This window comes from Peromyscus maniculatus, chromosome 21, assembly GCF_049852395.1.
Source record: "Peromyscus maniculatus bairdii isolate BWxNUB_F1_BW_parent chromosome 21, HU_Pman_BW_mat_3.1, whole genome shotgun sequence".
Lineage (NCBI taxonomy): Eukaryota > Metazoa > Chordata > Mammalia > Rodentia > Cricetidae > Peromyscus > Peromyscus maniculatus.
In genome coordinates this window covers 260271-331051 of record NC_134872.1, presented here as the reverse complement: position 1 = coordinate 331051, position 70781 = coordinate 260271, and the positions used below count along the sequence as shown (strand labels likewise).

Below are 70781 nucleotides of genomic sequence, written 5' to 3'. Positions count from 1 at the left end.
CTTTTTTGTGAGTTTCTTTTCTGAATTTGTTAACAAGTAAAACTATAACTACCTAGTCTTCAACTCCCTCAGAGACCCAAGAAGGAAATAATATTAGCTGAGTAAGCAGGAAATGCAAGCAAGTGACTTACAAAAAAAAAAAAAAAAAAATGAGAGAAATGACAGAAACAGCTGGCTTCCTGAACAGTCATCCAAGGTTCCTCTGTAACATTGGGACATCCATCTTCAGCCTACGGGAATATCCTATCTGTGAAGCAGGATATTCTGAAAGGCTGTTCTATCTTGTCTTGGAAAAGTTCAGCAGTAACTTTCCTTGTGTCCTGCTTGTCCAATTTGGAAAGCATACTGTCAGCAGTTGAGGCAAGGACACTTTCTTGCCCAGGCACTAACTTTTGCCACAAAGAAAGTAGACTTCACATGGAGTTTCTTAGATGCCCATCATTTTCTCTGAAGTGAATTGGAGCTTTCAGGAACAGACATGTCTCATTGTCATTAAAAAAAGAACCTATGTAATTAAAACATCTTAAATGCCATATCTTGCAGATCTCTAAAGTGTTTGAAGATGACTTGTCTGCCGAAAATATATGTTTGACCTTGAAAACATGCCTAACATGACAATAAGTTTAATTGTAATAGGTGGCTAACTACTAATCTGCATTTCTTTATTATCCTAAATAGTTTGAAATAATAACTTTCAAGGGCTAGAAATTTGCATTACATAGTTAAATAAGCTGTATATGTACAATACCTTGAACAAGAGTACAAATGTCTGTACAATATGTTCTAACAAAAATAACCTTAAATTTGTATCAATATGCCAAAATCCTATCAATGTAAAATATTTAAAACTAGTTGTAGCTTGATTTTTCCGCCTTGCCCACAGTCAGGACAAACCTCTGTCACCCGCCAGTCCCACAGCCGCTCAGACCCAACCAAGTAAACACAGACACTTATATTGCTTTCAAACCGCATGGCCGTGGCAGGCTTCCTGCTAACTGTCCTTATCTTGCTAACTGTGCTTTTATCTTAAATTGATCCATTTCCATACATCTATACCTTGCCATGTGGCTGGTGGCTTACTGGCATCTTCACATGCTGCTGGTCATGGCGGCGGCTGCAGCCTCTCTGGTCATGGCGACGGCTGCAGCCTCTCTGGTCATTGCGGCGGCTGCAGCGTCTCCTTCTGCCTTTCTGTCCTTTTATCCTGCCTAGCCACGGCCGATCAGGTTTTATTTATTAACCAATCAGAGCAACTTGACATACAGACCATCCCCCAGCACAGCCAAGTGCAGACCATCTCAAACACCTGCACTCAGGCCCATGGTCCTAATCATCCTCTATACGGACCTGCTGGGTAACGCCACAAAGAACCTGAGAATGGGCTCCCACAGGACATACAGAACATCCCACAGCAACTAGTAGTTGCTTTTTTGGTTTAAAAGTTGATTCAATAATCTACCCTTTTATCCTATCATATCTATATCCTCCCTTTTGTGTTCCAGAACAAGAACCCTGAATCTAATCCCTTTTGTTCAGCTTTTTGCCTGACCATTACCAATAACAACTTGCAGCCAACTACCATAAATGGTGATAAATATCAATAATCCATTGAACAACCAAAAACCACTCATCCCACCTCTTGAAAATGAGGGCATCATGTTTTTAAAATTACTTCCTGCTGTCTGAGGGTGGAGGCATCTTTAGGGGATCCTGAAAAGAAAAAATTGGGCTAATTGTCAAGTCCTGGGAGAAGCAGCTGTATCATTTGTTATCCAGTCTCTGGATAATGGGAAAGTGCAGGGCTTGTCTCAAGTCCTGGCTACAGTAGTCTGTGAGGCTGGATCATCTCAGCTAGCACCTCAAGATTGCCCTGAACAGTTTATAGTTCAAAGCTGATCTTTAGGTGGTGTTTGTCAGCTTAGTGGCATTACCATAATCCTGGTGTAATCATCTTTGTGGGGCCCTATCAACCTTTTGGATACTCCAAAGTTTGGTGTTAGGCATGGTCATAGTTCACTGCCAAAAAGTTAATCATTTTAAATGTCATGTACAGCAGATCTCAGAGAGGTTAAAGGATCAATATTTGTTGTGTACATCCAGAATACAAAAACTTAATTTCTAGTTACCAAATAGAGACTCAAACCCAAAATCATGTACAGGAAGGCAGATGAAGACTTTTTCTAGAATTAGTTAGTACTCTATATGATCATTAAAAACATTACATAAAGTTTAAAATATATATATTGATCTTGTAAATTTGAGATAATATTAATACCTTAATAAAAGCTTTAAAGAGTCAAAATAAAACCAAAGGATTATGGGATTAGTGGCAATAAAATAGTCCATAATTTTTTTCTGTCCTATGTCAGGTAGCACTTCTTTCATGAGACAGAGATTTTGGATTTTACTTTAACAAGCATGCTTGCATTTAGAGAAGGAGAGGCCACACTACAACTCCAAAGACAGCTTTAATTTTTAATTGGACTGGGACTACAGAAAGACCATTTGTGTTAATGCTCTGTAGAGAACAGCAGACAAACATTTGGGAAGATTTATGAAATTTTATCCTATAGCAGGAAACTTAAAAGTTCTTATTAATAAAATCAAACCTGAGGCCAGTTATTGGGGTCAATGCTGGTAGATCAGATAGACAGAACAAGCCACAGCTATCTCACCTTGCTGGATCCTCAGCTGGTCTTGTCTCCTCAGACTGGAGGCCTCTGAGTCCTCATCCGGAATGGGTCTCAGCTGAATTACTGCTCAAAAGCCTGAATGCTTAACCAGCCCAAATCCTCTAGTTTCTGGTCCTCATGCCTTATATATCTTTCTACTTTCTGCCACCACTCCCTGGGATTAAAGGCTGGCTTTCTGGGATTAAAGGTGTGTATCACCATGCTTGGCTATTTCCAATGTGGCCTTGAACTCACAGAGATCCAGAGGGATTTCTATCTCTGGAATGCTAGGATTAAAGGCATGTGCTATCACTGACTAACTAGTGGCTTGTCTGTTCTCTGACCCCAGGTAAGTTTATTAAGGTACACAATATTTTGGTGAACACAATACCACCACATTATCCTGTTGAAATTTGATATACCAATAGGCCAAATACTTTTTCTTGAGACATTTTTTTCTGGATGGTTTGTCCTTTTCCTTTAGCTGTGTCATTTGTCTAGTGTTCTTCAGCTTCCTTAGCTGGATGCCTTCATTCTCCTGAAATACAAAAACAAAACCCTGCCCTGACCCTGACTTTGGGGAGGTTCCTTTTTGACAAGTTATATCTGATCAAATGAGAAACATTTGTTAGTTGTATAAATTAGTTTAGGTTGAATGGTCCTACTCTTTGGTGAACTATCACCTCTTCTACTTAAGAGGTCTCTCTTGTTCAAATCAAACATTTATCAATTTTCATGCTATCCATAGCTTTTCTTCTCCTGTGGAAACAAGGAAGAAAAGTCCTTCTCAACATAACACATATCCTGGTTTCCATTCTGAGGTCAACACATCTGTAAAGTATGTAGGCTGATTTAATTCAGGTTTTTTTCTATTATCCAATGTCTTTCCACAGCTGGAGTTCCTTTCTCATTAGCATTTAAAAAATTCAATGTTGACATTCCTCCTGAAAAGTCTTTTCCCCTAAAAAAATTTTCAATGTTAATGAAGTATTATGCAATCTATTTGTGGGAGCCATTATTACTCCTTTCTGTTAATTTGGTATATCCTCTAGAGTTTGATTTGATCTTCCTATAACTGCTTACCCAGTAGAAGTCTGTGGTATATATGTAATATACCTACAGGTATATTACAAGCATACAGGTAATATGCTTTATATTGTAATAAGCAAAAAACTGTTTCATTTTACTAGAGACATATGTTGGAGCATTGTTAGTCTCAATTTGTACAGATATTCTCATGATGGCCATGACTTCTAATAGATGTGTAATTACAGAATCAGTCTGTAGCTAAAGTTTTCCTGTCTTGCCCACAGTCAGGACAAATCTTTATCACCCGCCAGTCCCACAGCTGCTCAGACCCAACCAAGTAAACACAGAGACTTATATTGCATACAAACTGTATGGCCGTGGCAGGCTTCTTGCTAACTGTTCTTTTATCTTAAATTAACCCATTTTTATAAATCTACACCTTGCCACGTGGCTGGTGGCTTACCGGCGTCTTCACATGCTGCTTCTCTTGGTGGTGGCTGTAGTGTCTCCCTCCTCAGCCTTCTGCTTCCCAGAATTCTCCTCTCTCCTTGTCCCACCTACTTCCTGCCTGGCAACCTATTTCTTGCCTGGTCACTGGCCATCAGTGTTTTATTTATATAGAACAATATCTACAGCATCAGTCTTTTCAGAACTGAAAGCAGTTGCCCATTGAATTCCTGAATGTGTATCTATGGTATGGTGTACAAATTTTCCAAATTCTACAAAATGAAACACATTTGTGTGCCAGATTCATTCCCTTGAGTACCTTTTGGGTTACTTCCTTCAGGTAGTTGAGTTTGGTTGTATAAATAACAAATAGGACATTCCTTATAATTTCCTTGGCTTGTTGCCAAGTGATTGGAAAAAAATCTTTTTTCAAACCTTTGCTATTGACATGGTGGTTTTTTTTTTATGAAATTCTGAAGCCTCCAGCACATTACTTATCAATAGTTGATCAATTTCATCATTGCCTTGTACTAGAGGGCCTGACAAACCCCTATGGGATCTGATGTATGTTATATATAAGGGATGATTTCTATTTCTGATTATTTCTTGTAATTGTATGAATAACAAAGTTAATTCTGACTCATCAAGAATAAATTCAGCAGTTTCAATGTGTAAAACAAATTTTTTTTGCATACTTAGAGTCAATAGCTATATTAAGAAGTTCTGTTTTATTTTATTTGATAATTTAATTTAATTTTACATATGAGCCACGGATTCCCTTGTTCTGCCCCCCCCGGCCTCCCCCTAGCCTACCCCCGACTCCCATCTCCTCCAGGGCAAAGACTCCCCTGAGGGTTGAGTTCAACCTAGAAGATTCAGTCCAGGCAGGTCTAGTCCCCTCCTCCCAGGCTGAGCCAAGTGTCCCTGTATATGCCCCAGGTTCCAAACGGCCAGTTCATGCACTGAGGACAGGTCCCGGTCCCACTGCCTGGATGCCTCCCATACAGGTCAAGCTAATCAGCTGTTGAAGTTCTGTAAAAATTCATTAATACCATGACACTAGCATATAATTCTGACTTTTGAGCAGAATTATAAGGGCTTTGGGCCAATCTACTTAAATTCCCTGATTTATAACCTGTCTTTCCTGATTTGTTTGCATCAGTATAGAATGTAGGGGCTCCAGAAATTGGTTTTCTCCATACAATATGAGGAAGAATCTAGTCAGTTCTTTTTATAAATTGAATTCTCTTGCTTTGGGGATATTTGTCATTAATCTCTCCCCAAAATTACTTCAAGCTCTTTACCAATGTTTAATTTCTGCCCATAATGAATTTCAGTATTAGGAAAAGTTACTATAATTTCTGTTGGGTCTATTCCTGCTAATTGAAGAAGTCTCATTTTTCCTTTTAGAATCAACTCAGAAACCTTTTCCACATAAGTTTTTTTTTTATTTTTACTCTGTTTATGTGGTAAGAAGAGTCATTTCAAGATAATATCTTCCCTCTGTATTAATAATCCTATAGGAGAATGCATAGAGGGTAAAATAACCAGAATGCAATTAATCTCTGGATCCAAATGATTCACATGTGTATACTGTAATTTCTTTTCCACCAAAACCAATTCTCTCTCAGCTTCACCTGACAATTCTCTTGGACTATTTAAGTCCTTGTCACCATTTAAGATTTTGAACAAATTACTCAGTTCTTGATTTCTTACTCCAATAGTGGGCTGCAGATAGGCAATGTCTTCCAGCAATCTTTGAGAGTCATTAACAGTATGCAATTGATATCTCCTGACTAGCTTACAGAGACAGATAGTGCTATGGTAGTTGCTTAGAGATAAAGTACATCAATGGTCTTACTCAGTGCAGGACCACACATGCTGCAATACTGATATTCCTTACATGATGTGCAATTGGCTCAACAGTGGCACAATTGTTATGGGGGCAAAAACCTGCCTTCTAATTGAGGCCTTCTCTATAGGAGGGAATTTTTAATTTTTTCCAAATTTTTGTAGTATTCTTTTTTTTATACTGGATGTTGCTGAAAGGCCAGCTAGCTTTCAGCAGGTCAGAGATTGAAGAGGAGGCATGGAGTTAGCAACTTATCATGCAGTAGACTTTCTCTGATAGAGCAAAACTTAATTCGCTGGGGCCAGTGAGTGGATCAAAACTTAAGTTTTGGAGCTGGTGAAACGTGGTAACACACACACACACACACACACACACACACACACACACACACACACACACACACACAAAACCAGGGTTTCTCTATTGTTTCCCTTACCTGTTTCCTGATGTTTTCCTTTACATTGTTCCTGATGTTTTCCTTATATCTTTTCCATGTTGTATTCCTTCTACATTTATCCTTCTTTCTTCCTTATTTTTTCCTACAGTTATATATACCAGCAAAATCTTTCAAGCAATATAAAAATTACAATGTGGTTACATCCTATTTTTCTTCAAGTGAATGATTACAATGAATACAAGTTAAAAAAAAAACAGCATGTTTCCCAGTACCCTTACATGAGTAAACATTTTATATATTACAAGTGAAAAACAAATTATTCCCAAGGAACCACCTACATTCATGTCTAAGCAACTTGTTATAGATTAACTAAGTGCAAGCAAGGTATTTTTCTTACCCAGTTTTTTGTTTGTTTCTTTGTTTGCTTGCTTGCTTGATTTTTACTGGCAGGCAGCAATTTGCAGTTATAATGAAAAGAATATCATTTCATTATTTATCTCAAAATGTAATCTTATAAAAAAAACCTTAAAATAATAAAAAACTAAATGTTTATATATAAAAACAGTCAATTCTACTTTGTCTTCAGAATATATACCCACTAATCAACAAGTTTTTTATTAAGTCATATCAGGAAACTGAGGGCAAAAATGAATGAGGAATTAATCACCTTTGATCACCAACCCATCCTAGCAAGAAAGGCATGTCAGCTAGTAATAACCCTGCTGCTATTGTTCTTGTTCCCTGACCTCAATGAGTCCCTTGCTCAGCTATCAAAATTGTACCTTTCTAAACTTTAAATTGCTCCCTAAGATTTTCTACATCAAAGCCATTAACAATATCTTAACCTAACTTTACTAACAATCTACATCTTTCTTATTAATAAATAAAATAAATTCTTTCTATAGGTGGTGGTTGAATCATTAATCTGCTCCAGCAACAATGCTTAGAAAAAGTCAATGACTATTATTTTAAGTACCAGTAATACTGTCCAACGAGGGGCTAGAAACCCCCTTAGAGTTTCCTACAACTCATAGATTATGAAGAACATGGTGACCATGAGGACAATGAGCACTTAATGGCTTTTTCTAGCCCCAAACTCCAAAATCCTTTCTCAATGCTCTCAAAGAACACATGTTCAGGTCTGTTACAGCAATGTCCCTCTTCTGGTACCAAATTTTGTCCTGGTTAGACTTACTATTGTTGTGATGAAACACCATGACCAAAATCAAATTGAGGAGGAGAGGTTTTTTTTTTTTTTTTTTTTTTTTTTTTTTTTTTTTTTACCCTATACTTCCACGACTAGGCCCATCAGTGGAGGAAATCATGATAGGAACTCAAGCAGTGCTAGAACCTAGGAGGCAGGAGCTGATGCAGAGGCCATGGAGAGGAGCTACCTACTAGACTGATCCTCATAATTTGCTTAGCCTGCTTTCTTATAGAACCCAAGTCCATCAGCCCAGCGATAGCATGACCCAAAATGGGCTGGGCCATCCACCATCAATCACTAATTAAGAAAATGCCATACAGCCAGATCTTATGGAGACATTTTCTCAATTGAGGTTCCTTCATTTCAGATGACTTTAAATTATGTCAGATTGCCATAAAATTAGCCAACAAATTAGTCTAACATATCAGACAGGATATCATTGTTGATCAAAGGGTTTGCAGGTGGTTTGGTGTTGATGTTTCTCTTTTTGGTTGTATGCAGAGTACTTTTTTGTACTAAAGATTCTAGCATGTATGAGTGAAGGCTTTGTGTAGGCATCAGTTCAACTTCTCCTTGCTCAATGAGTTGTGTTGATATCATCTTCAGAAATGAAGCCTTGCTGTCAGTTTGAGGAGAACAATATATAGTCATGGCAACAGCCAGGGTTGGTTGGGGGTTTCCATGGGACACCATTAATGAACAACTCAGGTAGATGTAACTCAATCCCTGTGTTGGGAGCTTCATTTGGTGACAAGAAATAGCTAACTGGGCCCTGTCTCCCCCATTATTTGGTGATATTGTGTATATTTTAGGAAGCTACTAAAGTATTAGGGTTTTTATACTATCCCTCCAATGGCCCTCAATTTCAACTGGATCTCTCCATATCTCTCCTTCATCTCCCTCTTCACTCCCATCTCTACTTGATCCTCCTGTTCTAGTCTCCCCATCTTCCTCTACTCCTATTCTTAGATTTGGTCTTTTCACGGTGTTCCAGATTTTCTCAATGCTTTGTGCTAGAACTTTTTTAGATTTAATATTTTATTTGACTAAAGTATCCATTTCTTCTATTGTGTCTTCAATGCCTGAGATTCTGTCTTCTGTCTGTTGTATTCTGTTTGTGATGTTCATCTCTGAAATTCCCATTTGCGCCCCTTTTTCATTTCCAGATTTCTCTCATTTTAGGTTTTCTTTGTTGACTCTATTCCACTTTCAGGTCTTGAACGGTTTCATCATTTTCTTCCACTGTTTGTGTTTTTACAGGTTTCTTTAAAGGATTTATTCATTTCCTCTTTAAGGACTTCTATCATATTCATAAAGGCTACTTTAAGTTCTTTTTCTTGTGTTTCAGCTATGTTGCAACACTCAGGGACTTCTGTGGTAGAGTTGCTGGGCTCTGTTTGGAGACATATTGTCCTGACTTTTATTGATTGTATTTTACACTGAGGTCTAGGTTTGGGAATATTGTAATTATAGATGCTGATATATGGTCTTGTTTTTGTTGGGTAGGTGTTTTGTTCCATGGTTGTTGTTGCCCTCTCTGGTTCTTAGGAAAGTATGGTAGCTGTGTGTTGAGTGGTAAGAAATTCTTCTGGAATCCAGAAAAGTGTGTCCATTGGGTGTTCCAGGTAAAATGTATTTCTAGGTTGTGGTAGCTGACATTTATGAATGGGGATGGACTAGAAGGAAGTGGCAGAGAGGGTCCACAGAAGGTGGAAAGTGGTGTGTTTTACCAGCATCTGCTCAGTCCTATATGAATAGGGCCAGGGAGTGAGGAGAGGCCACAACAGGTAGTCTGCTATAGATCTGGGGATGAGACAGGGGAATGGATATGGAGGAGAGGAGGGTAAGTGAAAATCTGAAGCTCACTTACCTTCTTCACTTGCCTACTTGCTTCTCAGGCTTGGCTGGCAGGTTCTCAGAGAAAGCCAGCTGGAGTTGGGTCTGGGATAAGAGGATGAGTAGGGATGGAAGGTTGGAGAAGAAGCTCTGCATGATCCGCTGGAGTTGGGGGTAGAGAGGAGTTAGAGGCCTTATCAGGTGATCTCCTACAGAGTTGGAGTGAGACTGGGTGATTAGATTTGCTGGAGAGGAGGGAGCCTTGAAGTTTCATAACTAAACTAGTTTTTCCCTGGCAGGGGTAGCCTGTGAGTCCCAGAGAATGTCTGATGGATTTGGGACAGGGATAAAGTGATGAGTGGGGGAAGAAAGGTTGGAGGGGAAGATCTGTGTGTTCCAACAGAGATGGGGACAGGCATGGAGTATAGGCTTCACTTTTCTTATCATTACATTTGCCATCTTTACCAATCCATAAGTTCTCATGTAATGATAGGTTTCAATGTTTACCTTACTCTGCCTCATTAGATATTCTGTCTGCTGCTGCCCATTATATCCTCTGATTTTTATTTTCATGTCCCTCAAATATTTCAGATTCAGCTTATTTGTCTCTCAATCTGATATTTTTTTCCTTCCAAATAAAATGACCCTTACTGTTTTGTAGAGTATATGTGTGACTCTGTCAAAGTTTGTTTTTCTCTACCAAAAATCTGATACACCATGTTTTCTCCAACAAGGGCAGAATAGGAGATACTGGCTGCCATTCAGTCCTCTCTCTATTCACTTGATATAACCAAATATCACCAGGTCATTCTTTGTTGTATGTGAGTAGATCACATCATAGTTGACCCACAAACCAAATGTGGGCTTCAGGGTTTTCAAATTATTATAAATAATCATATTACCCATGTTCATGAACATATATAATGCCTCTACATACATATATAACACATACACTTCTATGCCTGTGTATCTACGTAGAAACACACACAGATGCACATAGGGTAGAACAAGAGATCACTCTGGGGAGATTGTGTATAATTTAAAATCTTAGTATAGACAACAATGCTGGATATGTTAGTTTGAACAAATGTTACTATTTGTTCAAACTCTGTTCCTCAATTAGACCACTTATAAAAGGGGCTGAGAAAAAAATATACTCCCCATGAGGTTGCTGCAATAAGAATTAAGTTAATTCCCAATGTCACTTTAAAAGTTGGTCAGGTATTGACATGAACATGGTTGTATATCTACACACAGCCATATTATTTTTACCTTTGTGTACACTCTATTTTGGGGAATTTCACACCACAATCCATAATCCTTGTTCATATCCATTAATTGTTCTCTAAATTATAATTTTTATATTGTGGGTAATGGAAAAGAAAAAATAAACCCTAGAACTTGCATGCACATATAAAAATGGTGCCCAAATCTTCTATCCTGAGGGAATACTGTTGTGAATAATACATTGTTGAACCTATTAGATGGATATTCACCCATACATTCACAAGCTCTAAAAACTTAAGGATAGAGAATACATGGACTGATTTAATTTCTGATGAGCATGAATCAGTAAATCTGTGATTTCTTGGACTCTCAGGGTACTCTGCTCTTGTAAAAATTGCTAAAACACTAAGTATTCTGCTGTGGTGAATTTTACACTTACTTTAAAGTATTATAAACATTTCCCTGTAGTATATTAAATTCAAATATCTGTATTTCTCATGTATTATGTATTTAAAAAACCATGTGTGATTAAACAAAGCAAAACAAAAAAGAAAAAACCAAAAAAAACCAACCCAGAAAATGGCTAATTTTTAATGTGAAATATTATCTTAAACCCTGCCTTTTAGTAGCTGTTTTTGTATTTGTATAGAGAGCTCTCCATAAGGAGAGTGATCCTGAAGCTCAGTTAAATTTTCAGGAACTCAATTTAGGACAGGCAACCAGAATATTTTCATCTCAATCTGTGGAGTGAGAATGATTGACTCAGAAGGAATGTCAAGATTCTTAAGAAAGAAACAAGTGTCAGGACACTCTGATGTGAATATCCCAACTGCCTCTCACCTTTTATATTTTCTTGACCTAAATTTTGGATTCACTAATTCCTTGTAAATACTGCATGATGTAATCTTCCCCATCTTTCTAGTTAAGCTGTTTAAAGTGGTTTCCTAACAAGAATCAGCTCTATTTTATATGTCGACCTTCAGTGTCATAAAGTATGCACTAAACACTGATAAGGTCTAGAGGTTTATACCACCAGGTGTGTTTTTATTGGCAACTGGATATATGCAAGAGTTGGTGCACGACATGAGAGTATCTTGATATCTGACTGTCTTGGTTTTGCATGTTACCTTACACAGCCTGGACACCCAAGTCCAGCTCACTCTACATGGTTCTGCTTTGTGAATGATACAGGTGAAAAAAACCCTTTTCCCCTGGTGTCACAAGATTAGAAATATTCATTTGTGGGTTTGGTCCCTTATCTGATCTTTTAAAGTCATGACACACTGTTAGATACTGTTTCTGAAACACTGCAGTGTCTACATGTAGAAACTATCAGGAAGTGAGAGTTTCACCATTATATAATGGGTGCCTCTAAAATTCTGTAATAGCACACACAGTTTCTGTAGACTGGTCAAGAAAAGATTATTAGGAGGCTCACCCCTGACTTCCCAGTTTCACCACATTTCACCAAGGACCACTAATGTGGTTGACTTTATGTCAACCCTGTAGAAAGGGTGGGGTCACTTGATTAGACTTCAATGTATCATATAACATAGTATCATAGTGATAAGTGAATTCTAATTGACCATGAAACAAGTGATTGACAACAATAGACAGCTGTTTTCTAAGAGCAATGCTCAAGTCTGCACAAACTTTAGTAGCCTTAAAAGTAGGAGACAATACTAATTAGAATAAAAAGAATGGAAAATGTTTGGAGTATCAGATGTTCTTTTATATACTTTAATTCACTCTCCCCAGGCCTAGTCTTGATAATTAACTGTGGCACCTACCTCCAGTCACAGTACTTGAAGAGATTAGGTGGATTCTGCTTCTGATTAGCCACTTCTGGTTTTCTCTTCATTCTTTCTCTACAACATACAGGGGACCCACGCCATCCCCATCCTCAACTCTGCAATGTACTGAAAAGCTTTTGTTATGGAGAAAAACTATGCCTGATGTCAAGAAGACTGTGTCTCAAGAAAGAGTACCATGTCCTTCAAGGCAATGCCCTGGTATCCCACCACCACCATCTCTCTCTCTCTCTCTCTCTCTCTCTCTCTCTCTCTCTCTCTCTCTCTCTCACACACACACACACACACACACACACACACACACACACACACACACAGATACACTCACACTTTACTACTCCCAGGACACATCCACACTTTCTCCTTTCCTGGAAAACAATGAACCCTAAGCACATTATATTAAAATTCTTCTGTATTCTGAGTCCTTTTCATCTTACTCTCCCCTGGAGACTCACAATCTTTTCTCACTGGTGAGTTTCAGGAGGCATCTCATTGCTCTCCTGAGAGTCCTTAAGGATAGGGCAATAGCTCTGTGCAGAGGAGCCTTACTCTGCAACATGCCCTTCTCCTGAGAAATAGTTCTATCACAGAACATCTGAATCTCTCCATCCACAAGGGGAGTGTCTCAATAGCTTAATCATCTTTCTACTGCATCAACATTGCCACACTGATGACAAAGATCCAACATGTGGTCTCCTGGGGAACAAGACATACAAACCAGAGCATTTTTTTCATGCCTAGGCACTCTGAGTTTTGAGTTAAAGTAATGAATTATACTCTTATCATGCTAGTGAAGGGTGAATAAAGTTTTCAATCTCATCATAGTGTGTTGACAGTGGGTTTGGCATAAATGCTGGTTATTTCCTTCTGTTACTAATTTATCATCTGTTTTTTTAATCCTGGAAATATTTTGAATTTTATGAAATGAAATCTTCACCATCTGAAATAATTGTGTGTTGCTGATATCATTCACCCACCGATAGCTTAGATCATATAGCGTGTAAATTGTTTTACTATTTTCCTGGACTCAGTCCCTAGTACTGTGTTGTAGGTGATTGTTGTTATTATTGCTTTATCCTTGCTACAAGTGATGCTGGTTTGAGTTTTATTCTCATGAGAGGTCTGTTTGGCTTCACCAAGGAGATTATATTGACCTGATTTGGGCAACAAAAAAAGAGGGGCATAGTCTATGTTCTACTATCTTTTGGAAGAGTTTGAAGGTATTTATCTTATATTAAATGGTTGACAGAATCTATCAAAGAACTCATCTGTTCATGGACTTTATTTCTGTTGTAAATGAGCACTGATGTAGTTTATGCAATCATTATGGGTAAATTCAGATCTTATGTTTCTACGTTAAACATTGTTAGTAGCTTTTGTTTCTAGGACTTTGTGCATCTTAATACATAAGGGAAATACTAAAAAACATAAAAGAATAAAGTTAATTTCTTTTATTATAATCATATTATAGTACAATAAAACTAGAAATAAATAGAAAGAGAGCACAGAAACTACAAAACCACCTGGAATAGAACGACACTTTTGAAAAATTTTTGAATTATTCAATGAATCAGGGAGGAAATTTCAAAGTTCCTGGAAAAAAGACAAGTGAACACATAACTTGTAGAGTCTTTGTGACATAGCAAAAGAAGTTCTGAGAGGAAATTCTGAGATGGACCTTCATAGGAAGAACTAATTTGGGATCAATCATGGCCTGCTGTTGGGCTGGCAGAGAAGTGCTCCCCACTGTGGCCTGAGTTGAGAATATGTAAGACTGAGTAGAATCTGAAGTTCACCAGGGCTTGTGAAGTCAAGGTCTGGCTCAAATTGTACCTTCTGGAGCTGACATTGTACTTCAGCAGTAAGCTGAGGTCGTTTATGTGTGGCTTCTTTAAGGCATCAATGTTCAAAGCAGCCAGTTTTGACATGTCATGACTGCCATCCAACTGGTTGCCTGGCTTATAACCTTTGTCTTAGTTAGTGTTTCTATTGCTGACATGAAACATCATGACCACAAACAACTTGAGAACAAGGGGGTTTATTTCATCTATAATTTTTAGTCAGCCCATAATCCAGGAATTCAGGGAAGGAATTCAAAGCAGGAATCTGGAATGCAAAAATAAATAAATAAATAAATAATGATGTAGGATCCATGGAGAAATGCTGCTTACTGGCTTACTTGCTCATTAGTGGTTTTCTCAGCTAGCTTTCTTAGAGCATCACCGGTCAAGGGGTGACATCATCCACAACGTGCTGGATCGTCTTGCATTAATTATTAATCAAGAAAATGTACAACAGGCTTTTTTGGAGTCTAATATGGTGGGTACATTTTCTCAATTGAGGTTCGCTCTTTCCAAACAACTGTATCTTGTGTCAAGTTGACATAAAACTGGCTATTGGGACCTGGCTGTGGATCTCTGCATCCGGTTCCCTCAGCTCCAGGAGTCTAATTGTCGAGAAAGAGGAGGGTTTGTATGAGCGAGAATTGTTGAGACCAAGGTTGGATAAAGCACAGGGACAAATAGCCAAACGAATGGAAACACATGAACTATGAACCAATAGCTGAGGAGCCCCCAACTGGATCAGGCCCTCTGAATAGGTGAGACAGTTGATTAGCTTGATCTGTTTGGGAGGCATCCAGGCAGTGGGACCGGGACCTGTACTCAGTGCATGAGTTGGCTGTTTGAAACCTGGGACACTTGGCTCAGCCTTGAAGGAGGGGACTGGACCTGCCTGGACTGAATCTACAGGTTGAACTCAATCCTCAGTGGAGTCTTTGCCCTGGAGGAGATGGAAATGGGGGGTGGGTTGGGGGAAGGTGGAGTAGGGGAGAACAAGGGAATCCGTGGCTGATATGTAAAATTAAATTAAATTATAAAATAAAAAAACTGGCTACCATAGTTTTTCACTCAAGGAACCCAGGGCACCAGGAGCATATCTGATAGCTATTAATTAAATGGGTCAAAACTTCCCAATGCCTATTAGCTTATTTAAATGTATGTTTGTATTAAAGACTTACTGCTAACTTAGACCCTACCTAACAGTGATATAATGTCTCATTCCTGCTCTAGAGACATAGAGGGAGGTACATTCCTTAAATCTGCCTCAACGTGACAGTTTGTGTGTGTGTGTGTGTGTGTGTGTGTGTGTGTGTGTGTGTGTGTGTGTAATGGTCATGGACAATATACCTCTTTTCCAATGCGTTTGTTTGTTTTTCAGATATGGTTTCAAATGAACCAAGTCTTCTTTTTAGGATCTCCTGAAAGTTATCAAAGAGAAGGATTGTCTGTGTTTGTGTCCATGTTCTTCATGAGACCTATGTTGTTTATATGTTTATTAGCATTCATTTATGCCTGATATCAATAAGACAGTGCCCTCTTCATTTCTAAACGCATGTTTCTGTGATGATGTCTCTCTATACTTGTCTTGATATATGTTTTATATAAGTTCTTAAGATGTGTTGCTCAAGATTACTCAAGAAAATGCTTTTAGGCAAATGATTTGGAACAAAGTAGTATCAAGTAACTCTAGCATGTGTGCTTTGCTTTGTGAATTCGAAAGAAGTACCAATGAACTTTGTAAGCTTTTGAGAGGTTTATATGTGAGGCCTCTCAAACTTATTGACCACAGAACCTTTTATAAAAATTGAATAATGTAGATAACACTGTCAAAATAACTACTCTCATTTCTCTCCAACAGAATCCATATATGAAAATCCATCTCTAGGACAATGGTTGGCATGTCATATATTCATCTCTACTCAGGTTAGGGGATCTTGAAGATTATTTCTGATTATACAGAGACAACTGATTCCATGAGAATCAGGTATCTAATCTTGAGATTTGCACAGAGTGAGAAATTTATTCTTACTTTCTTCACAATCTTAGTCTAGCATGTGACTTGAGAGCCTGGAAATGTCTCATATTAAAGACTTACCTGTGCAGAATCAGTGACTAAAATACATTTTCCCAGAATAGTTTGCTCTTGGTCACTATTGTGCTTGGTGGTAATTGCCCTATTAGGAATACATGAATCCCTACGTCCCAGTTTGGACTGACATCATTTCTGCTGCAGAGACACACTTCAGTATCCCCTGGCTCTGGACAAAACACTTACATCTGATATTTGGCCTTGGATTCAAAGATTCATTTTCAGAATCTTGTGTTTCTGGAAAGCAATATCTTTTCAGTCTATGAAAGTAATTGGAAGAATGAGGGGACAAAATTTTCAGAGGTGAGGAAATATTAACCAATATTTTTCTTTTTCTCTTCTCTCCATAGTACAAACTCTAGCTAAGAAAATAATATTATTTTCATCAACTGCCAAATCAGTTTTCTTTAAATGACTCAACTAATAATTCACATGTCTATTGGCATGCTAAGCAGTTTAAAAATTTCTGAATAATATAGTAAATTAAATTTCACTATAAGATTGGATTTGAAATAATTTATATTTTATAGTTACCTTAAATTTGAAGAACATACATTCAGCAATAAGAAAAAGCAAAGCTAGAGAAACAATGAAAGATCACTTCTATATGATCTTTATGACTTAGATTTATTAAAAATATGAAGTCCTTTGTAATGTGGCAATAGTGTTGAATATACATGTGCTGCTGAGGAGAAGATCTACGCCTCTCTGCTTTTGTGTGTATGCATGTAACTACTATGTTCCCTTGACTCTAAATCACTGTATTTTCTGAAAAAATATAGAGAATTGAAAGCATTGCTTCCTTATTAAATATTTATATTTAAAATGTGAGTAAATTAAAATTCTCATGTCTTCTTTTTCCTCAACAAGGCTGAGTTGCACAAATACATTTGGACATGATGACTATATTAGAGGAAAATCTTGAAAACACAATATATAGTAGCTACCTTAACAAAAACACTAACATTTCCAGGAAATCTTATTTTACAGCAACATAAAGTTAAAATAGGGTTTCACACAATTCCTAAGAACACTCAAGTACCTTGAATAAGCAATGTAACATGCACTAAGTTAGACAAAATACATATCATTTTCAACAAATATGGATGGCAATAGATATATACATGCATACACATATGTTAACTTTGATTAAATAAGTTAAGAAACATTATACTATTTTATCATACCATTTATTTAATGGAAGCTTTAAACAATGTTGCTAGTCAAGAGATGAAAAGAGGGAAAGTAGCAATTTAATAGGCTAGTAAAGGTAGCAACTTACCAAAATTACAATTGTGTCTATCCTGTTGTTTATAAATAACTGTTCATTTTAGATATTAAGAAAGACATTTAAAGGAAACATTTCTACTCACTTAGCATTTCCCTCTCCTTTTAGGACATGTGGTCTGCTCTGTGAAATGGGCACATGTGTAAATTTACATGGTTACAAGCAAAGCAATTCAGGGTTTCAGGAGGGATGCCCAGGAAATAGACACTGACAGGTGGGTAGAAGTTGGTAAGCATAACTAAAATTATCTGAGTAAGAAAGACAGGATTAATAAAGAAATTTAAACTTGATTTGGTGAGAAGTAACATATTGTTATAATATATTGGGATATCATTCTGAAAAAAAGAAAGGATGAAATTGTGCAGAACTTAAATAAAATGGTAGCATGAGAAGTTGGCATTTTTAGAAATGAAGTTTACCTTGATAAATGTCCTATTTTTATATTATTTTTATAGTTATATGCGGTCACGTTAAGAAGGGTTACAGCCAAAAGACAAGTGGTCATCTATCTGGCTTTCTATCTAGGATATTCATAAAATGTCTTTGATAAAAACTAAATGAAATGGGAAATTTAGGGGTTTTTTTCAATATACAATACACACTTGTGTGAAAATGGCATCATGTAGCACAGTACTGTGTACAATGAATATACACAATATTTTAAAAATCTAAATAAAGTAATAAATCAATTGGACTTATATCCTCTATTGTTTGTGCAGTATGAAGTTACAATAACAAGGAAAATAGTTTACAAAACACAAGTTCAAAGGGGTCTATTGAAAGTGAAAATTGAGTCTTAGTTACTATAACATAAAAATAAAACACACAAGTCTAAAATTATTTTACAAGGCTCTAAAATTAACAAGAGTATTCTATAATAGACTGATAAAATACTCCAGACTACCTGCTTTTATATTATAAGAAAAATACTGACAGAAAACTAACCCATGTGTGTCTAAAAAACAATTAAAACACCAAGGTTGTATTGTTTGTTCTCAGCATGGTGTTTACAAATATACATTTCAGGCAGAGAAGTGCATTATCATTTTCTTTTACTTTTTTCCGCCAAAGGCATTTTTGTTACTTTTCCTACTGACAGAATGAGATCCCTACCAAGAACCTGTTTGACATCTCTCTCTCTCTGTGTTTTGTGGATAATCTTATAAGTGCTGTTGAGGAAGAAAAGGGTGAATTTCTTGAAAGAACAAGGGAGACAACTTGGAAAAACTGAGCACTCACCGATGATTAAGTATTTTACACATGGTCTGTTTTTTAGCTCTGAACCTTTTAAAAATATTTTTCCTTTTCCTTTTGGGATTGTATATAATTATGTCATTTCTCCCTTCCCTTTCCTTTCTCCAAAGGAAAAGAGCACTCCTTGCTCTCTTTAAAATTTATGGCCTTTTTCAATAATTGTTACATGCATTTAGGAATATCTGTGTCTATATACCTATATGTACATATATCCTGATCAGACTGTATAATGTTACGTGTGTGTTTTCAGGACTGACCATTTGGGACTGGTTAACCAATTGGTGTGCTCTTCCCCGGGTAAGACAATTTCTCCCACTCTCATTCCTTAGTTGTTTGTAGTTCCTGGTGTAGCTCTGTGTCTTTAACAGTTCTCAGTGAACTCTGTATTCTGTGATCTCTCTCTCTCTCTCTCTCCCTCTCCCTCTCCCTCTCCCTCTCCCTCTCCCTCTCCCTCTCCCTCTCCCTCTCCCATCTTCTTCCTGCCTGTCTCTTATACAGAACATATGCCATCTTCCACCTTTAGGGTCCATATCTCTCATGCAGATTTCTGATCCCTTTCCATTTCCTTTTTATCTAACATGCATTTCTGCACTTGTCACCCTCCTTTTTGTGAGTAGAGTGATGACAATCAACAACAGCTCAGGTGGCCATTTCATCCTGGTGGGCTTCTCTGATCAGCCACAACTTGAAAAGATCCTCTTTGTGGTGGTGCTAATCTCCTACCTCCTGACCCTGGTAGGCAACACAGTGATCATCCTTGTCTCCCGTTTGGATTCTGCGCTCCAAACACCCATGTACTACTTCCTGACAAACCTCTCTTTTGTTGATATCTGCTTCTCCACCAGCATTGTTCCTCAGCTGCTGTGGAACCTCCATGGTCCAGCCAAGACAATTACTGCCACAGGCTGTGCTATTCAGCTTTATGTGTCTCTGGCTCTGGGGTCCACTGAGTGTGTCCTCCTTGCAGTTATGGCCTTTGATCGCTATGCTGCTGTTTGCCGGCCACTCCATTATGCCACAGTCATGCACCCGCGGCTCTGCCAGTTTCTTGCAGGAATCGCATGGCTGAGTGGAGTGGGCAACACACTGATTCAGGGCACCATCACCCTCCGCCTGCCTCGCTGTGGGAACCACAGGATTTATCACTTCATCTGTGAAGTTCCTGCCATGATCAAGTTAGCCTGCATAGACATTCATGCCAACGAAGTGCAGCTTTTCATGGCTTCCTTGGTGCTGCTCCTCCTTCCCCTGGCACTCATCTTGGTATCATATGGGTACATTGCCCAAGCACTGATGAGGTTAAGGTCAGCTCTAACCTGGGGTAAAGCTCTTGGAACCTGTGGATCCCACCTGCTGGTAGTAGTGCTATTTTACGGCACAATCACTGCTGTCTACATCCAGCCTAATAGCTCCTATGCACATAGTCAAGGGAAGTTCATCACCCTTTTGTACACTGTGGTTATTCCTACTCTAAACCCCCTCATTTACACTTTAAGAAACAAAGATGTGAAGGGGGCTTTGAAAAGGCTGGTGAGAAAAGATAACACCAGAGAGAAAATTCTTGGGAAGTAGAGATATAAATCTGTTCCCACTAAGATGAAGGTGCTGATCCAGATGCATTACCCAGGGTCACCCTGACACAGATGATCCAAAACCAAACTCACAGGCCTCTCTGGAGTGGTCCCAGCAATAAAACCACTTCCCTAGTTATCAAACTCAGAAATGTCCCATCTAGACAGATATCTGTTTTCTTCCTGATAATCAGATAATCTAATAAACTGAAAACAACATTTGCTGTTGTCAAGACTCCTCCAATCAATTTTATTTTTCTTATGTTCATTCTTTTATTAAGAATTCTGGCTCTATCTTATTAGAGTAAATATGTCTATTGGTTGATCTCTTTTCTATAAAGTGTGTTTACAGCTAACTAGACATCTTTGGGGAATTCTTTAGTAGTGTGTTTATGTGAACCCAATGATATATGGTTCCCTATATTTTTGGACTAAGGTCTCCTGGTAGTGCCCTAGTCTAAGCCAGACATCTGGGGTTTTTTCCCCCCTCACTGCTCTGCTCTGCTCTGGTGGTCTCCTAGTGGAGTTTTGTTGTATTTTACATGCTATGTTTTTGCTAAATAAGATTTTCACTAAAATTTCAATTTTACATATCAAATTATGTCCATTGGGTGGTGATTCCTAAGCTTTGATTTCTGTATTTGCAATATTAGGTGATTTTTTTAGAATCATGTGATCTTAGAAATCCAGTCCCTTCTAGAAAAAAATCAAGACAGGTAATTTGAAGAACTATAAAATTACTATGAATTCACTTGTTCTCAAATTCAGCCTTCTATAGTTAGTTTGTAAATTTCTTTAAATGTTTAAATAATGTGAAATGCATGTTCCTTTGGATTTCTATACCTAGGCAAAGCAGAGACAAAAACCTTATAAAACTATAAATTGGGCAAATTAAGGAGAAAATGTGTTTCTTAAAGCCATATAAATCTAAATTTAAAAGTCACCCCAAATATCTTTAATTTTATGTAATTAACACTTAAATATCAAATTAAATAATGCATTAATAACACTAAAAAGTACGCTTGATTACTGAAATTGAAGAAATTTTTCATAGAACTCTTCTGTATATAGTTAGATCGCTAACTTGCTGGTATTTTCACTCACATTTACAATAGAGTTTTCCCACTACTCAGTGCTTCTATCTGACTCCAAGATTCCTGATGTTGCTACACAGACAACATTATTAACTAAAATCAAAGGGAAGATATTGTACCAAGATCTCAATAGATAAACACTTTTCAAACAAAATTACAGCACTTTCATTTCTGATTTAAAATTACTACAAAAATGTAAGTTTGAATCAGTATAAAGTATTCAGTATTCAGTCATGAATACTTGACATTTACAGAGGCTTAGCTTGTGATTTTTTCTCTAGTTTTTGATAAACCCATTTAAAATATTTATCATACTTTATTATTGCATATATATGTCTATGTGCACATGCATACAGATGCCTGAGGAAGCCAAAGAGTTATTGAATTCCTTAGAGATGTAGTTGTCCAGTTAGGCACTGAGAATAATGTGAATAAAACTCAGGTCCTCTGCAGGAACTGTGTGCACTCTGAACAGCTGAGGCACTTTCTGCAGCCCTTGATGGTCTTTGGTGTTACCAGCTTTCTTCTTAGACCTATTTTGATGCATCCCTAAGGTTTTGTTATGGTGTGCTTCCCTCTTTGTTGTTGTTTTGGGTACAAATAAATTTTATTAAATTTGTTTTAGACCACTTTGCACACGTATGAATGCACACTGATTATTCTCATTCCTTTTGTTAAATTTTTCATTGTAATTTTTCCATTGGCTAATGGGTGGTTGGAGGAATATGCTGTTTAATTTCCATGTTTGTGACTATTACAAAGATTTTCTTATCATTGATTCCTAGTGTTGCGCTATAGTGATCAGAGAAGATACTTAATAATTTTGACATTGTTTTTTATTAGTTAAGGCATAGTTTCTAAATTGTCCTAAATTTTATTTATCCTGGAGACTGTGTGTGCTGGTTAGTCAATTCCAAGCAAACTAGAGACTGTAGCTGAAAGTTTTCCTGTGTCCTGGCCAGTGGTCAGGACAAATCTCTCCCACTCACAACCATTGGCCAGCCTGGACACATGAAAATTTTCAGCCCCACATTGGGTGCCAAATCTCTCCCATTCTCGTCCCCCAAGTAAACACACAGAGACTTATATTAATTATAATTGATTGGCCATTAGCTCAGACTTATTACTGACTAGCTCTTACACTTAAGTTAACCCATATTTCTTATCTATGTTTAGCCATGTACCTTTTCTCAGTTCTGCTTTCACATCTTGCTTCCTCTGTGTCTGGCTTGTGACTCCTGACTCAGCCTTCCTGTTCCCAGAATTCTCCTCTTTCACTTAGCCTGCCTATACTTCCTCCCTATACTTCCTGTCTGGCTACTGGCCAATCAGTGTTTTTTTTTTTTTTTATCAACCTGAGCAACACATATTCACAGCATACAAAATGATATTCCATAGCAAGAGACACCTGGGAAGAGGGAACCTCAGTAGAGTAATTGCCTCCATCATATTGGCCGATAGGCACATTTGTGGAGAATTTTCTTGAATTTAATTTTTGGAGGAGGGCCAAGAGCACATAGATGGTACCATTCCTAGTCAGATGAGCACTGGTGTTTTATAAGACAGATAGCTGAACATGAGTCTAGAAGGAGGCAAAGAAGCAACATGCTTCTGTGGTTTCTGTTTCAGTTCCTGTCTCTATGTTCCTACTCTGAGCTCCTGCTATGGCTTCCTTTGATGATTGACTGTTGGAAGTGTAAGATGAAATAAAAGCCTTTACCTAAAAGCTGTTTTTCTTCAGTGTTCTGTCAGAGCAACAGAAAGCAAACCAGAGCAGCATTTATAGACAGTTGAGGTTCCTGTGTGTTCTCAAGCTGAAGGAGGGAATGTTTGCTAGACACTAAGATCATTGTATTCAACATGATTTAAGTCCACTATTTCCTTTTTCTTTTCTTTTGTATAATCTGTCCAGGTGGATTAAAGGCCCCCACTACTTTATCTCTGTGTTGCAGTCTATCTTTCCATTTGAATCTATTCATACTTATATATTGAAATGCTCTCAGGCTACGTACGTCATGTTTACAATTTTCTTATTAAATTCACTGTTGAACAGTAAGTAATGACTCTCTCTTTTTTACAGTTTCAAAAACTTAAAGTCTGGTTTATCTGATTTAAGTATAACTATTGCAGCTATGTTCTGGTTTCCCCTCTTAAGGAATATTTTCTTCTAACCTTTCATTTTTAATGTTTAAATGTCCTCACAAATCAAGCGAGGCCTTGCTGTTTACAGATGGATCCTGTTATCCCTTTTAGTTATCTACCTAATCTATATATTATATCAAATAATTTTATCTGTTTGCATTCTAGGTAATTACTGACACTCTTTTCTCCCCTGCTTGTTCATATTTTTCTCCAAATAATCCCCTTTCTGCTTCCATTATATGAGAGAAAATATTTAATTTATCTCTCTTTTTTCTGTTATCATCTGTAGCTCCCTTTTCACCTTTGTAGACTCCCTCTTTCTTCCTCATAGTTTACACTAGAGAACCTCATAATCTAGAAGAACTTCCCTTCATTTTCTATTTTTGATTTCAATTTGAATTTATTATTAATACTGCTGGCATAATTTATGCATTTTGATACATATAGCTGGGAGAACAATTACATACTGATAAGATGTTATGTGTTAGTAGATCCTTTGCAATGTAGCTTCTAACTTTGATTGATTAGTTTAGGACATTCAAGCATGTAAAGGAAATCTATCTGTAAATTTGCTACCACCTTGTTAGTTTGGGCATTCTGAGTGGTGTAGGGGCAAAATCAAACTTGGGTCTCATTTTCAGCTTTGTTATGACAATTGTGCCTATGATGTGACTCAAGTCAGTGCCTGTTTGATATGTAAGAGAATTTGGAATCAGAGAACATGTCTTTTTCTTTTTCTTTTTTTTTTTTTTTGAGAGGAAGCCTCGTGGGATAATCTTTTTTTTTTTTTAACTTTTTTTTTCCATCACAGGCAATTTATTTTGTTCTATTCATTCACAGTTAATACAGAAAATACTTGGAAACATTTCCATATAATGTTTGACACAGAAATCATCAAATAGAAGTATACAATGTTGACAGGAGGCAGTACATTTATAATTTATAACCCCAAATGTATTTATAAATTAGAAATGGAAAGATCTACAAATGAAATTATGAAGGTTCACCAAAGTCATTTAATCTGTCAGTTTCTCATTCATTTTTATGTCTTTTTCTTGATTTGTAAGTATTGATCATGTAGTTTTGTTATAATGTATTATATATACCTTTCCCAAATTGTGTTTTGTCTTATTTCCTATCTAGTTATTAAGAAGTATTTATGATGCCAATTTATGAATTAGTTCCCTTTTCTATGCATGATTCATGTAGTATTTGTAAATATCTTTGGTAATCTCCAAATCATAGAGATTATTTAATAGTATTTTCTAGACTTAATTTTGGTTTTATTTACATTTATATACAGTTATGTAAAAATTAGAGCTAAGTTTCAATACTAATTTCATGTAGGAACCCAATGATAGGACATTGACAATTTTATCTTATTATTAATGGTCATTTTTCTCACTAAACTGTCATATTTTAGAAATGTAGTGTTGAGATTTATGTATGTCTTATGAATGAATTATGTGTCCTATTTCATTATGTTAATTCCTGTACCCTTAGTACAATGTTCATGTTGTATCGTTGTCTCTTGATAATAAGTTTTATATTTCTTTCTATTTTCATAGGAGGTAAAAATTACAAACCCATTTCATGAATATGATGAAAATCTTAAGCAAATTAGTAGCATTAAAATATAGAAATATATTAAAGAGAAAACTTACAATCAAACTGATTTTTTCTAAAATTTTAAGGTCTGACTGTTGAAAATTTTACCAACTTCAGACTGAACATATTGTATTTGTTTATTTGGGAACATATGTACATATGTATGCATATGTGTGTGTGTGTGTGTGTGTGTGTGTGTGTCTTCAACAACAGTCAAAGATGAAGATGCCATAAATTTTAAGGAAAACAAGGAGAGGGTTTCATGGAAAAGTTTGGAGGGAAGAAATGAAAAGGGAAAATGACATAATTATATTAGAATCTCAAAAATAGTTAAATAAAAAGATATTTTGATTAGTATAATGAACACAATAAATATTTAAATCATCAATATGATGAGTTAAAAATTCAGTAAAATACTTGAGAAAATATTCCATAAGTCTACGTGTCTATCAGTGAATAGATTTTTCAAATGTGCTACATATACACATAGAAATACTATTTAGCATAAGAAAAAAAATCTCTGTTATTGAGACACCATGGATAAACTTGAAGGACATTAAATGACCTAAGCCATTCATAGAATTCTGATACCAACAATATACCACTCACATGTGAAATCTGTGCATGTTGACCTCATAGGAACAGAGGATAGAGTGATGAACATTCGAAGCTTGTAATATCAGGGCCATTGAGAGACTGGGGAGGTAGAGATCTTATAATACAAAGTTCACTTCTAGCAGGTTCAGAGTAGCTGGATTTATGTTGAGGTCCGTGATCCACTTGGACTTAAGTTTTGTGCACGGTGACAGATATGGATCTATTTGCAGCCTTCTACACACTGATATCCAGTTATGCCAGCACCATTTGTTGAAGATGCTTTCTTTTTTCCATTGTACACTTTTGGCTTCTTTGTCAAAAATTATATGTTCATAGGTGTGCAGGTTAATGTCAGGGTCTTCAATTCGATTCCATTGGTCCACATGTCGGTTTTTATGCTAATACCAAGCTGTTTTTATTACTGTAGTTCTATAGTAGAGGTTGAAGTCAGGGATTGTGATGCCTCCAGAGGTTGTTTTATTGTAGAGGATCCTTTTGGCTATCCTGTTTTTTTTTTTTTCCATAGGAAGTTGAGTATTATTCTTTCCAGGTCTTGAATGCATTGGCATAGGAGATCACTTCCTAAATATAACACCAGTAGCACAGACACTGAGAGAAACAATCAATCAATGGGACCTCTTGAAACTGAGAAGCTTTTGTAGAGCAAAGGATACAGTCAACAAGGCAAAGCGACAGCCTACAGAATGGGAAAAGGTCTTCACCAACCCCACATCTGACAGAGGACTGATATCCAGAATATATAAGGAACTCAAGAAATTAGACATCAAAACGACCAACAGTCCAATAAAGAAATGGGCTATAGAACTAAACAGAGAATTGTCAACAGAGGAAACTCAAATGGATGAAAGACATTTAAGGAATTGCTCAACATCCCTAATCATCAGGGAAATGCAAATCAAAACAATTCTGAGATACCACCTTACACCTGTCAGAATGGCTAAGATCAAAAACACTGAAGACACTTTATGCTAGAGAGGATGTGGAACTAGGGGAACTCTCCTACACTGCTGGTGGGAATGCAAGCTTGTACAACCACTTTGGAAATCAATATGGCGCTTTCTTAGAAAATTGGGAATCAATCTCCCCCAAAATCCAGCTATACCACTCTTGGGCATATAGCCACAAAATGCTCAATCATACCACAAGAGCACTTGCTCAGCTATGTTCATATCAGCAGTGTTTGTAATAGCCAAAACCTGGAAACAACCTAGATGCCCTTCAGCTGAAGAATGGATAAATAAATTGTGGCACATATACACAATGGAATACTACTCAGCAGAGAAAAACAATGACATCATGAGGTTTGCAGGCAAATGGATGGATCTAGAAAAAAAATCATCCTGAGTGAGGTAACCCAGACTCAGTAAGACAAATATGGTATGTACTCACTCATAGGAGGATACTAGATGTGGAACAAGGATGACTGGACTGCTACTCACATCACCAGGGAGGCTACCTGGAAAATAGGACCCCAAGAAAGACACAAGGATCTCCCAATGATGGAGAAATGGCTGAGATCTATATGAACAACCTGGACATGAGTGGGAGCAATGAAGGGCGAGGGTCGAGGGAAAGAGAGCCTGTGGGAGCGGGAGATCCCAGCTGGATCAAGAACAGAGAGGGAGAACAAGGAATAGGAGACCATGGTAAATGAAGACCACATGAGAAAAGGAAGAAACAAAGTGCTAGAGAGACCCACAGAAATCCACAAGATACCCCCACAATAGACAGCTGGCAATGGTCGAGAGACAGCCAGAACTGACCTACTCTCCTGATGGGATGGCCAAAAACCCTAATTGTCCTGCTAGAAACCCCATTCAATGACTGAGGGATCTGGATGCAGAGATCCACGGCTAGGCCCCGGGTGGAGCTCCGGGAGTCTAATTAACGAGAAAGAGGAGGGTTTATATGATCGAGAATTGTTGAAACCAAGGTTGGATAAAGCACAGGGACAAATAGCCAAACGAATGGAAACACATGAACTATGAATCAAAGGCTGAGGGCCCCCCAACTGGATCAGGCCCTCTGAATAGGTGAAACAGTTGATTGGCTTGATCTGTTTGGGAGGCATCTAGGCAGTGGTACCAGGTCCTGTGCTCATTACATGAGTTGGCTGTTTGAAACCTGGGGCTTATGCAGAGATGCTTGGCTCGGTTTGGGAGGAGTGGACTGGACCTGCCTGGACTGAGTCTACCAGGTTGATCTCAGTCCTCCTCTAGGAATGGGGGGTGGGCTGGGGGGAAGGGGAGGGGGGAGAACAAGGGAATCTGTGGCTGATATGTAGAACTGAATGGTATTGTAAAATAAAATAAAAGGGGAAAAATAATACGAAGTTCAGTTAAATGGGCTAACAAGGGTATCATGGTGATCAGAGGGCCAAGAATGAAGCAAAGAACATACCACACAACAGACCACATGCAAGATATTTATTGGGGGAAGGATAATGTGAAAGGCCATCTCTAAGCAGAAATGAGAGAGAGAGATCACGACAGAAGGTAAAGTTAAGAAATTTAAGAGAAATTTTTTTCTTAGATATACATTTGAAACTTTTAGGCCCATCATCCCAGTAGTTGAGGGAAGGAATTCCCAAGACCATGGAAGTTTGGCAGATCCCACCCTCAAGAATAGTCAGAATAAGCTGGGTGGTGGTGGCCCACGCCTTTAATCCCAGCACTCAGGAGGCAGAGGCAGGCGGATCTCTGTGAGTTCGAGGCCAGCCTGGTCTTCAAAGCGAGTTCGAGGAAAGGCGCAAAGCTACACAGAGAAACCCTGTCTTAAAAAAAAAAAAAAAAAAAAAAAAAAAAAAAAAAAAAAAAAGAATAGTCAGAATAGGCAGGCAGGGAAACAGGCTGTTGATTGTACTTATCTGAAGTCCATTTGACCTGCAAGAAGTGGATTCAAGTTTATTCCCTGAAGCTTTGAAGAACTTTTTAAGTTTACAAAAAGAGACAAAAGTTTTTGATATGTTAAGGTTACCACTGCTACTACTCTGCAATGAAATTTGCATTGTAAAAAGAGGAGTAGATTCATACCTTTGAGTCATAGTAGAAGCTTGGAAATCCAAAATGATTTTTAGGTTAAAAGTATTAACACTCTTTCTAGAGAGCTGGATATATAAATTGGACAGAGATGTTTTTAGTACAATGAGAAGCACTTTTATGTCTATACTTAGGGAACAACCAAACAAAATTTAAAATCTTGAGCTTGTGACTAATGAAATAGTAGTTAGTGCTTAACAATAGCATAGAGAAGGAAAGAAATCTGAAACATTTTTCATTTTTACATACCTTAAATTACTTTCTTTTTTTCTATTTTTTATTAAGAAAATTATTTTTCATTTTATACCCCAATCAAAGATTTCCCTCTTCCCTCCTCTTGCACCCCTCAACCTTTCCCCCCAACCCACCCCCTATTCCCTGCCACAAGAATGCAAGGCCTCCCAGGAGGAGGCACATCCAGTAGAGGCAAGTCCAAACCCTCCCCCCTGCCTCAAGACTGCAGGAGGCATCCCATCATAGGTAGTGGGCTCCAAAAAGCCCCTTCATGCACTAGGGATGGAGTCTGATTCTACCACCAGCCCCCCCCCCCCAAGCAAATCAAGCTACACAATTGTCTCACCATGCGGAGGGCTTAGTCCAGTCCCATGCAGGCTCCACAACCATTGATCCAACTTTCATGAGTTCCCACTAGTTTGGTTTGGTCATCTCTGCAGGTTTCCCCGTCATGATCCTGATGCACTTGCTCATAGAATCCCTCTTCTCTCTCTAACTGGACTCCTGGAGCTCTGCTTGGTGTTTGGCTTTCTTATGCCTTTACAAATTGCATTTACAAACCTTAAAACACTTTCTTAGACCTTCACAACTTACTTAAGCTTACAGGTCCTCAGATCTTTACAACTTGTATTGATACACCTTACCCTACTTTCTAGGCCCTCAGAAGTTACACAAACTGAACTTTTTTTTCCCATCTAATCATTTACCAGAGACACAAGTGGTTGGTTACTGAGAGCAGTCATTGCAAAGCAAATCTCCTTAACAAATGAATAGTAAAAAGTTACTTTGAAACCCGTTTTTTGAGTTTATCTCTTTTCAGAGCCAGGTGGCAAGGTAAACTGTGTCTTTGTCAGCTGGAGACCTAGTAGGAGCTCTCCAGTGAGACCTGAGGACTACTGATTTTTACTTGTGGAGAGAACTGAGAAAGCAATTGAAGCCTTGGGGAAGGAGCTGGTGTGCTTGCTGCTGTTAAACTGGCAAAGCTATCATTAGCCTAGTTGTTAACACCATGAGAGATATGAGAAGGATAAATTATAGCTTATGTGTAGTCCAAATATCCTATGTATAAATTAAAATGTCAAAGACTTACCCATTTCCCAAGGTTCCCATAGGTTTGTTCTGGGCAGAAGTAGTCAGTCTTCAGCTGTTATACAGGACAATATTTAATCTTTAGCTGTCATACAGAACAACACAGGCCTTTGGTTGTCAGACCCAGGTCTGAAAGATTTTTTTTTTCTGTAGAGGAGGAACTTGAGGGACTGACCTTTCTTTGAACAGACAGAATAGGGCAATCAATCACAAATGTCCAGTTTGTATGTAGCCTTGGCTGCATATGAGGCATGGGAAGTTTTCCCCAGTGCCTTACCACAATCCAGGCTGTCATTGTGTCCCATCATCATCTTCTTCGCAGCCTTAGTGTCTGCTAGGAGCTGGGGTGTCTGTCTGTTACAGTAAGCTTTTTCCATTCAACATTTTAAATGCCATATTCAACAGAGCTCTGAAAAGTTTTGAGGATCATTATCTATTAAATATATCTAAACTAAACAAACTGCTTGCTTTTAGCTACTTATTTAAGCTTTACTTGAAAACATACACGAGGCTAAATAAAAGCTTATTTCTGTAGTTAGTTACATTAGTACTTGGCATGACTACAAATATAATTCTGAACACATTAAAGAATTTGATCATTTATAAAGTAACTGACTATTAACTTGCATATAATTATCTTTATCAGTTTTTAATAAATTAGTATCATTTTTTATAAGATTAGAATTTTTACAGCTTTATTCCTGTTAAGTTTGAGCCTTAAAAAACAGTTTTGAATTGAAGCTCTTTTAGCAAAAAAAATAAACCTTTTCAACAGCTCATCGAATTTTCTCTAAAATTTAGTAGAAATGAGGTTACAGAGCAAGATTCGACAAATAAAGGAAACTTGAAATAATAACCAGTATTTTTTTTCCAGACAAGGTTTCTCTGTGTAGTTTTGGTGCCTGGATCTCCCTCCAGGCTGGCCTTGAACTCATAGAGATCCGGCTAGCTCTGCCTCCTGAGTGCAGGGACTAAAGGCATGCGACACCACCACCCAGCCATACCCAGTATTCTATCTGACCACAGTGGAATAAAGCCAGTTATCAATAACATTAGGAACTATGGGAAGTACAGAAACCCATTTGTTAGGTATATTTGGATTTATAATATTATTTAATCCAAATGTTTGTTTAATAGTTTTTTTTCAGATCTGTCTACTGGTAAAAATGAACTATTTAAACAATTCACTATACCTGTGTTGGGGTCAATCTGTGGCTTTAAATTTATTTGTATTTCTTTTTATAAACTTGAGAGCAGCTTTATTTGGTGTGTATACAGCTACAACTATAAAATAATATCCTCTTTAAAAACTTTTAATTATAAATATACTTCATAGGGAGACTGGCAACTTTACCAATCCTTTTATAGTGTACCATTATAAAATATCATGGTTTTTGTATGACTTAGTTTATTCAAATAGCTCAAGTTTAACAAAGTGAGCAAAGACAAAGAAATTATTACTATTATTACTATGATCCTGAGTATACCTAACGAATTTATAAATCTCATTTTTTAAAGTATATTTTATTTATCAAACATATGCTGTTATTTATCTAAATTTTCTAGAAAACTAGTGTTAAACAGTCAGCTAAGACATAAGTAGTTAGGTTTAAGTCTCTACGTGTTTTGTTAATCTGAATAGACCTTTATAACCTTAAAATTTTATCATTCTATACAATATATTCTATATTCTAAACCAGAGTTGAAAAAATATATGGTGTGCTGTAGCAAATATAATCTTAAATTTTTATCATCATACAAAAATCCATACCAATGCAAAATATGTTGGAGACTTGTTGCTTATTTAGTCTAAAAAAGGAGATATAATGACAAGCAGAAAACTCAGTAGGACTAAGAAATTTTATAATTGTTGCTCTGTGTCATGTGGTCTCATCGAAAGATGGTGGATAAGTCACATGGCATGTACTCTTTAAACAGTACATATTCAGTTGGCTAATGATGGCCAATCATGTGGTTCCTTCCATTATGATGAGGTCATTAGCCAAGATGGAGGAGAGCCACATGGTTACTATTTAAAAACATGTTTTCCTAAGAGATCTATATATTTTTAAATGCTAGTTAAATTCAAATTATATACACACACAGGGAATTGAATTACATATATACATAGTAAGTTGTAGCAAATAAAAATTACCTGTGTATAGATGTTTTATTAATTCCTGTGGATTTCACATCATGCATCCCAATCTCATTTATCTCCCCATCCTTTTGCATCTGCCATTTGCCCCTGCAATAAAATTTAAAAGAAAAGGAAAAAAAGCTCATTGTAAAAGCCACAGTATGACATAGTGAGTCACACAGTGTGCCCTTTAGTCCATACATCTTTACTTGCAAATGTTCACTGCAATGAGCCATTGGTCTGGTTTGAGGCCTCTGGCTTCTTCTGGGCCCTCACTGGGACTTCTCTTGGACATCCTACTGTTGTCTGTTTCGTGGAGATCCTGAAACTTTGGATCTGCGGGACCAGCCTCTTCATGTGCTCCAGCAGATCATAGAAGGGGTGGATGGTGAGGTGAGCCAACTCATAGCCCTGGTTCTGGGCCTGGGTGGTAGCTGGGTTGGTCACCCCATCAGCTTTCCCTCAACTGCATCACTGGGGCAAGCTCTCCAGAATCTCCCCCTCCCTCCCTGCTAGCTCACCACCCTATGAAGCAAACAGTGAGGGGCAGGGCCAGCTCTCCTGCTCTTATGTACAGATTTTTAATTGTAAGCTTTTTTATGTTTAGAACTAAATTTCATTACAAATTTTATAGATTTTAAAACCATACTCAATGAATTTACAAATCCTAAGATAGAGTTTACAGCATAGTCTTACTTTTTGTGGGGAGCAGAGTGGAAAGAAATCATAGAGAGAAAGGATTTTGAAGAGTGGGAAGTAGAACCTTAGAGATAAGGGACTTTTGAAAGTGTAGAGCAGAGCAAGTTTAGATATAAGAGATTTGGGAATCATTTATTTGTGCCCTGTCAGTTATGATTTGTGAGAATTTAGAAATTCAGTTTGCCACTTCTTGGCCATTGATATGTACTGAAGCCAAGGTGTTTGAGTCTGAGGAAGAGAAATTCCAGTGGAGGGTATTTCTATATGCTCTACAAGGTAGCTGAGAGCAGAAGCTGTGGGACCATAGGCTGAAGTGAGAAATGGCATAATAGGACTACAGGTGGGCGGCAGTTCCTAGGGGAAGGTGAGAGAAAGCTAGAAGAGAACAGGGGAAAAGGGAACTGGTAAGTGTCTTTAGTAGAGAGACACAGATGGGTGTAGCAGGCTAGAGCTGATAGATAGGAATACAAAGTTCCCCATGTGGTGGGTGCTCCAAGGGAGGAGAAGGCTCCAGCAGTCAGGGAGACACTTATGGCATCAACAAAGAGAGGAATGCTTAAGGAACAAGGAAGAACAAGCAAGAACACCCAAGTGAAGGTTCCAATACCGTAGAAGCCATGAAGGTGTAGAGAAGCTTCAGGGCTTCAAGGAGAGAGCTAAGAGATGGGAGTTATAAGGTCATAGAGGCCCATAAGGATCTAGGGAAGCTGTGGGACATCACAGGAAGCTCCTAGAGGGAGGCAAGAAAACTCCCAATTCACAGGCCAGGAAGGCACAAAGAGAGACAGAGCAGGTAGCAGGAGAAAAGGGAGATGTCCACATGGGTGTAGCAGAGGCATAGCAGGCTGCAGGAGACAAAGAAACACATAGGTGCTCACAATGAGGGCATAGCAGGTTGAAATCCAGAGACACAAGAGACAAATAGTTAGAAAGCAGGTAAAGTGAAGCAGCAGCTAAAGAATAGGACTCTGGAATATGTAGTCAAATTTTGTGGATGACAAAAGCCAACAGAAATGAAAGAGCTATACATACCTCAGGAGAGGATGTACAGGGTGGAACAGAGAGATAGCACCAGCCAGCAAGATGTGTGGGCACCCTGAAGCTGTCCTACTCTTTTGTTTTCTCCCCTCCTGCTAGGTCTTGCTACCAGTTCCCACTTTACAACAAACTTATAGATCCATCAACTATAGTTTAAAGACAAGGCATTTACACAGGGTGTGTAGGGGTGAGGTGGGGGGGGGAGTTACACCAAACAAAAACAAACAGGGCTTGAGGTGGAGAAAAGAGAAATAGGGAATGAAGAATCTCTTTTCATTCCCTCCAATCATTTGCAGTATTTGTAGAGGTCCTAAATAATATTGGGATCTAGGGTGTAGCTAGTCAGCCACATTTGGATTGGATATTGAGGCCAAATTTTATTTCAAAAATGAATAAATTTAGGGTCCTTCAGGTTGGGAGCCTGGTAGAGAAGCTGGAGGTTTTCTAAAAGGCATCCCAAGTAGGAGGCAGAAGGTATGGACCACTCTCTTCCCGTGGGTGAGAAAGAAAGAAAGGTCCTAAGCCTGTAGTCCAGGTTATCTCCAGGATTTAGGGAGGATATGCAACCAAGACACAATCTATTCAAAAGAGAAAGACCAAGTAACATATAAAGGCAGACCTGTTAGAATTATACCTCAATGGAGACTTTAAAAGTCAGAAGGGCCTGGACAGATGTTCTACAAATTTAAATACACCATAGATACTATATCCAGCTCAGACTACTAAATCCAGCAAAACTATCAATAGAGTAGATGGAGAAAAACATTCTATAATAGACAAAATTTAAGCAGTATCTATCTATAAATCTAGTTCTACAAAAGGTTCTAGAAGGAAAACTTCAATCTGAAGAGGTTAACAACACCCAAGAAAATACAAGTAATAAATAATCCCAGACCAGGAAATTAAGAGGGAGCAAAACCCCACACTATAACAACATAATAACAAGAATCAATAAATATTGTCCATTGATAACTCTCAATATTAATTTTCTCAAAAACATAGACACAGACTAACAGATCAGGTTAGAAACCATGATCCATTCTTCTGCTGCATCCACAAAATGCACCTTACCATCAAGGATATTACCTCATGGCAAAAAGATGAAAAAGATATTCCAAGAAAATGGACCCAAGAAGAAGTCCATTTAAATAGCTGAGAAAATGGACTTCAAATCAAAACTAATCAGAAGATATAGGGAAGGACATTACATACACATCAAAGGAAAAATTCACAAAGAGGATATTGCAATTCTTAATATCTATGCATGAAACACAAGGGCACCTAAGTTCATAAGTGAAACACTATTACAGATAAAATCAAATACTGATCCTTACACAAGTGATACTGAGTGACTTTAGTAACCCACTCGCACCATTAGTCAGATCATTCAGACAAAAACAGAAGAGAAATGCTGAAATTAAATAATACCATAAGGTAAACTGACCTACCAGATATCTATAGAACTTTTCACCAAGACACTAAATATACCTTCTCCTCAGAAGCCCATGGAACTTTCTCTAAATTTTATTACAAAGCAAATCTCGGGATATTTTTTTAAAAAGTGAAATAATACCCTGTATCCTATCTGGCCACCATGGATTAAAACTGGATATCAACAATAGAAATGGCAGAAAGCATATGAGGTCATGGAAGCTGAACAAATCACCACTGAATGAAAACTGGGTCAAGACAGAAATCAAGGAGGAAATTACAAGCCTTTTGGGATTGAACGAAAATGAAAATACAGTATAGCTAAATGTATGGAACATGATGAAGAACATTCTAAAAGGCTAGTTCATATCATTAATTAAGTGCCTGCATAAAACTGCCAAACAAACAAAATAAAAAAACCTGCAACAATTGCATTTTAATAAATTTATAACACACTTGAAGCCTCTAGAATAACAAGAAAAAATAATACCCAGAAAGAGTATACAGCAAGAAATAATCAAACACAGAGCTGGAATTAATGACATAGAAACAAGCAGAAATCAACACAAAGATTCAATGAAACAGTTCTTTGAGAAAACTCACAAGATTGACAAACCTTTAAGCAAATTAATGAAAAAATTTTGAGAGAAGATTTCAATTAATACAACTAGAGATAAAAATGGAGACATTACAACAGACACCAAGGAAATTCAGAGACTCATAAAAACATATTTTAAAAATTTGTATTCCACAAAATTTGAAAACCTAAAAGAAATGAATGAATTTCTTGATATATGTGATCTACCAAAGCTAAATCAAGAAATAAAGAATTTTGCCGGGCGGTGGTGGCGCACGCCTTTAATCCCAGCACTCGGGAGGCAGAGCCAGGCGGATCTCTGTGAGTTCGAGGCCAGCTTGGGCTACCAAGTGAGTTCCAGGAAAGGCGCAAAGCTACATAGAGAAACCCTGTCTCGAAAAACCAAAAAACCAAAAAAAAAAAAAAAAAAAAAAAAAAAAAAAAAAGAAATAAAGAATTTAAACAGACCTATAACCTCTACTGCATTAGAAGCAGTAATTAAATGTCTCCCAAGCAAAAGAAAAAACAAAAACCAAACAACTAAAACAAACAAAATAAAACAAACAACCCAAATCCAGATGAATTCAGAAGAAAATTCAAAACCAGACTTTCAAAAAAGAACTAATGCCAATATTCCTTAAATTATTGAACAAAATAGAAATTAAAGAAACATTTCCTAATTATTTTTCTTTTTTATATAATTTTTATTAAGGAAAATTTTTTTCCTTTTATATACCAACCCCTGTCCTCCTCCCTCTTCTTCTCCTGTTCCCCCTGACCCACTCCCATCCCACCTTCATCCTCTCCTCATAGAGGGTAAGGCCTCTCTTGGGGAGTCAACATAGGTTGTCATACCATGTTGGGGCCAGACCTAGCCGCTCCCCCTTGCATCAAGACTGAGTAAGACATCGAACAACAGGGAATGGGGTCAAATAAGCCAATTCCTGTACCTGGGATAAGTCTTGGTTCCCATTGTCAGGGGACCCACAAACACATCAAGTCATGCAACTTTCACCCACATTCAAAGAGTCTAGTTTGATCCCATGCAGGCTCCCCAGCTGTTGGTCCAGAGTCCATGAGCTCCCATTAGCTTGGATCAGCTATTTCTGTGTTTTTTTCCCATCATGATTATGACACCCTTGCTCTTACAACCCTTTCTCCCTCTCTTCAACTGAATTCTAGGATCTTAGCCAAGTGCTTGGCTGTGGGTCTCTGCATCTGCTTCTATCAGCCACTGGATGTGGGTTCTATGATGACAATTAGGGAAGACACCAATCTGAGTGCAGGGGAAGGCTAGTTCAAGTACCCTCTCCACCATTGCTATGAGTCTTATCTGGGGACAATCTTGTGGGTTCCTGGGGTTTCTCCCAGCTGTAGTTTTCTCCCCATCCCCTTAATGGCATATCCTGTCAAGGTATCTCTTTTGTTGTTCTCCCTCCCCATCTCTCCCCCATAGTCCCACCTCCCATCCCCTCCCATCCATCCCTTCTATTCCCCCCTCTCAGTTTGTCCAGGAGATCTTAACCCTTTCCTCTTCCCAGGGCAATCCATGAAATTCTTAGTGCCCTCCTCTTTACCTAGCTTCTCTGGGGTTGTGGATTGTAGCCTGGTTGGTTATCCTTTGCTTTGCATCTAACATTCACTTATGAGTGAGTACATACCATGTTTATCTTTCTGGGTCTGGGTTACCTCACTCAGGATAATTTTTTCTAGTTCTATCCATTTGCCTACAAATTTCATGATCACATTGTTTTTTACCACTGCGTAACTCCATTGTGTAAATGTACCACATTTTCTTTATCCATTCTTCTGTTGAAGGGCATCTAGGTTGTTTCCAGGTTCTGGCTATTACAAATAATGCTGCTATAAACAAAACATGGTTGAGTAAATGTCCTTGTAGTGTGGTTGAGCATCTTTTGTGTATATGCCCAAGAGTGGTATTGCTGGGTCTTGAGGTAGGTTGATTTTCTGAGATACAGCCATACTGATTTCCAGAGTGGCTGTACAAGACTGCATTCCCACCAGTAGTGAGTGTTCCCCTTTCTCCATATTCTCTCCAACATAAACTGTTATCTGTGTATTTTATCTTAGTCATTCTGACAGGTGTAAGAGTCATTTTGATTTGCATGTCCCTGATGGCTAAGGATGTTGAATATTTCCCTAAATGTCTTTCAGCCATTTGAGATTCTTTTATTGAGAATTCTCTGTTTAGCTCTGTAGCCCAATTTTTAATTGGATTATTTGATATTTTGCTATCTAGTTTTTTGAGTTCTTTATATATTTTAGAGATCAGCTTTCTATCAGATGTGAAGTTGGTAAAGGTAATTTTCCATTCTATAGGCTGCCTTTTTGCCTTATTGACAGTGTCTTTTGCCTTACAGAAGCTCCTAATTCTTTTTCTTAAGCCACTATTATGCTGGTGCTATAACCACACTAAGAGCCCTCAAAATGAGAAAATTACAGATCAATATTCCCTGTGAATAGATGCAAAAGTTCTCAATAAAATAGTTCTTAACCAAATTCAAGAACACATCTCAACATCTACCCCATCTATGATTTGCTGGAGCATGTGAAGGGGCTTGTCTTGCAGACCCAAAGCTGCAGGATATCCATGACAGGGCAGCAACAGGAAATCCAAGAGGAGTCCCAGTGGGGGCACAGCATTGATAGTGCAACAGAAACAAGAGGCCTTGACCCAGGCCAACGACCCTTTGTAGTGAACACTTGCAAGTAAAGATATATGGATAATAAGGTTTATTGCATGACTCACTGTGTCACACATGACAAGGCTGATTTTTCCTCTTAAATTTATTTTATTTTATTTTGGGGGGAGGGGTTGCAAGGGCAGAGGGTGGATATGAAGGGATAGAGAAATGAATGGGATCAAGATTCAAGATGTGAAAGACACAAAACATAAATAAAAAGTTAAAAAATACATTAAAAGCTTATCCAATGTGATCAAGTTGGTTTCATCTTAGAGATACAGGCATGATTCAACATACATAAATCAAGAGACAAAATCCACCATATAAACAGACTAAAAGACAAATACTATGTGATCATCTCATTAGATGCTGAAAATGTCTTTGACAAAATCCAACATCCTTTCATGATTAAAAGCCCTAGAGAAATTAGGGATATAAAGAACATACTTCAACATAATAAAGACAATTTATGGCAAGCACATAGCCAACGTCAACCTAAATGGAGAGAAACCCAAAACATTTTCACTAAAACAAGACAAGATTATCCACTATCTCCAAACCTATTCAATATAGGACTTGAAGTCTTAGCTAGAGCAATAAGACAATTGAAGGAAATCAAGCGGCTACAAATAGGAAGGACTAACAGAAAGACTGGGATAACATGCACAAGACCTGCACAGGTTCAAACTAGACAAAATCCCAGCACTGAGAAGAGAAGTAGGGTAGGCTCCATATCTAGGAGAAGTTGCGCAACAAAAAACTATTGTGTGTGTGTGTGTGTGCTTTTTGTTTTGCTGTTTTTCATCTTATTGGTTGTTTTTTAGATTATTTTGATGTTCATTCTTTTTGGGTTTTTTGCTTTTGTTTTATTTTATATTTCCTTTTGAGAGAAAGAATATGAAGTTGGGTAGGTAGGGAGGTAGAGATGATATAAAAGGAGTTGGGGGAAGGCAAAGAATACAGTCAAAATATATTGTATGAAAAAAATAATAAAAATTTTAAAACTTCCTCATAAATAAAATAAATGCAATCTTCTTCCCACAAAGAATTAGAAACAAGATAATTACTAGAGCCTAATAATAACCATAATATTATCAAATAACAAATATTGTAATGGTAATCCCCTAGAGTGATAATTTCTATATATTATCAAGAAGTGGAACCCAAAATCATTGATGCATGAATACAATTATGTTCTTTAGTCTATTTTATCCTGTTCCTTACATGCAGAAAAATCACAGTGAAAGCAAATGTATTACACATTGCAATAAGAAAGTATAAATATATTCTAAGGGAGACTTCAAATGCAAATAATTACCATAGCCACTCATTCATCAAGAAGGTAACCTCACAATACTGATTAAAAGAAGATTAGATGTAAAAATTCATCTTTATAACATGTAAATATTTGGAAGTAGGAAATGATATTTTCATTTGGGTTGTTTATTGCTCAAAAATGATTAAACTTCAAGTAGATGTGTTTGTACTTTTAAAAAAGTTGCTAAGTTACTCCTTCCATCACTTTTAATGTGTTAGGTAATAAGAAACAATATTTTAAACGTTCATTTTCCAGGACAATATTTACTAACAAAACCTAGCATCACCTCAAATCTGCATGCATTAATTATTTTTTATATTTGTTGAATTATTTGACTATTACATATAAGCAATAACAAGTAGTCACAATCAGGCTCAGTTTTTCTGGCTGAAGGAATGATGGCTGTTAGTAATCCTGCTATGGAACCAAGGATTGGGTTTTGATAGGATCTGCTTTCACCTAAGCCAAGTTCCATCCTTGCTCTTGTTCTCTTCCAAGTATCTTCTTCACTGCTGCCTTGACGTCCTTGTTCCTCAAGGTATAGATAAGTGGGTTCAGCATTGGGGTTATGAGTCCATAGAAGAGTGCCAAAAGCTTGCCCTTCAGTTTAGCTGAGCTGCTCCTGGGTGCCATGTATGCATATCCACTGATGGCAGAGCCATAGAACATGATGACCACCAGAAGATGAGACCCACATGTGTGAAAGGCCTTCTTCCGGCCTTCAGAAGATTGTATCCTTATGACTGCTCTGACAATGTTGATGTAAGAGAAAAGAATTAACCCAAGGGGGATAACTTTTATGACAACCACAGCAGCATACATCTCTACCTCATTGACCCAGGTGTCAATGCATGATAACCGAAGCATGGCAGGTACCTCACAGAAGAAATTCTCTATCTGGTATTGGCCACAACGAGGCAATAAAGAAGTCAACACTGTCTGCACCAAAGAGTTGCTGAAACCGGTTATCCAGGATACTGCTGCCAGCTGTTGGCACAGCTGAGAGTGCATGATAATTGTGTAACGAAGAGGCTGGCAGATGGCCACATAGCGATCAAAGGCCATGATGGAGAGAAGCACACATTCTGTAGATCCCAGGCCAAGGAAGATGAACAGCTGTGCTATGCAGCCCACATAGCTGATGCTTCTCTTGTGGCTCTGTATATTTATCAGCATCTGGGGGACAGTAGAAGTAGTATAGCAGAGATCTAAAAATGAAAGATTGGCCAGGAAGAAGTACATGGGGGTGTGGAGTTTTGGATCAAGGCGGGACAAAATGATAATAGCTGAATTCCCAAAGAGCGTCACTATATAGAAAATGGAGACAACCACAAGAAGAGCCATTTCCAGTTGGGGCCATTCAGAAAAGCCTACCAAAACAAAGCCGTTGGTGTGATGGGGGGTGCTATTGAGCCTTCTCATTGTTGGAATTCCATTTACTGAAAATATCAATACTAGAATTTTGAGGTTTTGGTTATCCTTAATGTTTCATGGAGTAAAGAAGCTGGATAGGGATGCTGAAACAAATAAAATAATGAATAATTTCATTTTATTTCCTCTGTAAGAAAAATAGAATTAACAGCTGTGCATATATAGTCTGTCAACTGTTCTTTAATCCACAATTTTTACAAGTAAAGGATTTTAGAAAATCAAATTAGAACCAGCCATGGTAACTCACACCTGTAATCCACACTTGGAAGGCTGAATCAAGAGGATTTATGTGAAAGAAAAGCCAGTGCGGACTGCAGAGTGAGGCTCTGTCTCTTTCCATTGCTCCTGTCTCTCTCCCAAGCCCCTCAAAGCAAAACAAAAATAAAGAAATAAGAAGCAAATATAGTAAAGATGTATTATAAGATACTTTTATCAGATGTTGTATCTCTTAAGACAGAAGAAAATGGAAACCTTATGGAAGCTTCATTAAGTTTGTAATTTACTCAAGATATTTTTGAACATTATTTCTCACAATTGAGCTTATTTTCCTGCAGGTTCTTAATAATTTGTATTATGGAAGATGGAAATTGCTACATGTGAAAGGCTGTATCAGTTGGTGGTGACAAATATTCTTTCTTTTTATTGTAGAGCCCTCTATTTGCTTACTATAATTAAGACAATATGGATAAAACTTCCAGGACCCAGGACAATGTGTATGTGGATTTAATCCAGTGATGTTTAGCCACAGGATAATTAGAAATTAATGTCACTAAGACTGATGGTATAAAATGTGTCCTTTTTTGTTTATGTCAAGAAATACACATCCAGAAATAGTCAAATAATATAAACTATATGCTACACACACACACACACACACACACACACACACACACGTCAAATAACACACACTACAAAATAATTTTCCAGAGATAGTCTCATTATTTTCCATTTAGTCACACTCCCATATGAGGAAATTCTCATGGGATTTCTTACAGTTATGCTTTACTTTCATGTAATCTTGTCTATGCTAGAATGTATGCTTATATATTCAGCATTATGTGGCAAAGTGGGAAAAATTGTAAAGAATATTTTTAAAAACTCTCTGGTGCTTGTCTGTGTTATGACAGTCACCAAACATGTGACTATGTACATATACACAATTGATTGCACATATGTGTAATTTGTGTGGCTCATTATCCTTTGTGTAAAATAAATACATAGTTTAAATGAAAAAATAATCACTCAGACTGCACAGTTGAAGTGCAAGGTTATATAAATGTAATTTTACTGTTAAGATATTAACCATTATTATGCATAAAGTGACTCTTGGTAAAAAGTTTTTGTGACCACTTTAGAGATATTTAATGTAATTCAGGAATAGTTTTAAATCCCAAGATAAAGATTTGTATAATTCTATTCCTTCACTTACTGTAAAATTATGGACAGTTTTAATTAAGTTTGTTTTTTATTATTATTTCATTTTTGACAAAGTTGTACATGTTCTCTATAAAATAATTTAAAAGTATGTTGTACTTTGACTAAATGTAGTTACTTATTCATATGACATTGAATCCTTATAACTTTACATCAGCTCTGTTAGCATTTTTCAATAATAGAAGGTATCTTTTCACCTGAAGTCACCTCTTTGTATGATAGATCTCTTGTACTTATCTCTCTTGTTTCACTGAAATTTCTCACTCTTTGCTCATTATCTCAACTTCTTCTCCACCTCTCCAGCGCCCTAGTAACCTTGTTCAACTCTAGTTCTGTTAGATCTTACATGCTGTTATTATACAGCCAACAAAAGTAGTTATCTCAGAATATTTTATTAAATGAAGCAGACACAATATAAAAGATGAAATATTTTTCTCATGTTTTTCAGATATATGCAATAGAAAGCAGGAGAAAAACACAAAAATAAAAAATGATGTGTTCTTTGCCCTTCAAATTATTTGCAATTTTATTTTATAATTATGTTCCTCTTTTCCACATTTCATTTAGTGATTATGCCTTTTTTTCTACTAACCAATTACAGTAGATGTGACTAAACATAGTTTCCCTCTAAGGAACATTATAGTCCTTATTACTGATGTTTGTCATAGTTGACATTATGATTTAAATTTTTCCTGTCAGGATCCATGATGAAGTCATCAGGAGCTGTTGCTTGGACTAGAGAAATCTTCCATGCATTGCATCTTAGTAACTTTATAACCCTCATAACTGAATAACTACCAAGGGAGGATATTGTAGAAATTCCATGACTTGATTTGAGAGTAGAAATGGAACAACACAAAAATTCCAACATGAAAGTTTTTAGTAATTATTACCCCATAATGGTAAAGACTGTTTTGGTCACCAGTTTCCTTGTGGTTCATCACTTTCATAGTAGATATAAGCTGAAATATTTGACAAATTGAGGAGATGAACATTCTAAGTATAATTTGAGTTACCAGAATATGATGATAAAATAAATCTTTCTCTTGCATATGTCAATAAACATTCCCTTTGTATTTGGCTGCGATAAACATACTAATATTTTATAAAAAAGAGAGGTGTAGGACTTACAGTCTTCATGGGTGGTCTTTGGACAATATAGACCATCTGGAAATGGCTCTGCAAAGTGGAGAAAACCATAAAACCATATTTCACTTATAGCAGCATTTTATTCTTGGCCAAGTGTGACTTCTACCTCTTTAAAGGATATGATCCATTACTAATTTTAAGGAAAAGACAACAAAAAGAAGTTTTAAAAAATTCTAAATTTAGTGGTGTTTCCTGAGAAAACTTTCCAAATGGCTTTTACTATTAAGACAGTTTATAAGACAGACCAACACACAGTAGATATGTTTGGAGGTTTTCTTAGAAAATAATAATTATATCTACTTTAAACAAATAGTTAACATCAATAATTCAAAAAAGTTTTCCCTCATGCTTTCATTCATACAAAAAAGTTTTCACTTTTAAGTAGAAAAGGGCTCAGTTGTGTGTAAGACGCATGATCAGATTGCTCTGGGTAGGAAGCTCCTGGGAATCTGTCTTTGTCATTGTTTTGCTTTTTGCCAACTAACTAGAGTGATAATAAACTCACAGAGCATTTTCAAGGTACATGGTGGGTAAGTGGTGCAAATAAAAAAGGTAGAATCCCTAAAGCCCAATGCCATTCTTTCCAGATTAAAGCTAATTTATATGGAATTCTGACTTCATGGTAAACAGGGATCCAGTTTCTTGATTATTTAAATCATTTCCCAAATCTGTAAGTTGGTTTCTTATGAAATCTACTTTGGTTTTAGGGAACAGGTCAGTTCATGCGTTAGGAGAATTACCCAGCATGACTTTTCTTGTTGTTCTCTTGGCTATTCCTGATGAATGAAACTAGTAATCAATCTAACTTCAACATCATATTTATAATGTTCAAATTTAAAATGATTTTGTTTTAGTTTATTGTAACTTAGTTTTGTCATTGACAAAACTAAGTTTAATCCCCAATTTCTGTTGTGCCTCTCTCCAATGCCATATATATATATATATATATATATATATATATATATATATATATATGTATATATACTGTCTATAAAACAAATGCTTTTACTGTCATTACAGTTCTCTAAGAAATACTTGAACAACATAAGAAATAAAAATAAGGTCACCTTTTTTAGAATACTAGCTGGCTTCTCATCCAAATGGAAGATGTGTTTAGGGTTCTTTGGGTACCTCACTTCTTAGGCTGCCTTCGTTTTTCACTTTTAAGTCAGTGATCTTTCTGTAGTTCCTTGCAGCTCTGAACCTTAGTTGTATCTAACCCTCACCACAAAATTGACTCTACTTATTTTGTAAGTCATATTTGCCTATAATCTGTCCTTTAACCCTTGTACACTAGTGACATCAGGACCAAATGTGTTAGAAATTTTACCTTAGGGAGCCAGTCCCTCTGTTGCAATTAAGCAGAATTCATGGAAATAAGAATTTTGGCCATGGGGGAAAATATGAAAAATAGCAGCATAAATTATTTACAAAGCTATTGTATTCTATGTGATTCTTCCACTGGGCTTATCCAACTTTTTTTATTTCTTTTGTGTAATGCACACTAAAGGCAACTCCAGATTTAAGGGTAATTTTAAATCTGAAGATGCCCCCTAGCTGCTGTGACTGATCCTTAGTGCTCCCCGAGACTCTTTCCAGTCAGATGCTATTGAAACTGTGCCCTACAGTTGCCTGCTTTTGAAATTTGGGTAATAAGCAGGGTGTAATTCATACTTTTTGAGACTGCTATCTTTTGTCTAACATTTATGCTTTTTCTCTTATCTTTTATTCTTTCCAACCATGAACAGGAGATGTGCAATAGCAATTATACTTTTAGTTACATTTAGGGGAACATGATGTTGAAAGAACTTTCTTGTATATATCTTTCAATGAACAAATGAACAATTTTTATTTTTTTGCTAAATCTAGGAATGGAATTTCTCATCTAAATGTTAGCACATATCCATCTTTCATAAAGATTGCTAACAAGATTACATAAGGATTGAAATAATTTATGCTCCAACCATCATCAATCTTCATTTCCTTAAGAACCTCTTAGCTTGGTAATGTCATATTTTATAAAAATAATTATCTGTTTTGTTTCATGTATAAGAAAAATATCACCAATTTAATTTTCATTTTTTCATATATTGTGAGGGTGAAAATCTTTTCAAATTAACCATTTATATCTTCTTATTATATTTTATCAATTCATTTTTCTATTTGACCTTCATCCCTTATTGATTTCTAAAAGTTCTTTAAATGTTCATGATTTAAATATACTTTTGAGATATTATGCAGTATCATAACAGTCCACTCAATTACACCTTTTTGCTCCTTTAATATTGTACATTATTATAAATTATATATAACAAATAATAAATTATACATTATAAATAATAATGTACATTATTATAAAAATAAATTTTAATGTACATTTAAAATAAACAAATCATTCGAGTGTCCTATAGTCTCTGTGATGTCTTTTTACACCATGTCCAGCAGCAATCACTATATAGCCCAGGTTGCTTAATCTGTTTTTTTTTATTATTTTATTTTATTTCACAATATTATTCAGATCTACATAACTGCCACAGATTCCCTTGTTCTCCCCCTTCCTGCCCCCTCCACTTCCCCCGAGCCCACCCCCCATTCCCACCTCCTCCAGAGCAAGGCCTCCCCCGAGGACTGAGATCGACCTGGTAGACTCAGTCCAGGCAGGTCCAGTCCCCTACTCCCAGATTGAGCCAAGCGTCCCTGCATACCCCACAAAAGACTGCTGGCAATGACCGAGAGACAGCCTGGACTGATCTACTCTGGTGATGGGATGGCCAAACACCCTAATAGTTGTGCCAGAAACCCCATCCAAAGACTGAGGAATCTGGATGCAGAGATCCACGGCTAGGCCCCAGGTGGAGCTCCGGGAGTCTAATTAGCGAGAAAGAGGAGGGTTTGTATGAGCGAGAATTGTTGAAACCAAGGTTGGATAAAGCACAGGGACAAATAGCCAAACGAATGGAAACACATGAACTATGAACCAAAGGCTGAAGGGCCCCCAACTGGATCAGGCCCTCTGAATAGGTGAGACAGTTGATTGGCTTGATCTGTTTGGGAGGCATCTAGGCAGTGGTACCAGGTCCTGGGCTCATTGCATGAGTTAGCTTTTTGAAACCTGACATTTATGCAGGGACGCTAATACCCAAAATGATTATTTTAAAGTCTTAAGATCATTTATTTCATATGTGTATATTTCACCATTAGTTACCAAAAGCTGAGTTTTAAAAATGTGGTTAGGAGCATTTCCTGCTCTTGTAGAGGACCTGGGTTTGGCTTCCAGTGTCCATGCCAGATAGCTTACATCTACCTGTGATGCAGTTTCAGGGAATTCCTCACTCTGTTCTGGCACTACATAAACACACACACACACACACACACACACACACACACACACACACACAAATTTAAAAATTAATTAATTTAAAAACTAACTCATTTTTCAACATGAAGAATAAGCAATCTTTTGTATCAAGCCTTTCAAGTGTTTATTTTTATGAAAAGTTCTTAATCCAATACTCAACTTACTAAAACTTTCCTTTTTTAAATTATATCTTTATCTCATTTATGCACAATTTTATCATCTCAAGGCTATTAAAGTTTTTTCTTCTAATTTTCACTTATCTGTAAATAAAATTTGTTAGTAATTTGACTTTTATGTCCTATGTGACAGAGGTTACCCTTTTTTTCCCAAGCACATGTTCAATTTAGCGACTATTACAAACAAATAAATAAATAAATCCATTATGATTTTTTTTAAAAAATGTCATCCATGTTCCATTTCAATGCTGTACCTCGTTGTGATAAATCACAAGAATTTAATTGTGCAATTACGATGATTCAGCCTCTGAAGGTACTGTTGTTGTTGTTGTTTTTGTCTTTTTTCTGTCCTGGCATAGGCACAACTCAATACAATATGATCTCAATTAATTCAGTCTCAGATATATATAATGTTTGCAGTCCTTCAGCTAAAATTTAATTCAGAGTTTGTCTGGAATACTTTTGGTTCTCTGCATTTACATCGACTTTTAAGATAAAAAATCTACTAGGACTTATGTGCTGCTGTAAGGACCAGCCTTCAGCAGCTCAAGAATTGAAGAGGAACCACGGTGTCAGTGGACTAATCACTCAATTTGACTTTTCTATCTGAGGAGGTAAAACTTAATTCTCTGGGGCCAGCAAAAAAGGGAAACAGCCTGGTGACGGTGGCACATGCCTTTAATCCAAGCACTCGGGAGGCAGAGCCAGGCAGATCTCTGTGAGTTCGAGGCCAGCCTGGTCTACAGAGTGAGATCCAGGAAAAGCACCAAAACTACACAGAGAAACCCTGTCTCAAAAATAAAAAACAAAACAAACAACAAAAAAAGAAAACACACACACACACACACACACACACACACACACACACACCTCCAACATGTCAGGATCTCACCTAGGATGCTGGTGAATGGCAAGCTTTCAGCAGATCTGAGAAATTGAAGAGGAAATGCAGAGTAGGCAAACTACTGGACAGACAGACACAGGAGGACTTTTCTGAGGGCCAAAGCTTAAATCTTCATTTTATTGTTCTTTCTGTTGCTTGTTCTACTTTATTCTTTTTCTGTTCTGTTATTCTACCCTGATGTTTCCCTTCTTTGTATCTTTATTTTTTTTTTCCTTACAGCCTATATAGCCCCAGTAAAATCTTTCAAGCAGTATAAAAATTGCCATTTGACAGTGGTCCAGAAGGTGCCTGGACTGGTCTACTCTGGTGACTGGTCTAGTGAATAACCTAGCTGTCATCATAGAGCCTTTGTCCAGTGACTGGTGGAGGCAGATGCAGAGATCCACGGCCAGGCACCAGACTGAGCTCCGGGAATCCAATTGATGAGAGAGAGAAGGGATACTGCAGGTGAGAGACATCGAGATCATGATGGGAGGACATGCAGAGATGACTGGCCACACTAGTGGAAGCCCATGAACTGTGGACTGGTGGCTGTGGAGCCCCCATAGGACTGGACTAGGCCCTCTGGATATGGAAGACAGTTGTTTGGCTCAAACTGTTTTGGGGGCACCTACGCAGGGGGATCGGGATCTGTCCCTGGTCTATGGGCAGGCTTCTGGGAATCTGGTGTCTGTGGTGTGCCGCCTTGCACAGCCTTGGTGCAGTGGGAAGGAGCTTGGACCTGCCTAGGCTCAGTGTACTGGCCTCTGCTGACTCCCCATGGGAGACCTAGATTTGGGGGATGTGGGGATGTGAGGTTGCTTGGGAAAGAGGGCTGGGAGGTGGGGGAAGGAGGAGGGGGGGATCTGTGGATGGTATGTGGAATGAGTAGAAAATTTCTTAATAAAGAAAATAAAAATAAAAACAAAACAAAAAAATGTAATTTGATTACATTCTATCGTTTAAGTGAATTATCACATTGAATACAAGTAAAAAATGTGTTTCCCATTTCCCTTACATAATTAAACATTTTACACATTAAAGGTGAAAAACATATTATCCCCAAGAGCCCACATACAGTTAACATTTATCTTTTAGACTTCTCACAGATTAGGAACCTTTCAGTCAAAAATGTTTACATAGGCAGTAGTTTTTATAACTGCCAGAAAAACAGATTATTGGTGAAATTATTAAGGCCACTCCACGTAGTAACTTATAAGTGAAGGGATAATTTACAGGGTCTGGGAAAGGTGTGGCGCAGTCTGGTGGTGTTCTCTGGAGAACTCTGCTCAGTCTACCTCCAGCGTCCAGGGTCCAGGAACCAAGAGGGCCGGCACATCCAGATCTCTGGTCTTCAGGGTCCTCCCTTGGCCCCGCCTTGTGAGCATGACAGTTACTGAAGCCTCAGTGGGGGGTTGGTACTTCCAGATCAAAGCTGGAATGGCTACCCACTACAACAGATTACTAGTCTCACTTTTCTTATTTTAGTGTTCTATCTATTTAACCAACCATCAAATTCTTTATTTTATAGTTAAATGAAGTCATTTGTTTAAATCTTTGTTTTAGCTATGATGCACACTGAAACCTGTGAGCATATTTCCCAGTTTCAAAAAGAACTTGAGTTAACTCCTGGGACTTAATTGGTTTTTGTAGTCATTAACCTAAACCGTAGTCTATACGACTCTTCAAGAGAAACTCATAAGTCCTAGCTGCGTGACATTTTTTTGGTCCTATTTTCTACCCTCTGCAAACCCTGCTTTATCAGGGGTGGGGGCAATACTGTATCCTACCTTTATTTATATTAATTTTCCCATTAAACTAACCTTTATTATAATCCTTTACTACATTTGTTAAAAACCCTTAATCATCAAAATTCTATTTAAACTAAAACTGTTATTGTATAAAATCAGTACTTCGATTAAACAGTACAGCTTAAGAGGAAATAATCTTTATAATAATCCACAGGTAAAAATGCTCAGTAGAAGGGGATATTTCTATGAGATAAACACACTGCATTAAAGGCAATAGGGATACTTCCACACCCATTCACACCATGCCAGAAACCAGAGAAAAATGGTAGTGGCAAACACGTAAAGGCACAGCAGTATCAAGAGACATTCTGGAGCCAAAGCCCTCAGGGCCTTGCCAATCTGAGATTCACCCATCAGTGCATTGCTTCCTAGTAGACTGAATTGAAGCTCAGTTCCCACCTGCTGCTCCTCTGCAGTGGCCACCGGAATTTATCTTCAGGTTATTCTAAGAGCCTAGTTCCATGTTGATTGCATGTGGTTTTGATGGATATAGTTGTGTAAAGTTTTGCTTGCTCAAGTTTTCTGTGATTATTTGAGAATTTTGTAGTTAAATATGAGTTTGGGAAGATTTTTATATTTCTGTGAATAATACAATTGAAATTTCTGTAACAATTACATTTAATCTATGCCTTGGATAATGTGGATTTTTAATAATATTGACCATCATTAATCTGTAATCATAGCTTATTTTTACATTTATTGATGATTTCATTTATTTTTTCCATTAAGAGTTGCCAATATGAAGATGTTTTATCTCTTTAGTTAAATTTATTTTAAATATCATATTCTTTTAAACACTATTTGGGTTATTTTCTTAATTTCTATTTTGAGTATTTTGTTATTAGTGTACATAAATTAAACTATATTTATATGTTTATTTTGTAGTCTATAATTCAACTGTATTCAATGATTAGATTTAATAGTATTTTCATAGTATTTCCAGGTTTCTTAAAAATAAGATCATATCATTTGCAAACAGGAACAATTTTTTTGTTTTCTTCCCAATTGGAACCTTTTATTTCTTCCTCTTACCTAATTATTCTGGATAAGACTTGTAGTTTTCCTCTTGCCCCTGCCACCTGTGGTGGGCAAGAAATCCGACCTTCCACCTTACCAGCTGCAGCACTCAGGAGAGCACGTTCCTCTCCTGGGCAGCACAGTAGAGCTGACCATGTTGGCAGAGGCAGCAGTGAGCTGGCTCTGAGGGAGTAAGAGTGGGATAGCTGGCCACAACCCCCATGTCTGCCATGGGGTAGTGAGGGTGAGGGAAAGATGCATATCCTTCCAAGACCCTGCCACCTGTGATGGCTGAGGGAACTGACCCTCCTCCATACAAGCTGCAGCACTTGGGAAAGTTGGCCCTGCACCTGTCTTGGGCACAGTAGAGCTGGCCCTGGTGGTCTAAGTGTGGAAGAGCCTACCCAGAGGGCATGAAAGAAGGAGAACTGGCCCCAGCCCTTGGCTGCAAGGGGTGAACTAGCCAGGGCAATAATTGAGAGCTCACCCTGGTGGTGAGGACAGGGGAGAGCTAGAGGGCTGACCAACCCTGCTACTACCCAGACCCAGAACTAGTGTGACAAGTTGGCCCACCCCAACATCCACTCCATCCAATATCTGCTGGTGCACGTGAAGCGGCTGGTCCTGAAGACCCAAAGCTACAGGATTTCCATGACACAGGGCAACAACAGATAGCCAGGAGGAGTCCCAATGAATGCACAACATCAATAGTGTAGCAGAAACCAGAGGCCTTGAACCAGACCTGTAGCTGTAGTTTTTCTGCCTTGCCCACAGTCAGGACAAATCTCTGTCACCCGCCAGTCCCACAGCCGCTCAGACCCAACCAAGTAAACACAGAGACTTATATAGCTTACAAACTGTATGGCCGTGGCAGGCTTCTTGCTAACTATTCTTATATCTTAAAGTAACGCATTTCTACTTCTTATACACAACTAGTATCTTTACTTCTTATGAGCTTATTACTACTCTATACCTCGCCCCATAGCTGGTGGCTTATCGGCGTCTTCACATGCTGCTGGTCATGGCGGCGGCTGCAGCGTCTCTGGTCATTGCAGCGGCTGCAGCGTCTCCTTCTGCCTTTCTGTCCTTTTATTTCTCCTCTCTGTTAGTCCCGCCTATCCTTCCTGCCTAGCCACAGCCGATCAGGTTTTATTTATTGATCAATCAGAACAACTTGACATACAGACCATCCCCCAGCACAGCCAAGTGCAGACCATCTCAAACACCTGCACTCAGGCCCATGGTCCTAATCATCCTCTATACGGACCTGCTGGGTAACGCCACAAGGAACCCAAGAAGGGCTCCCACAGGACATACATTAACATCCCACAGCACAGACCAGTGAATCTTTGCAATGAATATGTGCAAGTAAAGATAATTGAACAAAAGGGTTTACTGCATGACTCACTGTGTCACACTATAGATTCCACAGTGAGATTTTTCCATTTTTTTCTTTTCTTTTTTTCTCTTAAATTTTATTTTGTTTTGGGCCAGGGTTGCAAAGGCAGAGGGTGGATAAAATGGGATGGGAAAATGTATGGGATCAAGATGCATGATGTGAAAGACACAAAGATAAATAAAAATAAAGTTAAAAAAGACTTTTAATTTTATATTGAGTACGTACAATGAAAGAAAACATCTTTCTGTTGGCCCACATTCTAAAAGAAAATAACTGAAAATTCTTTTCTTCAGTATGGTGTTAATTCTGGGTGTGCCATATGGTTTTTATTATGTCAGCACACACACACACACACACACACACACACACACACACACACACACACACATTTGTTGGTAGTTTAGCATGAAGAATTTTGTCAAGTAGTTTTTATTTACTATTATTTTGATAATACATTTTTTTTTTTTTTTTTTTTTTTTTTTTTTTTTTTGGTTTTTCGAGACAGGGTTTCTCTGTGTAGCTTTGCGCCTTTCCTGGAGCTCACTTGGTAGCCCAGGCTGGCCTCGAACTCACAGAGATCCGCCTGCCTCTGCCTCCCGAGTGCTGGGATTAAAGGCGTGCGCCACCAACGCCCGGCTGATAATACATTTTTTGTTTTACAGTCTGCTAACCTAATGAGACACAGGTATTGAGTCACACATGCTGAAATCAATAAAATAAAAACAAAGAGAACAATAAAAAGAATCAATGAAACAAAAAGTTGGTTTTTGAGAAAATCAACAAGATAGACAAGCCCTTATCCAAACTAACCAAAAGGCAGAGAGAGAACATCCAAATTAACAAAATCAGAAATGAAAAGGGAGAAATAACAACAGACAATGGGGAAATCCAGAGAATCATCAGGTCATACTTCAAAAAACTGTACTCCACAAAATTGGAAAATCTAAAAGAAATGGACAATTTACCACATACCAAAATTAAATCAAGACCAGATAAACAATTTAAATAGACCAATAACCCCTAAGGAAATAGAAACAGTCATTAAAATTCTCACAACCAAAAAAAAAAAAAAAACAGCCCAGGACCAGATGGTTTCAGTACAGAATTCTACCAGAATTTAAAAGAAGAGCTAATACCAATACTCTTCAAATTGTTTCACAAATAGAAACAGAAGGAACATTACCAAACTTTTTTTATGAGGCTACAGTTACCCTGATACCCAAACCACACCAAGATGCACCAAAGAAAGAGAGTTACAGACTGATCTTCCTCATAAATATTGATGCAAAAATACTCAACAAAATATTGGCAAACAGAATCCAGGAACACATCAAAAAATTATCCACCATGACCAAATAGGCTTCATCCCAGAGATGCAAGAGTGGTTCAACATATGAAAATCTGTCAATGTAATACATCATATAAACAAACTGAAAGAAAAAAAACAAATGATCATCTCATTAGATGCTGAAAAAGCATTTGACAAAATCCAACACCCCTTCATGATAAAAGTCTTGGAGAGATCAGAAATACAAGGAACATACTTAAACGTAATAAAGGCAATTTACAACAAGCCAACAGCCAACATCAAATTAAATGGAGAGAAATTCAAAGTGATTCCACTAAAATCAGGAACAAGACAAGGCTGTCCACTCTCCCCATGTTTATTCAATATAGTACTTGAAGTTCTAGCTAGGGAAATAAGACAACAAAAGGAGATCAAGGGGATACAAATTGGAAAGGAGGAAATCAAACTTTCCCTATTTGCAGACAATATGATTGTATACATAAGTGACCACAAAAACTCTACCAGGGAACTCCTACAGCTGATAAACACCTTCAGTAATGTGGCAGGATACAAGATTAACTCAAAAAATCAGTAGCTCTCCTACATACAAACAATAAACGGGCTAAGAAAGAAATCAGAGAAACATCACCCTTTACAATAGCCACAAATAATATAAAATACCTGAGGTAGTGCTAACTAAACAAGTATGACAAGAACTTTAAGTCTCTGAAGGAAGAAGTGAAAAAGATATCAGAAAATAGAAGGATCTCCCATGCTCATGGATAAGAAGGATTAACATAGTAAAGATGACAATGTTACCACAAGCAATCTACAGATTCAATGCAATCCACGTCAAAATCCCAACACAATTCTTCGCAGTCCTGGAAAAAACAATACTCAACTTCATATGTAAAAGCAAAACACCCAGGATAGCTAAAACAATTCTGTACAATAAAGCAACCTCTGGACCTCAAGCTTTACTATAGATCTATAGTAATAAAAACAGCTTGGTATTGGCATAAAAACCAACATGTGGACCAATGGAATTGAATTGAAGACTCTGACATTAATCCACACACTTATGAACATCTGATTTTTGACAAAGAAGCCAAAACTGTACAATGGAAAAAAGAAAGCATCTTCAACAAATGGTGCTGGCATAACTGGATGTCAACATGTAGAAGGTTGCCAATAGATCCATATCTATCTTCATGCACAAAACTCAAGTCCAAGTGGATCAAAGACCTCAACATAAATCCAGTTACACTGAACTTGATAAAAGAGAAAGTAGGAAGTAGTCTTGAACACATTTGTGCAGGAGACTGCTTCCTAAATATAACACCAATAGCATAGACAATTTCATAGTATATATAACATATTATATAATATAATTTTATTTCTTCTGACTCTTTCTAATCCTTCTCCCATCCCAATCAACAGCTCCCCTCCATCCTAAACAGGCTCTTTCCCACTAGATTCATGACTTTTCATTTTGTTTTGTGGCCCATTTAGTTCAATCAAGATAGTCTGTGTGACATTGGCACGTAAGTGGTTACTGGAGGCTGGTGGGATCATCAGTGACTACACAAATGAAGACAATGATTTTCCCACTTCCTGAATCTATCTTCCTTTTTTTTGTCTTGCTTCTAATATGAAAGAATTTCTATTATTTTAAAATTTCTCTATAATAAATAAGATAGGTTTTATGTTGTTACATTTTTATTAGCTGTGCATTCCTCATGATCCTTATGTTCCAAATTTTTTTTCTTTTTAAAATTTTACTTATTCGTTTCTCTTTTTATATATTTAATTATTTTTATTTTACATAACAACCAGAGTCCCCTCTCCCTGCCTTTCTCCTGCTTCCTCTGCATCTCCTCCCCTCCTCACCTTTCATCCATTCCCCATAGAGGGTAAGGCCTACCTTGGGGAGTCAACACTGACTGGCATACCAAGTTGGGGCAGGACAAAGTCCCTTCTCTCTCTCTCTCTCTCTCTCTCTCTCTCTCTCTCTCTCTCTCTCTCTCTCTCTCTCTCTCTTTCTCCCCCCCACTCTGTTTTTTTTCAAGACAGGGTTTCTCTGTGTAGTTTTGTGCCTTTGCCTTTCCTGGAACTCGCTTTGGAGACCAGGCTGGCCTCGAACTCACAGAGATCCACCTGCCTCTGCCTCCCGAGTGCTGGGATTAAAGGCATGTGCCACCACCACCCGGCCCCTTTTCTCTCTTACAATAAATCCCAACTGCAGCCCACCTCCCTCCCCTCCACCCAGTACACCCAATCCCACATTCTCTTTTCCCAGACCTGCTGTTCCTCTGTTTGCCTTCAGAAAAAAAGCATCCTCCAGGCAATATTAACTGAACATGACATAATAAGATGCAATAAGACTAGGCATATACCATCATATCAAAGCTGGACAAGGCAACCTAGTAGGGGGAAATAGGTCCCACAAGCAGGCAAAAGAGTCAGAGATACCCTCTTTCCTATTATTGTTAGGAGTTCAATAAATACCCAAAGATAAAGAACCATAGCATGTATGTAGAGGACCTAGCATAGACCCATGAATACACTGTGATTGTCACTGAAGTCTCTGTGAGTCCCTATGAGTCTTACTTAGTTGATTCTGTAGGTCTTGTTCTTCTGGTGTCCTTGACCCCTCTGGCTCCTACAATTTTTCCTCTGAGCTCTCTTTTGCAGAGTTCCTGGAGCTCTACCTAATGTTTGGCTGTGTATCTGTGTATTTTCTCTAATCAAGTGCTGGAGGAAGCCTCTCTGATGATGATTGGGCTAGGTACCAATCCTATGAGTATAGCAGAATATCATTAGGAATCATTTCATTTTTTTTCTTGTTTTTTTGTTTCCTTTTATTTTATTTTACAATACCATTCAGTTCTACATATCAGCCACAGATTCCCTTGTTCTCCCCCCTTCCCTTCCCCCCAGGCAACTCCCCATTTCCACCTCCTCCAGGGCAAAGCCTCCCCCGAGGACTGAGATCAACCTGGTAGACTCAGTCCAGGCAGGCCCAGTCCTCTCCTCCCAGACTCAGCCAAGCATCCCTGCATAAGCCCCAGGTTTCAAACAGCCAACTCATGCACTGAGCACAGGACCTGGTACCACTGCTTAGATGCCTCCCAAACAGTTCAAGCCAATCAACTGTCTCACCTATTCAGAGGGCCTGATCCAGTTGGGGGCCCCTCAGCCTTTGGTTCATAGTTCATGTGTTTCCATTAGTTTGGCTATTTGTCCCTGTGCTTTATCCAACCTTGGTTTCAGCTCCACCCGGGGTCTAGCCGTAGATCTCTGCATCCAGATCCGTCAGTCGTTGGATGGGGTTTCTGGCACGACTATTAGGGTGTTTGGCCATCCCATCACCAGAGTAGGTCAGATCCCAGCTGGACCAAGAACAGAGAGGGAGAACAAGGAATAGGAGACCATGGTAAATGAAGACCACATGAGAAAAGGAAGAAACAAAGTGCTAGAGAGGCCCACAGAAATCCACAAAGATACCCCCACAATAGACTGCTGGCAATGGTCGAGAGACAGCCGGAACTAACCTATTTATTTATTTATTTATTTATTTATTTATTTATTTATTTATTTATTTATTTATTTATTTTTTATTTTTTATTTATTTATTTATTTAGCCATTCATAATTGGTTCAAACTTAGGTCTCTGAGCAACCCAGCTTCCTGATCCTGGCCATCTAAGCGGTGTTGGGCATAGGCTCCCTCTCATGGTGTTGGTCTCAAGCTAGACCAGCCATTAGTTGGGCACTCTGACAAGCTCTGAGCCACAATTGCCCCAGCACATCTTGCAGGCAGGACAAATTGTGGGTCATAGGTCTTGAGAATGGGTTGGTGTCCCAGTCTCACCACTGGGAGCCTATCTTGGTTACAGAAAATGGCTGGTTCAAGCTCCATATTCTCTACTTCTAGGAGTCTCCTCTAGCTAGGGTCAACCTCATAGGTTCTGGAAGTTTACACTGCATTAGGTTTCCATATCACCCCTTGAAATTATTGTTTTTCATAAGAAGTTTAACTTGTCCTAAACGTTTTTCTTTAACTGTTGAGAATACCATGTGACTCTTCTCAATTTTGCTTTACTATGTTGCAATTTATATTTATAGTTAAAATTATACAAACTTTGCCTTCATTTTGTAGGCTTGGCTTGATTCTGAATTATTTTATTTATGCATTTCTGGATTTGCATATATTTTCACCTAAACTTATTAATAATGTTAGATTATAATTGTACATTCCAGAAATATCCTTTTCAGATTTTTGTATATAGATTATTTGGGGCTTATAAATTTAATGAATTTCACTCTCCATAATCCAAAAGGATTTAATATTGACAAAGCTATCTTTTCAATATTAGATTTTCTGAGTCAGAAAAGTACTATTTCCCTTCATTTTTGTTTGCATTTTAATGTTTGAATTTTCTCAAAGAAGTCCCTCTCTATATATAGTTACAAAGGTTTATATTCAGATATTTAATGCTTCCAACACTAGCATAAAATATTTTTTCCAATTTTTTTAAATTAGTTTTTACTAATATGCAAACTATTTTGAATATTGCCATATCAATTGACCTTGCCAAATAAATTTATTAATTCTACTGATTTATCTGGAGATTATTTCTCATATTTACCTGCACACAGTGCTAGTTTATTTCTCCATCAAATACTTTCCACTTAGCTTCATTTTCTTTTCTCACATCACTGGCTATGTTCACTAGGGAAAACTAGATAAAAATGAAAGTTATTATCCTTTTTCACACACTCGGGAGGAAAAACATTATTTGCCTTTGAGTTTGATGATCTGTTGAAGATATGTAAAAGCAAACAAACAAACAAAAAACAAGCAAAAATTGCCTTTTTATTCAAGTGCTTTTTTTATAATTTTCTGGGTTTTAGCAAATGCTTCATATTCCTTTGAGAAGAGCTCCTAGGATATGTTTATTCATCTGATGTAATGAACCATATTATATAAGTGTTAGGGCTCCTCTTGTTTTCCTGAAAAAAAAAACAATACTTTAAGATGTATAATTTCTTTTTACATACCATAGGATTCCTTTTCTATATAACTGACAATTTCACATGATTACTAGTTCATCAAAATAGTTTAATTTCAAAATGTTTTTTTTCCAATTTATAGACACTTTTCTTTCAGTTTATATTTCATTGTTTGAGTTAAATGTGCATGTGAATTGCAATTATACCTTTACTGAAAATCCTTTATAAACTCTAATAACAATATTTTTACATTTAGTACTTTATTTGAATCATTTTATTCAACATCTCAGTCCTGTATTTCTTTATTGTTTACTCAGCTGTGTTTGTTTTCCTTTATTTTAAAAATGCATCTCATTTGATTTATTTTCCTCATTGATTTCCACTCCTAAATTATAATACTTTAGCCTTAATTTTCTTCTTTTACCATATATTCTATGAATTTCATATTTTTGGGTTCTGAGTTCATAGAATTAGTGTCTTCCTTACATTTTTTTTAAAATACTTCATGGTCCTTATCTCTTCCACAATATTTTAATTCAGAGGCAAATGTCACTTTTTTCTTTCTCATACCTTCACCCTATCTTATTTAGTTATTATTATTACTAAATGCATTAAAATGATATATTCCTTAACATTATACTTAAATGAATTTTTTTCCAGATTATGGTTTTTCAAATACTTTTACTAGTGATAAACTAAATGTACGTTTTATAGCATAACTAAGTTTCTTGACACTGGGTGTATAGCACACCTATAATCCCTTGTAAACAGAAGGTTGGGACAGAAGGATTGCAATATAGAAGCCAACTTGGGTAAAACAGTGAGTTTCAATCTAGTCAAGACATCTTAGTGAGATTCTGTCTCAAAAATAAAAATATAAGCGATACTCCAGAAGTAGCTCAGTGATAGAGCACTTACCCAGCCTGAATAATGCCCTGATGTTTCTTCAGAGTCTACATCATTTATATAAACAAGATCTTTTTGGCTTAGGTTCCTATGCAGTTAACTGAGCTTTTGCAGGTAGGTCTATTCACAATGTAGTCTTACATCTTTGCAATAATCTAACTATAGACTAATTATTTCAAATATAGCACTTCTCTGTAGTTTCTTGTTTACTTAAAAATAAACAAACACAAAATCAAATATAAGAACCTCTCTGTAAATATGATGTATCATTATTCCTAAAGAGAATCAGTTACTTTACTCCCAGGTTGTATTCAGGGAGCAGAGGCATGGGCTGTTCCAGCTATTTGCAGCAATGAACTCCCCTGCCTTACATTTCTTTTGAGGAAAGGTCTCACTGTGTAGTCCTGGCTTGTCTGGAACTTGCTCTGTAGACTAGGTTGCCCTCAAACCACAGAGATCCATTTACTTTGTCTCCCAAGTGCTGGAATTAAAAGTATCCACTATGACACACAAATTAATATCCATTTTGTCCAATATTCTATGTCTATTTGACTTTCATTAATTGGGACATTGTTTTCCTGTACTAAGATCCATTTTAGAGATCAGCTTTCTAAGTGAATTTTGAATATTAATTTTATTATTCTTTGGGTGCCTTGATTTCTTACATAAAGAAGTCATTTTTAGCTTAATAATATTAAATTTTAACTCCTCTTTAGGGTTATTAACAATTACTAATAGAGGTAGTATGTTTTTATGGAATAAAAATTTCTAGGTAGCATAGGATTGCATTCTTAATGAAAGTAATGTGATTAAGTTTAAGTAATATATTGTGGTATTTTTTATGTAAGTATGCCAAATAATCATAATTCTCACTTTTCAAATCTGTGAGAACTATCCTAATATCCTTCTATGGAGGATAGATACAAGAATCAGGAATTTGATGTTTAATGAGGTAGACTAAGAAGAAGCATAATTTTATGTAATATTTGTAATATCTTTCTATCTGAATCAGGACTTCCTTAAAATTATGACATTAAAACAAGTGTAAAAGTAAAGTGAATACCAAAATCTATAACATTACATGCTATTAAATCATCCTTGAATTGAACATTATTAAATTTATCAAAGAGTTTCACCCATAAATTATGTAAGTAACATTACATGCATAAAGAGCCTTGATATTGAACTTTTCAGAAGCTAGAATCCCCACACTTTATAAACTACCCCATTTGTGCTTTGTCATAGCAGCCCAAATTAATTATGGTTAGTAAATGATGCAGGAAAATTATGTCTCTAGAAAAAAAATACTATTTGAACCAACATTGAGGAGATTCATGACTTCTAAACTCATTTCCAAAATGAACAGTTTACAGACCCAGATCCTTTCAACTGAGAAGGAAATTATGCCTTTGAAACAGGGCTCTGTTATTTAGTAAAAACCCCAATTCTTCCCTAATCTTTCCCCAGAAGGACATTTTAGCTACTTCATTAGCAGATCATACATGAAGAAATGGGTTATTAAATACTGGCTCTAAAAATATGCCAGCTCTTGGTGGCTGAAATCTTAAATACTGATCTATGACTCCCAGATAAATGGAAATAAAGATTTGTCTGGTGAGATGACTTATTTCTTTTAATTTTAAAAATGCAATTATTGTATTATATTTTGCCCACAAAGAAAAATAACAATTTTTTATAAAGCTAATGTATTTTAAGTGTAGCATGTATTATTAGTACCTTCCAGTTTACCCTGTAAGAATAATAACTATTGGTTCTCTTATGAAAGAATGAGTAAAAGCTGAATTTTCAGATCTGACACATGTCTGATGGTATAAGGGGAGAAATTCAGTTTGTAAACCTCAAATCAATAAGTATCAAATGAGAATTACCAAAAAGAAAAGAAAAAAGTCTAAAAAATTTTATTGATGAAAAATTTCATGCTGTATATAATGTGATTTTTAATTTTAATTAAAATATAATTATATCATCCCCCCCTTTCTTCCCTTCAGCCAATTCCATCCCAGGTACTTTCTCTCAGACCCCTCTCATAGCCCCCATTTTCAAGTTGATAGCCTTTATTATTATTATTGTTATGTATATATATAAAGGTATTATATATGCATATGCATGTATAAATATATAAAAATATAACCTGCTGAGGCTTATGTTGTTGGTGACATGTATTCGGTTTAAAAGCTGACAATTACTCATTGGACAACTTGTAAGGACACTAATTCTCCAAGCTGTCATTAGCTGGCTGTAGTTCTTTGTTTAGGGGTTTAATCTTATGAAATTTTCTGACTTTCATGTTGACATATCTATTGATATTATTATTGTTTTGGTCTTGTTTATGCAGCCATTGCTAGGAGAGACTGTTTCACAGAAGAATTCCTAGTATTCTGGCTCTTACAGTCTTTTGGTTTTCTATGCCAATGCATTCCTTGAGCCATAGATACAGGAGCTGTGATGTAGAGGAATTGGTTGGGACTGTTCATCATGTCCAATTGTGGTTTTCTGTAATGGTCTCCATTTCTTTTAAAGTCATTATTCTTTAATAAGGGGTGGTAGCTACACTTATCTGTGGTTATAAGGCTAAGATTTAAGATGTTTTAAGGAATTAATTACGCTGATCTAGCATGTGGCCATAGTAGTTTCTTTTTAAAGCTGCCCCAGGAAATTGGCTTGTTTTCCAGTACCAGGCATGATTTCTCTCCTGTTAGTTGTGTCTTAATTCTAATTAGAGAACTGTTGGTTGTTGCCATCAGGTAAGTGTGACTTATTGTATCTTTTCTTTATCTTGCCACGTTATCATTCATAGGTGTTGCATCTGGGTAAGATTATTCAATTGCTTCCCTCCCTTGGCAGCTTCCATAGTACTTTCTGGAACCATGGAAGCTTGACTGCAAGAAAGAGGTTTGCAGGTATTGTGGGATCCCGTTCCGGGGTTCCTCGTGGCTTTACCCAGCAGGTCCGAATAGAGGATGATCAGGACCACGGGCCTGAGTGCAGGTGTCTGAGATGGTCTGCACTTGGCTGTGCTGGGGGAGGAGGTCTTTTGCTCCACCCCTTGGCGTCTCTATAAAAACCCTGGACCAGAGACAGTCGGGGCCCGTTGGAATAGGTTCCAGGCCCTCTCGAGGCTATCCTTTATTTTCTATCTGTTTATCTCCGCAAGATTCTCCGCTATAAATCCTTCTATCTAATATTTCCTGCTGCTCGCACTCAAGAAAACTCTGGGAAGCTGTGGGGGTGGTGGGTAAACGCCCCACAAGGTATGATTCAGCGTGAATCATTTCAGTACTGTTTTAATTCTAGTGTGTTCAGCAATAGGGGCCAATCCTCAATCCTTGATAGGCAACCAAGGACTACAGCAATAACCTATATCATTTTGGGAGTCAAATGGACTGCTATGACAAACCATTTTAGTAGATTCCTCATGCCTGGTACTGGGGTTTTTGTTAGTCTATGACTTTCATGGCTGTAGCTAGATTTTTCCTGCCTGGCCCACAGTCAGGACAAATCTCTGTCACCTGCCAGTCCCACAGTTGCTCAGACCCAACCAAGTAAACACAGAGACTTATAATGCTTACAAACTGTATGGCCCTAGTAGGCTTCTTGATAACTGTTCTAATAGCTTAAATTAATCCATTTCCATAAATCTATACCTTGCCACATGGCTCATGGCTTACCGGCATCTTCACATGCTTCTTGTCATGGTGGCGGCTGGCAGTGACTCCTTCCACCTTCCTGTTCTTTCTTTTCTCCTCTCTGTTAGTTCCACCTATACTTCCTGCCTAGCCACTGGCCAATCTGTGTTTTATTTATTGATCAAGCAGAGTAATTTGAAATACAGACCATCCCACAGCACATGGGGAACATTGTCAGATTAAAATGGCTCCAAACTGGAATATAAGCAGTTCCAAGATCATTCACAATGATCAAAATGGCTTTATCATGAAAATACAGGATTTTCAATGTATGTTGAAACATTAATAAATCATATAGATAGATTTAAAGGCAAAAATCAAATGATCATTTCAATAGACACAGAAAATGCACTCGGTAGAATCAAACAACATGCTTTCATGATAAAAGTCCTAGTGAGATTAAGACTAGAGGGAACATAACTCAACATAATAAAGGCTATGTATGATGATCCAGAGACAACATTATCCAAAATGGAGAAACACTTGAAAGCAATGCCATTAAAATCAAGCTTGCCCTGGAGGAGATGGGAATGGGGGGTAGGCTGAGGGCAGGGCAGGGCGGGGGCTGGAGAAAGGAGGACAGGGGAATCCATGGCTGATATATAAAATTAAATTAAATTATAGAATAAATTTTTAAAAAATTAAAAAAAATTTAAAAAGAATGAGATAGAGTTGCTCACTGTCCCCACTCCTTTTCAATATAGTACTAGAAGAGCTAGATGGAGAAATAAACTAAAGAAAGGAAATTAAAAGAGGTGAAACCAGGAAAAAAAGAAGGCAAATTGTGTCTATTTGCAGATACTATTACATTATCCATAAGAGATTCCAAAAATTCTATCAGAATATGTTTAGAAACAATTTCAGCCAAGTGGCAGGGCACAGAAATCAGTGGCATTTCAATATATCAGCAACAACCTCTGAGAAAGATATCATGGCTGTACTAGCATTTACAACAGCATGAAAGGCAATAAAATATCTTGTATTAAACATATTCAAAGAGGTGAAATACCTCTACAATGAAAACTTCAAATTTCTGAATGAAGAGATTGAGAAAGACACTAGTAAATGAAAAAATACCTCATGGTCATGCATTGGTTGGTTGCATTAATATTTTGAAAATGGCAATCCTAAAAAGCAATTTGCAAATTCAATGCAATCCTAATTAAAATACCAGCAATGTCCTTTAAACAAAACTACTGAGTCCACTTAGTGCAACTTCAATATGAATAGTGGGGTAGGATCATCTACTGGAATATAGACAGTAATTAATATAGAGATCCCCAACTGGTCAATGTGCAGGGAATAAAAAATGCCTTTTAAGGTATTTTTGCTCTATCCATTGGAAATTTTTTTTAAAGCTACAAATAACATTGGAAAAATATAAAGTCCAAGTTGACAGAATCTTTTGGGATATGAAGTCATAAAAATCAGTAACTCCAGCTTTATAATGAGTTCTCTTGGGTCATATGCTTCCCTTTTGCGAATAATAGCTTTAGTGAAAATCTCTCCTGGTATTTCCTTAACTTTAAACATCACATTCCTTGAGAATCCTTGAGTGTTTTCTCAGTTACACAGACTAAGTGAAAAACAAACATAATTTATTGTTTCTAAGAAAGCAAGAATGAACCCAAAAGACAAACAGCAATAAACAGAAGCACATTCTGATGCATTAATATTCACAATGTGAATGTCTACTTTCCATTTTGCATAACTTCAGAATATAAATGTCATCAAGCAAAGGAAACAAGCAATGGGATAAAGGTTACATCAAATGTGTCCTACTTTTAATTTTTTTTCTGTTTTTTTCATTATTTTTTAAAATTGAATTTATTCATTTATTTTACATCCTGACTGCAGTTTCCCCCTCCCCCCTCTCCTCTCCTCCCTCATACACCTCCTGTCCTGAAACTCCTTTGTAGACCAAGCTGGTCTTCAACTCACAGAGAGCCACTTGCTTCTGCCTCTTGAGTGCTGGGAATAAAGGTGTGCACCACCACTGCCTGGCTTGTTACTCTGTTTTAAAAAGCACATCTGTTTTTAACTTATCAAGCTCTCTGAAATATTTTGAAAGAATAGTAAAATAGTCATTTAAATTTGGCAATTGTGATATTGCATGATCAGAAACTTAGACATTGGTAGTTTTAGAATGCACAGATTCTTAGCCAATTGTAGAATCTATGACTTTCTATATATTACATGAAACATTTGAAGTTTTATTCAATGATATCTTTTTATATAAAACTTATTTCATGATCGAGACTAAGTAAGCGAGTAAAAATAAATTGTGTTTAATTATTTTCAAGTTTTAAATTATTTTGAGTAATACAAATTCTGCCACTTTTATATAAATGGTACATTTTTTATAATCATAAAAAAACTAAATATATACTATCCTAACATGAAGCATATCTCCCCAAAACACACCAATAATACACAGAGTTATTAAAAATGTGATGTTCTTAATATTACTTACCATACAATGTGTGTCTACATATGGTTCAAGTAACATTATGTTTTTCCATTGCTTCTGTTTGAGTATGCTCAGATTTGTGGGATTATGTTAAATATATGTCATATTAAGTTAACTAATTTCTTCTTAGTTTTTATCTTTATTATATCTAATTTTTCACATTAAAATAATATTGTACAAAATTAGAAAGCCATATAAGTGTGTAATCTAGGTATTCTTATATATATAAGGTATAACTTACTTCAAAATGACAAAATTATCTGAAGAAACATCAATAAAGAAATACATATGGGGCCGGGCAGTGGTGGCGCACGCCTTTAATCCCAGCACTCGGGAGGCAGAGCCAGGCGGATCTCTGTGAGTTCGAGGCCAGCCTGGGCTACCAAGTGAGCTCCAGGAAAGGCGCAAAGCTACACAGAGAAACCCTGTCTCGAAAAACCAAAAAAAAAAAAAAAAAGAAAAGAAATACATATGGCTAATAAATGTAAAAAAATATTTTTACCTCATCAGCCACCAAAGGAGCACAAATTGAACAAATATAACCTCTGATGATATCATTAAAGAGGCTAATAAAGCTGAATAAACAAATGTAGGTGAATATGTAGAAAAAACAACCCATAACTTCCATACATAGTTGGTAGGAAAGTAAATTAATTTATATAACATAGTTGGAGTGCAGTATGCAAGTTCTAAGAAAGACTAAAAACAACTTTTTTCACATGATCCAGAAATCTCACTTCTAGATATATACCCTAGATAAATAAAATCAGCATATCAAAGAGATGCTTGAGTGCTAGATTTTTGCTGTACTGCTCATCATATGATGTAGACTCTGCCCAGATGTCCAGGAACAGAAGAATGGATAAATACAACATATGAAGACACAATATAACAAACCAGGTTCTGCGGCCAGTAGGCTGACCAAATACAGATTAGAAAAAAGAAACAAGAAATAATAAAAAGCAAAGAAGCATTTTGTGAGGGATAGCTGGGACCAGATATCTGAAACCAGAGGAAGAATGTAGCATAAGGTGATATTGACCAGGGTTTCCTTTACTGCTATGATGATTTGCTCCTTTATGAACCAAAAATTCAAACCTTATTGGGATACATTTTGGACTCCATGATTTTCAAAGTTTTTCTCAACTGATTTTACTGAGAGACCAGGGTAATCCCTTTCCTTACTGCCCCTACCAACCTACTTCACTACAAAATTCTTATATTTCATGGATGACATTTTACCACAGCTCCTCCCCTTGACAAATCCCATTATGTAGTTGAAAACTATAGCAATGTTATTATTATCCTAAAAGATCTCATGCCCCTCCATAATCCAAACATATTAGAGACTTTCACAGTGACAATTCTGTTTTTGTCTTTGCTTTTATATACTAAAATTTTATTTATAACTAAAAATATGTTTATTTGTAAATGACTGGTTTGGGTTTGATATTTTAAATGATTTAGTAGAGGTAGCTCACAGATTCATAATATAGAACCTGTAATCCAACTTTGAAAAGCAACTATGCAGGGTCGATACATATATAGAAATTATTATTTAGAAAGATATTATTTATCAAATCAGAAGCCAGGAGTTGGTAGATAATGAGATAATGAGGGAAGAAGGAAGAGAAGTAAGGAGAGAGGGAAGAAAAGGAGAGAGGAAGGAAATGGGCAAAGAAAGGTGTGGCATGGAGACAAGGAGAGAGCAAGGCAGAAAGGAAGAAAGAAGCAAAGAAAAGGACGAAAGGAAATGCTGTGGGATGTCTTTCTGTATGCTATGAATGTGTGTTACTATGATTGGTTAATAAGGAAGCTGCTCTGGCCTATGGTGATTCAGGTTATATCCAGGCAGAAAATCCATGACAGAAACAGAAAGAAGAGAGGCAGAGGCAGAGGAGATGCCAGCCTGCCACCCAAGGAGCAACATGCCAGAAGACTAGTAATGCCACAGCCATGTGGTAATACTTTATTAATATTAATAAAAATGGGTTAAGATAAAAGAGCTAGCTAGCAAGAATTCTTAGTCATAGGCCATACAGTTTGTAATTAATATTAAGCCTCTGAGTGACTATTTTATAAGCAACTGCAGGACTGCATATAAGAGAGATTTTTCTGGACCACAGGCTGAATGAGACACAGGAAATCTTTCAACTACAAGGAAAGATGGCAGGGAGGAAGGAAGGAAGAAAGAAAGGGAGAAAGGGAGGAAGGGAGAGAGAAGATGCTAAGGCAGAAAACAGGGGAAAACATTTTTTAATGGAGTTTACTTGCTCTCAGTAATGGTCAAATATTCCCCTGACATAAACGTTCCTTCTGACCCCAAAAGGTCTTACATTTTAAGAGTTTTTCCACGTGGAACATTTCTCTTTTTCTATTTAGTCAGATTTCAAAGTATGTGGTAGCAGAGTAGAAGGTCTCATGCAAATCACCTTCAATTTCTCACCTTAAATATCAAATTCAACAATTATTGAAGAATTGGAGGAAATCTCTTTGAATGTCAAGGATTTGTAATTAAGCAATAATGGCTCCACAGTTAGTCACTCTATTTCATGCTTCCCAGTCTGAAAACAAATCATAAAGTTTGCTGCACACTGCAGTGAAGCATGAAGGCTAGAATTAGCTTCTTGGGTCACAGTGAGTTATGATACCAGTATTTTATGTCTCCTCCTGTCTTTATCTATGATATGTGTTGAGATTGTTACTACCCATTCTGTGTTGCTCTGGTGTGTTCTTGGTTGGGCAACTGATGGGAAAGTGACTATCTGATTTTTATTCTGGACTAAACTCATTTTCTTGAGCCTAGATTTTGATCTTTAGCTTTAGTCACTCCCCAAAAGAAATACTGTCTGGAATAGGGACATTGCCAGAACTCTAGCCACTAAGAAGACAGTGAACATGAGGGGATGTAAGACCAAGTAACACAGAGCCTAGGGCTAGGTTGTAGGAGTTACTTTATTCTGTAGTCATCAGTGTTTGAATACTTAATTCCTATTAATTCATAAATTCCAGGATTACTAACTAATGCTTGTTATAAAAGTAACTAATGTAGGGGTGTTGTCTGCTTTTAAATAATACAAAATGGAAGCAAACATTTGAGTTGTTTCAGTAATCAAAGGCAAAACCATTGAGCAATTAGATAATTAAATATGTTCTGGATACAAAACAGATGATTCTCCTAGGAGCAGCCTGCCTGGTAGACAAGATATAACTTCTCTAAAGCCCATTTCCCTATGAAAGCAACTGTCTTTTCCTTGCTACAAATGATGTATTGAGCACTCCAGATGAATCAGCATATATATGTGTGTGTAGATCATGTGGAACTGGATTTAGGATAAGTATCCATGACATATTCATGTGAATGGCAATGGCTGTGTTTGAAGGGACCTCATTTTTCATGGATACCACACACAATCTTCCTCCTGAAAACTGAGCAACTGAGTATAAGAAAGAAACTTTATTGAATTTGCTGTCTCAGTTTTCCTCTAGGGATAGGTTTTATAGATACTAATAAAAGCATTATTTCAATAAAATTAGAGTGAGAGAGGTAATGGAAAGAGCCAAGGGACTCTATAGGAAAACATAAATGTTTAAATAATGTTGAAATGCTCTGAATGAATAAAGATAAAATTGACAAAGTTGAAACAGGGAATAAACAAGAGAGTAATTGTACTCATCTAATACAGGTGAAAGTTTTTAAATGATTATTAACAAATTGCATGAATTAAATAGAGATTGATAGATAATGTCATGATTACTTCTTAAAAGTTGGAAAAGAGTATTTTGAGTGTTTCATCATAAAGAAGTAGTGATGAATGCAGTAACAGGTGTGCTTATCTTGATTTATAGAACCTAAAATAAATTTTAACATGTCAAGTTTTATAAACAGATACTGGTACAACAAAAATAAATGAGCACTGTCAAAGGTTTAGTGGACAAAGGAGCCTCCTCCATTACCCAACTGAAATGTTCCAGTAGAATTGCTTTTGTTTTGTGTTTCCAAGTTTAGGGAATTTGGGAGACCATAGTTATGAATTTAAATAATAATAGCATTAAGGTGAAGTTTTGAAGGACTAGTTATGTAGGGATAGTGTTTGGGACTTTTTCATCTGATTCTGATACAGAGATAAGTATTGCATCTAACTGGGATATTTATCACCTATTTAATATTGTAAAAAAACACACATATAAAATTTCCTTCAGGCAGTGTTAGATGGAATCCAGTTGTATTTTCTGAATCATAATCACATAGAGTAGAAGTTAAAGAGCTGGTTTAGGTACGTTGTCTATATGGTGTTCCTATATAAGGCAAGGACAGGCATTTATGACAAATGACTGTGGCAGCCTCCTTACCCATGAATTCTAAGACTTTTTATTAAAATATTTACTTCTGAAAGGAAATAACTAACATTGTTGTAGATTTATTGAAAGTGGTTATGACGGAAGGACAGAATTATCAAAAACATAAAATGCTCAGGATATTTT

The 70781-nt window shown here is 37.0% G+C and overlaps 2 protein-coding genes across 2 annotated transcripts; one reads left to right on the top strand and one right to left on the bottom strand.

Moving 5' to 3' along the window:
* The first annotated feature begins 19571 nt into the window (after positions 1–19571).
* Positions 19572–20625, top strand: LOC121824753 (olfactory receptor 2G3-like). Its single transcript, XM_042266220.2, has one exon. The coding sequence runs from the start codon at positions 19572–19574 to the stop codon at positions 20520–20522; it is 951 nt and encodes a 316-aa protein (XP_042122154.2). The 3' UTR covers positions 20523–20625.
* Positions 20626–39054: 18429 nt separating this feature from the next.
* LOC102908639 (olfactory receptor 2B6-like) lies at positions 39055–45552 on the bottom strand. The gene is made up of 4 exons (XM_076557540.1): positions 45334–45552; positions 44249–44296; positions 41933–42047; positions 39055–41769 (listed from the first exon to the last, which is right to left on the bottom strand). The coding sequence occupies exon 4, from the start codon at positions 41672–41674 to the stop codon at positions 40712–40714; it is 963 nt and encodes a 320-aa protein (XP_076413655.1). The 5' UTR covers positions 41675–41769; positions 41933–42047; positions 44249–44296; positions 45334–45552; the 3' UTR covers positions 39055–40711.
* Positions 45553–70781: the final 25229 nt, after the last annotated feature.

Coding starts and splice junctions, on each gene's coding strand:
- LOC121824753 (XM_042266220.2), top strand. CDS start 19,572: ATGACAATCAACAACAGCTCAGGTGGCCATTTCATCCTGGTGGGCTTC.
- LOC102908639 (XM_076557540.1), bottom strand. CDS start 41,674: ATGAGAAGGCTCAATAGCACCCCCCATCACACCAACGGCTTTGTTTTG.